Source organism: Hibiscus syriacus, unplaced genomic scaffold (assembly GCF_006381635.1).
Source record: "Hibiscus syriacus cultivar Baekdansim isolate YM2019G1 unplaced genomic scaffold, ASM638163v2 tig00110580_pilon, whole genome shotgun sequence".
NCBI lineage: Eukaryota > Viridiplantae > Streptophyta > Magnoliopsida > Malvales > Malvaceae > Hibiscus > Hibiscus syriacus.
In genome coordinates, this window is record NW_024062791.1 from 1,328,004 (window position 1) to 1,400,092 (window position 72,089).

Sequence of the window (72,089 nt, forward strand, 5' to 3'; positions counted from 1 at the left end):
AAACAATTTCTTCATGTCGTCGACGTGTAAGTTCGGCTTCTCTATTGACTCATCAGGAAAAACCCTGGATAACCATGATGGGCGGGTGATATGACGAGTGTACCGGCCTACATCATCGTGTCCGAATCGTAGACCAGTGATAAAGCAGAACTCCTTCCGCCCAAAACAAGTATACGCCGGTGGAAAATGAAACCATATCTCTTCCTCACCACGTTGTATATTGTCGGGTAGATCGCTAGTCATGGTCTGAAGCCACAAATGGGTCAAATTAGCATCTCCACCCGGATGCTATACTCTCAGCCATGGCCCGAAGCAGGTTTCCTCAAACAATTTTCTTTGTGCAGGTGAAAGCTTCGAAGCAATTGTAGTGGCTAGGCTAACTTTATTCCTTAATGTCAATGAAGCCAAAAAAAATTTCTACAAAAACAATAAACATACCAAGTTAGATATACCAAAAACTACACTGTGAAGATATACCAAAAACAATAAACATAAATAGTAGTTTATTCTTGAAACTAAAATTTGCAACACTGTTTTGTCTTTTGGTTGAAATGAAAATCGCAACGAGATAATGAAAATCGCAACGCGAAAATGACTATCGCAATGAGAGAATCGCAACGCGAAATGACTATCGCAACGAGAGAATCGCAACGCGAAATGAAAATTGCAACGAGAGAATCGCAACGCAAAATGAAAATCGCAACGAGAGAATCGCAGTGCGAAATGAAAATCGCGTTGCGATTTTGGTTTCGCGTTGCGATAGTTATTTATGCGTTGCGATTTTCATTCTCGAAACTATTCTTCTTCTGCATTACTTGAACCAAAAGACAAAACAAAGACAAATACTAACTTCACAGGCTAAACAGTTTAGCAGTATTGGCAGCAATCGAATGAATTTAATAAGAAATCTAAGTGAAATGGTTAATCTATTATTGAAATTACCAGTAAACTTATCATCAATCTCAATATGAAAAACCTAAAATAATGCAAAATTTTCAAAATAAAAAAAAAACTAACCCTCGGAGGTTGATTTTCCATTTCTGAATGATTGTGAGGGATTTCTGACTGTGAATGGTTGTGAGGGATTTAGCCGGCGATGGGGACAGAAATCTTCGGAGATGGGGACGGATTTCACCGTAGAGAGTGAGAGATAGAGATGGGACTGAGTGTTGTGATTTTAGGTTTGAGGTTATGAGTTACGATTACTGTGAACGGTTCAGTTTCTGATATATTAAGAAAAAATTCGTGTTTGGAATTTGAAAAAAAATACGCGTTAATACGAATGGCGCTATGTAAATCACATTGCGATAGTAAGATTCGCATTGCGATTTACGTATTCACATTACGATTTTCCTAATTCGCATTGCGATTTACTTAATCGCGTTGCGATTTACGTATTCGCATTGCGAATTATGAAAATCGCAACGCGAATACGTAAATCGCAATGCGAATTAGGAAAATTGCATTGCGATAGTCAGTATCGCATCGCATTGCGATTTTCCAAATTCGCATTGCGAATTGGGAAAATCGCAACGCGAAATTGGAAAATCGCATTGCGATTGTCATAATCGCGTTGCGAATCTGGAAACTGATTTGCGATAATGGAGATCGCGTTGCGAATTAGCGATCGCATTGCGATTTTGTTGGTCATTTTGGCAAATCCGGAAAAAGTTGGTTAAAATCGTATATTATATGTGATTTTTGGTCACTGAGGTTATTTTCTCTATATATAAACTATATAATATATATAAACTATATATTATATAGTTCATTAGTATATATAAACTATATGGTATATATAAACTATACATTATATATATTTCATTAGTATATATAAACTATATAGTATATGTAAACTATATATTATATAGTTCATTAGTATATATAACATATATAGTATATGGACTATGGTATATACATACTATATATTATATAGTTCATTACTATATATAACCTATATAGTATATGGTATATACAAACTATATATTATATAGTTCATTACTATATATAAATTATATATCATATATAAACTATATATTTAAAAGTTCATTAATATATTATAACCTATATATTAATTTATTAATATAAATATATATATTAATTGAAAGAATTGAAAAATATATAAGGATCAAATTGAATAAATTTTAAATATGAAACTTAAATTAATAAACTGTAATATTAAATTTGGACTAAATTGAACAAATTTAAAACTTCGATACCACGCTACAATGCCACAGAAAGTTAAAAACACGTGGGTCATACCCAAACGAACCCGTATAAATAGCATTTTTTTTTTCATTTTCACCGCTTTTCTCATTTCATTATTTTGCTCTCTCTAACTCTCTCATTCTCTCAAATCCTCTGTTTTCTCTCTAGAAAATCAATCGTGTTCTTCATTTGTTCATCTAGTTCATCCCCAAAAGCCTCATTTGATCATCAAAAACACCTAAACCAAAATATTTTCGTGTTTTTTTCAATCAAACGCCCAAAATTCTTCTGTGTTCTTCATTTGTTCATCCAGTTCTTTCCCAAAACCCTCATTTATTCTTCAAAAACACCTAAACCAAAACATTTTCGTGTTTTTTCGATCAAACACCCAAATATTCTTCTGTGTTCTTTATTTGTTCATCTAGTTATTCCCCAAAACCCTCATTTAATCTTCAAAAACACCTAAACGCAAACCATATCATGTTTATTTCGATCAAACACCCACAAATTCATCCATTGTTCATCCGTGTTATTCCCTAAATCCTTACAAACACCTAAAACTTAAAACCAACTTGGTTTTTTTTCAATCAAACACCAAAACACAAACTGCTCATCTTCTTTAACCCTAACCCTAAACTACTATTCATCTTCCTTAACCCCTAACCAGACCCTAACCCAAATCCAAACCAACCCTAACCCAGACCTTAACCCTCCCAAACACAAACCCAAATCCAAACTGAACCCAAACCCAAACCAATCTAGACTATAAACCATAAACCCTAAACTATTTAAAACCTCTATTTTTTACCTACGGTTTCATGGATAGTTTTTCGTGCAGGTTGAATTACTAAGGTATTTCCATTCCTTTTTGTTTCATTTTTTAATTTTATTTTAATATTTGAATTAATTTATTATTTATTTGTTTTGTAGGTCAAACTCCAGCATATCAGAATAACAATCATTTTGAAAGAGGTAAATTGTCCATTTTTTTCTTTGTATATGTTTGATATATATATATATATATATACTATTTTATTGATGTTAATATATATATATATATATATATATATATATATATATATATACTTGTTTACTGTTGTTGATGTAAATGATATACTGATTTATTGATGTTGATGTAAATGATATATTGGTTTATTGCTATTGATGTAAATGATGTACCGATTTATTGATGTTGATGTAAATGATGTACTGGTTTATTGCTGTTGATGTAAATGACGTATTGGTTTATTTCTGTTGAAGTTAATGATGTATTGGTTTATTGCTGTTGATGTAAATGATGTACTGGTTTATTGATGTTGATGTAAATTATGTACTGGTTTATTGTTGTTGATGTAAATGATGTACTGGTTTATTGTTGTTGATGTTAATTATCTATTAGTTTATTGATGTTGATGTTAATTATCTATTGGTTTATTGTTGTTGATGTTAATTATGTACTGGTTTATTGTTGTTGAAGTAAATGATGTACTGGTTTATTGATGTTGATGTAAATGATGTATTGGTTTATTGGTGTTGATGTTAATTATGTACTGGTTTATTGCTGTTGATGTAAATGATGTATTGGTTTATTGATGTTGATGTAAATTACTGGTTTATTGCTGTTGATGTAAATGATGTATTGATTTATTGATGTTGATGTTAATTATGTACTGGTTTATTGATATTGATGTTAATTATGTACTGATTTATTGTTGTTGATGTAAATGATGTACATGTTTATTGCTGTTGATGTAAATGATGTATTGGTTTATTGTTGTTGATGTAAATGATGTATTGGTTTATTGTTGTTGGTGTTAATTATGTACTGATTTATTGTTGTAATGTAATCTAACCATGTTTTTTTGCAAGGGGATGTCAATGATGTACTGTCTGAAGCAACTGACTTAAATAATTCCTCTAAGAGAAAGTCCACTGGTTCTGAATTTAGGAGATGAACCTCTCCTGTTTGGGACCACTACACATTCACCAAATCTGATGATGGTTTTGTTTATGCCGAGTGTAGTTAAAAGGTATAAAGCTGATTCTTTTATTGGTACTTCTAACCCTAAAAGACATACTAAGAAATGCCAAACATATAAAGATTTTCTTGCTGAAAATCCTGTTAGTGTAGCTTCTTTTGATCAAAACAAATATTGTGAATTGTTTGTTGAGGTTATTCTGTATCATGGTTATGCATATAGTATTGTTGAGAATGAAAAACTTAGGGATTTACATCATTACCTTAATTTTTCTGTTAAGGATATATCTAGGTATACTGTTACTAAGTATTGTATGTTGGAGCATGAAAAGCATAAGAAATTGCTACTTGATTCATTACATATTGTTTCAAGTCGTGTTTGTTTTACATGTGATGCTTGGTCTGCTTGCACTTCACGTTCTTATTTTGCTCTTACTGCTCATTATGTTGATAATAATTGGAAACATCAGTCTAAAATTCTTAATTTTCGTCGTTTTCCTCCTCCTCATTATGGGGAGTCAATATTTAAGTTTGTTAAAAAGATGATATATGAGTGGGGTCTTGAAAAAAAACATTTATCATTACACTTGATAATGTTTCTGCAAATGATAAAATGGTCAGAAGACTGAAAGATGATTTGAATGTCATTTCTCATCTTCTATGCAATGGTAAGTACTTCCATATAAGATGTGCTGCCCACATTTTAAACTTAATAGGTCAAAAAGGTTTGAAGGTAATTGATTCTTCTATTAATAAATTGCGTGAAATTGTTAAGTTTATTGATTCTTCTGATTCTCGACTTTGTGCATTTGAATTAGCTGTTAAAGACTGTGATATTTTTTTCTCTGGTAAGTTAGTATTGGATGTTCCTACTCGACAGAATTCTACTTACTTGATGGTTCATAGGGCACTTGAGGCTAGATTAGCAATTAATTTGTTTGTTAATAGGGAAAATGAGTTAGATTTCATTACTGATCAAGAGTGGGAAATTGTTCAAACAATCTATGATTTTCTTGAGCCTTTTTATGAAATTACTACTCCGTTCTCTGGTTCTAAGTATCACACTTCTAACTTGTATTTGGCTAATGTTGTTTCAATTGAAAAACTATTGTGTGATGCTCATAATGATCCATGTGAAGGTATTTAGTTTAGTGATAATATAAAATTTAGTGATTTTAACTTAGTTAATATAATTTAATAAAATCAAGTTTAATAAGATAATATTTAAATTTAATTTAGTGATTTTAAATAATTTATAATATAAGAAATAGTAAGAATTAATCATAAAAATAAATTTAATAATAAAATTATAAAATAATCATATTTAATTTATTATCATAATAATTTATGATAAAATTTCAAAGAGTAATCATATTAATTTAATTATCATAATAATTTAATTATCATAAGTTTATTATAAATTTAAAATAACATAATTATATTAATTGTAACTTCACTTATAAGTCAGGATAATATCATATCACTTTAACAATATGTCGGATCATTTATAGGTTGAGTTAATTACAGGTCAGGTTGAAAACAGGCCGGGTAATACCAGTTATTTACCAGGTCAATTTCGGGTTTGGGTTCATATTAGTCGGATGCAGTTCGGGTTTGGGTATCATATTTTCGGTTCAATTCGGGTTCAGGTCATTCTCATGTCAGATGCAGGTCGGGTTCAGATCCACAATTTCCAGGTCCAACTCGGGTTCAAGTCAACACCAGTTCCGACTCAAGTCGGTTTCGGATCGTCACAGCGCAGGTCAAAAACAGTTTTAACTCGAGTCGGTTTCAGTCTGTTTTACAAGTCGTGTTAGTTTTTTACACCCCTACATTTTGGATAATTCATATGCTAAATTTTACGTGGAAATCAAGTTTTCAAAAAAAAAAAAACTATATTAAAGCTCAATTTAGCATAACATGAAAAAATGTCACAATTGCAACCTTGGAACATGGAAAAACTATAGTTCTAATGTGCATCATCAAACTTTAAAATAAACGACATTCATATATTCTTCAAGCTTTTGGCAAAAATCATGGTTAAACACACTATTATAATTTATAAATTTATATACACTTATCCTATGCTAAAATATGTATCATAAACTAATGTAAACACCTTTCTTAGTTCTTACCTCCTCCTAGTTTAATTTTAATATTTTATTTATTTTTAAGTTTTTTTCAAAATGTTTTTAATTTTAAATAAAATATGATAACTTTTAATAAATATATTATATTTATTTTGTGAATATAAAAATAGTAATAAATTATATTGAAATTAATTTTTGTATAGAACATAATTCCTTATTTTCTGCGTAAACAACAAATTTACACAGACCATGCTATAAAATGGTATATATCAACTACTAAAAAATGTTACTATATCAATTAATTGGACCATCTAGTTTTCCGTGTGCATTTTACCTTGTTTTCCTACAGACAGCCAAATGGACCAAACATACCATAATTGTCTTGAAAAACTTAGTGATTTACATCATTACCTTACTTTTTCTGTTAAGGATATATCTAGGTATACTGTTACTAAGTACTGCATGTTGGAGCATGAAAAGCATAAGAAATTGCTACTTGATTCATTGCATATTGTTTCAAGTCATGTTTGTTTTACATGTGATGGTTGGTCTGCTTGCACTTCACGTTCTTATTTTGCTCTTATTGCTCATTATGTTGATAATAATTGGAAACTTCAGTCTAAAATTCTTAATTTTCGTCGTTTTCCTCCTCCTCATGATGGGGAGTCAATATTTAAGTTTGTTAAAAAGATGATATATGAGTGGGGTCTTGAAAAAAAAGCATTTATCATTACACTTGATAATGCTTCTGCAAATGATAAAATGGTCAGAAGACTGAAAGATGATTTGAATGTCATTTCTCATCTTCCATGCAATGGTAAGTACTTCCATATAAGATGTGCTGCCCACATTTTGAACTTAATAGGTCAAAAAGGTTTGAAGGTAATTGATTCTTCTGTTAATAAACTGCGTGAAATTGTTAAGTTTATTGATTCTTCTGATTCTCGACTTTGTGCATTTGAATTAGCTGTTAAAGAATGTGATATTTTTTCTCTGGTAAGTTAGTATTGGATGTTCCTACTCGATGGAATTCTACTTACTCGATGGTTCATAGGGCACTTGAGGCTAGATTAGCAATTAATTTGTTTGTTAATAGGGAAAATGAGTTAGATTTCATTACTGATCAAGAGTGGGAAATTGTTCAAACAATCTATGATTTTCTTGAGCCTTTTTATGAAATTACTACTCCGTTCTCTGGTACTAAGTATCACACTTCTAACTTGTATTTGGCTAATGTTGTTTCAATTGAAAAACTATTGTGTGATGCTCATAATGATCCATGTGAAGGTATTTCTGCAATGGCTAGACCCATACTTGAACTATTTGCGAAATATTGGTCTGATCACTCAATGATTCTGTCTTTTGCTGTTTTACTTGATCATCGATATAAATTACAACTTCTGAAAGAGTTGTACAATGTTCTTTATGTTGAGGATGAGGTTCAAAGGAGGGTAAGTCTCATTTATAATGAGTTTCTTGACTTATATGTATTTTATTCAAAAAAATGCATCTTGTGGTTCTTTCTCTTCTTCTTCTGTCCAAAGTAGCACATCTTTGGCCATAAGTGAGTCAAGTTCTAATCGACCTCGAGCTTTTAGAAAATCAAATTTATTTCAGGTTAGTAATTACAATTTTAAGTTGAATTTATTTTATTTATATCTTGTTTTCATTTACTAATCTTTGTCTTTTATTTTTTAGATTTTCGATGCCAATTTAGCTGCTTCAAGGAGTGGACGATCTGTTGTTGATTCTTACATCAGTTTGCCTTTTGTCCCTCATACCGGAGAAACTGAATTTGATATTTTGGATTATTGGAAGAATCAAAGTATTTAATATCCGGTACTTTCTCATATGGCGAGAGATATATTGGCTATTCCAATTACTTCTGTTGCATCCGAATCCTCCTTTAGTATGGGAGGTCGAATTTTGAACAAATTAAGAGCTAAACTCTTACCTAAAAATGTTGAGATTTTTGTAACAACCCGTAATTGGTTGTATGGTTTTGAGTCAGAGGATAAGGCCGAAGAATACCTTTATGTGGTTAACGAGTCTTCGTTGTAAAGGTAATCCAAATTGTTTTTTTATGTTAATGACATTAATATTTCAATTTATTTATTAATTATTTTAATTTTTCTTTTTAATTTTTAGGGTGTTTAAAGGTCCCTAAAATCATTCGAATTGGAGATTCGAATAGGAGATTATGTCTTATTTATTCCCTTCAAAGGTAACCTAATAATATTTTATATTTATTATGTTTATTTAATACAACTTTCAAATTGTTTATTAATAAGTATTCTCTTTTGTAGGGTGCCTTACTACCTTACAAGATGCAATACTTGGTGCTTGATTCTGCTTGCTTTTGTTTTATATTGTTTGCTTCTGTTTTATATTGCTTGCTTCTACTTGATATTTGTAAGGGTTTGGTAAAGTCGAAAATATTTGGCACTGTTGACCATCGAATTCTCTTTGGGTTTACCACTGATTGAGTTCTTTCTTAATGCAGGATGCTTGTTGAATCGATGCAACAATGCTTGCTAAATTGGTACATTGATGCTTGTCGATTGTTGTTGTCTATTACTTACTGATGCTTGTAAATTATTGTTATTGGTCTGACTTAAATCAATTTTAGAACCTTATAAATTTTTTATCTAAATAGTTACTCATGTTTAATTATATTGGTGGCATTTTGGCTTTTAAAGGTAGAAAGTTGACCATAATTAAATATGTTGGTATCATTTTGGTATATGCTCGATAATGATATTTCTAGTAGTATAATTAGGCTTTTTAACCTTGTAAACATTAGCTATAAGATCTGAGAGCATTTATTTCAACATACATTTATTTTGTTTAGTTGATTTTATTGTATTTTAGTGTTTTCAAGTGTAATAAAATTACATTCATTTATAAATATTTATTTAGTATTTGTAATGTTATTCAAGTTTTTAATATTTAATAAGTCTATTTCAATTAATATATTTTGATTTTAAAATATCAAGTTAAGTTTACTTAAATTATTATTCAATTTTCACATTAAAAGTAAATTAGATTTATGAATATTTTAACTTAGTTAATATAATTTAATAAAATCAAGTTTAATAAGATAATATTTAAATTTAATTTAGTGATTTTAAATAAAATTTATAATATAAGAAATAGTAAGAAATTTATGAATTGGAATTAACATAAAAATCAAATTTATAATATACAAATTATAATTAATATAAAATTAAATTTAAAAAAAAGTAATCATATTAATTTGATTATCATAATAATTTATGATAAAATTTCAAAGAGTAATAATATTAATTTAATTATCATAATAATTTAATTATCATAAGTTTATTATAAATTTAAAATAACATAATTATATTAATTGTAACTTCACTTATAAGTCAGGATAATATCATATCACTTTAACAACATGTCGGATCATTTATAGGTTGAGTTAATTACAGGTCAGGTTCATAACAGGTCAGGTTGAAAACAGGTAGGGTAATACCAGTTATTTACCAGGTCAATTTCGTGTTTTGGGTTCATATTAGTCGGATGCAGTTCGGGTTTGGGTATCATATTTTCGGTTCAATTCGGGTTCAGGTCATTCTCAGGTCGGATGTAGGTCGGGTTCAGATCCACAATTTCCAGGTCCAACTCGGGTTCAAGTCAACACCAGTTCTGACTCATGTCGGTTTCGAATCGTCACAGCGCAGGTCAAAAATAGTTTTAACTCGAGTCGGTTTCAGTCAGTTTTACATATCGTGTTAGTTTTTTACACCCCTACATTTTGGATAATTCATATGCTAAATTTTACGTGGAAATCAAGTTTTAAAAAAAACTATATTAAAGCTCAATTTAGCATAACATGAAAAAAATGTCACAATTGCAACCTTGGAACATGGAAAAACTATAGTTCTAATGTGCATCATCAAACTTTAAAATAAACGACATTCATATATTCTTCAAGCTTTTGGCAAAAATCATGGTTAAACACACCATTATAATTTATAAATTTATATACACTTATCCTATGCTAAAATATGTATCATAAACTAATGTAAACACCTTTCTTAGTTCTTACCTCCTCCTAGTTTAATTTTAATATTTTATTTATTTTTAAGTTTTTTTCAAAATGTTTTTAATTTTAAATAAAATATGATAACTTTTAATAAATATATTATATTTATTTTGTGAATATAAAAATAGTAATAAATTATATTGAAATTAATTTGTGTATAGAACATAATTCCTTATTTTCTGCGTAAACAACGAATTTGCACAGACCATGATAAAAAAATGGTATATTTCCACTATTAAAAAATGTTACTATATCAATTAATTGGACCATCCAGTTTTCCGTGTGCATTTTACCTTGTTTTCCCTACAGACAGCCAAATGGACCAAACATACCATAATTGTCTTGACAAATATTTAAAGCAAATCAATCAGAAAACATAGTGAACAAATATGTAGTATTTTATGAAACTGAACCATAATGTAGAGGTGGAGCTCGACAACAAGAAGGCTGTCGATACTCTTAAGGATGCCCCTGACATGCACGAGGATTCTATGCTTCGAAGGATTCGTGGACTTCTTCAAAGGCGTTGGAACGTTAAGATTTCGTACTTCAGAAGAGAAGCCAATGAGGCTGCTGATACATTGGCACATTTAGGTAGAAGCGAGAAACTGGGGCTCATGATGCTCCATATCCCGCCTGCTGAGGTTAGGCAAATCCTCACTTGTGAGGAAATAGTTTTGAGCTAAGGTTTCCACATTGCTAGGCAGTGTTTTATTGTAACAAAAAAAATCATAAGTTATATTACATGGTAAAATGTTGAATCCAAGCTATTTTCTATCAATCCTAGAGACTGTGAGCTTCTTTTTGGAGCTATTATTTTGAACCTCTGGCCATAACGTTATTCTGTTGTTTTCGAATCCCCCATGGAAGACGCCGATTCGGTGCTTGCTCGTAGTTACCGTCTTCTTCATTTGACTACCTTTGCTTTAATCCCTGTCGTTCCTATGGGTTCTACGCCTTCAATTGACTTGCAGGGGCCGAATATTAATCACGGTTCTCATGCTCCCGATAGCCTTTGTCGTTGGTCTCCCCCGGAGGAGGGCTGGGTGAAGCTTAACTCTGATGGGGCATGTTGTTCGAATAATAATCAGACTTCATGCGGTGGCGTCATCCGGGACCATAAGAGAGTTTGGCTTGTTGGTTACACTAAATTCGTTGGTTCCTGTTCTGTCCTTGACGTGGAATTGTGGGGATTGTATCAGGGTCTTGTTTGTGCTTGGCGTGAAGGTTTTAGGCGAGTTATTGTGGAGTCTGACAACAAAACTGCGATTAACCTTATCGATGGTGTTAAGCATCGTTTTGAATGCAATTCTCTTCTGTCGCACATTGCCAAACTGAAACACCGTAATTGGTCCGTTGGTTTTCGATGTGTTCCAAGGGCTGGGAATCGAGTAGCTGACTCTTTAGCTAAGTTGGTCACTGCTGCGGTTTTTGGTGTTCAATACTTGCGTCACCCTCCAGCTACTGTTATTTCGCTGCTGCATGATGATCTACTTGTTTCGGTTTAGTGTTCTCAGCTTTGTTATGGCTTTCTTGTATCCTTTTTAGCTTGTTTAAGACTGTTGCTTTGTTTGTTTTTTAATACCATCAGTTATACTCTTTTCCTCCGGCTTGATTTAGGGAGTTCTAACGAGGCACTGATAATATTCCATGTATATGAACATTTCCTAAAAAGTTTCTCATATATATATATATATATATATATATAGGGTTAGAATCCACTAATAAAACTCTTTAGTTTTATACAGATTTTATACTGTTGGATGAGTGAAAACAGATGGTTGAGATATAATACTCTTTTTTTTCTTCTTCTAGTGAATATCTCCTCAGTTCCTACTGTTAATCTCAACCATCTATTTTTACCAATCTAACGGTCTTAAATCTGTATAAAATTAAAATAATTTTATATTATGTAATAGGATCCTATCCCTCAATAAATATTTTTAAAATGACAACTAGATATTAATAAAAATAAAGGTAAGCTATATGTTTAGTACCTAAACTATTACTTTTATCCTATTTTGGTATCTAAATTTTCATATTTTTTTAAAATTATACTTAACGTTACTTTTTGTTTCATTTTGGTATCTCGTTGTTAAAAACTTAATGATGTTGATGTACGATGAAACTTTTTTATGGGTAACTTATATCATTCATCATTCAACTATTTTCTTATTCCTATTTTGGTAACTCAAGTTTAATTTATTTTAAAAATTATTTTTTTATTTTACTTAATATTAATAAAATAATACTAAAAAACATTTAATGTCATAAAAATTAGAGTGATTAAAAATGAGCAATTTGAAAGCCGAGTAGTTAAATTAAAATTTTTAAACTTTAATGACCAAAATAGGAGTGAGAATATAGTTAAATGATGAATGATGTAATTTATCCATAAAAAAATACCACATAGAGAATTCTGTTAATTTTTTAACATCGGGGTACCAAAATAAAACATAATATAAACGTTAGGTACCCTAAAAATAATGAAAGGAACCAAAATAACAACACACCTCTTGAGAATGACGTATAATATCGAGAGAACCTAGTAACCTTCATAAAATCTCTTTGTCTCTATCGAACGAGATGTTTTACGAAGTGATTAAGACTAAGTGAACCAAACTATTTGGCAGGCTATTTCGTTACACAATTTTGATTATATCAACAAACAACCTTTTACCAAAGATAGGATCTGACTATATGTGATCACCGACAAACCAATCAGAAAATAAATGTTGTGAGGGTTTTTGTGTTAGCACTAAAACGACCGTAAAAGTATGCGAAAAACGTATCAAAAGTCATAAGGAACGTGTCACAATAGCATAGAACAAACGTGCCACAAGAATAGAAAAAAGTGTCACAAAGACAAAATTTTCTTATTTAAAATTTAAAAAGAAATTTAAGAATAAAGAAAAACAAAAGACATAGTATGAAAAAAATCAAAAGAATTAATACTCAATGTCAGTCGACAATCAATATTAAGATTAATGCCCGTACTAATAAAATAAAAACATAAGGGAATAAAAGGAACCTGGCAAAAAAATGTTGATATCAAATAACAAGTGTTTTCTTTAATCACGTATATGTAATTACGTAATCATGTAATTATAGTTTGACATTGAGGAGAATTAGTTAGCCGTCTTCCTAAGGAACCATAAAATATAACATATTAGCAGTAGTCTAAATAATTAGATAATGAACATGAATAGTTAACCTATCATCATTAATCAAGATAATTAACCTATCATCAAACACATAATTTTCTCGTATAATGTTGTTAGTAGAATGACGTAATCTAAAAAATTGGTTTCCATCGAACACACAATTCTTTACTTTTCTTCGTATTAAAAAATAATCAATAAGAAATAAGACTCAAATACGGGTGTTTTTTTCAAAAAAATCACCGGTGATCAATATATTTATCGATCTAACACCGGTCAGATTATATTTTCTGATCTAACACCGGTCAAGTTATATTTCCCGATCTAACACCCGTAGCAGTAAAGTGTGCCCCTGAACCGCGCTATATGTTGATTTGGCACCACGTGGAGTATAGCGCGCCCCCTGTACCGCGCTATATGCTGACTGGGTTACACGTGGGGTATAGCGCGCCCCCTACACCACGCTATACGCCACGTAGGGGTATAGCGCGGATCAGGGGCCGCTCTATACGCCGTACCAAAATTATATTTAACGCGGTCCCTAATCCGCGCTATATAATAATTACGTATACCGCGGTGCAGGTACCGCGCCTTATATGTTTATAAATACCCTCTTCCTATTACGTTTCTCACATCTCCTCTCATCTCTCCCCTCAACTTATAAATTAATATAACAATTCCATCAACAAGTAATAATTCTGGCAATCTTCTCATAATTGATTTAGAAGTTCGTGCAATTTTTCGTTATAAGATAATTTTGTTATAATTTTTTAATTATACTTATTGTTTATTTATTATCATTATTTGAAAAAATATTATACTAATTATTTTCAATTAATTTTTATGTTTGTAAAATTGAAAAGCGGGAGCATACGTCGAAATAGTTTTACGGTGCAGGTAATAATATTAAATTATATTATTTAAATTATTTACGTTGATGTGTAAAAAATGTATTGTGTTATATTTTCGTTCATATATAATTTATTTAATCAGGTTTGTTTCAGTTATTTTTTTTGCAGATATAATATTGTCGCACTTTTAAACTCAAAGAATGGCGCGACTTTCAGCTATTGTTTATTACGATGGTGAAGTTCGAGAAGATGAAATCGGCGTTGTTTTCGTATCAAATGAGCGTGTTAAAATATCATTCAAGAGAAACATAACTCTTGAGGAGCTGATAACAAAGATTTCGAGGAAGATTCATGTTGGAAGTAGTAGAAGAATGTCGTCGTTGCAGTACAGATTTCCAACATCATTGTTGCCATTAACTTATACAGCGTTCGAACTTTCGAACAATGATGATGTTCAAATGATGGTTGAAGCTCAAAGTAATTATTCAGACGCTGCTATTGAGATGTATGAACATTTTGTTTAAGTGCGTGCTGTTCGGGGTCAATCATTAAGCTCCCACTATGGGTTGACTGAACAAGTTGATCAAGTTGACAGCCCGACTACAGTAATGTGTAATGATTTTAATGCCATAATGGGGAGACATTCATCCGCAACTCATTACGATATGTACCGAGGTGGGTCTACGAACAATCCATATGGAAACACCGCTTCCAGTTCAAGGGGAAGACATTCATCTGCAAATTTCTTTGACCATATGGAGATGCCATCGACGCAACCATCTGTGCAGTTTCCATTTGACATGATGGCTTCAAGCTCCAGGGAGAGGCATTCGTCTGCGAGCTTTTTCGATCTCAATGTCGATATGACTTCTAGTTCAAGGGGAAGACATGCAAGTAGTAGGTTCTTCGACCTAAATGTGGAGCGCATGGAGGAACCATCATCTCCACCAGAAGAACCGCTTCGTGAGCCTGGTGCGGATGGTGCTGAGACTGGACTATTCATTCACCCGGAATCACCGCAATTCAACTCCGATGATGATGATGTAGATGAAGTACCAGGAAATGTGACACAAACTGACCCTCCTGCACACATGTATAAAGCTGATTATGGTGCAATGTACGGGCCAGAATTTGCGGATATGCCTCATCTCGGTGACTATGGATATTACTCATCAATAAATAATGGTGAGTTATCTTTAGGCATGGAGTTTTCAAGCAAAGAAGAAGCGATGATGGCTATCAAAAATTACAATATCCGTAATTCTGTTCAGTCCAGAGTCAACCGATCGACGACTGAAAAATATGTATGCTACTGTGCCCGACGCGAAAACGGATGCAATTGGATGGTTTGCGTATCAAAAATGAAGAGGAAAAACAACATATGGGAACTAACAGTATACAACGGTCCTCACACATGTTATGCTGGAGGGGTCAACCAAGATCATCCCAACTTGGACTCTGAAGTGATATGCCAAGCCATTATGCCCATGGTAAAAGCAAGCCCTCATATAGCTGTTGCAGTGTTGATTTCAGCTATACAATCACAGTACGGGTACACTATCTCCTATAAAAAAGCTTGGTTTGCAAAACAAAATGTCATTGTCAAACTTCATGGCGAATGGGATGCATCTTACAACGAACTTCCAGGTTGGTTTAGGCTGGTGCGAACGTTGAATCCTAGGACAATTGTGGACTTCGAAACCTCCTATGCATACCATAATGATCGATTTCTTCGCGATCGATGCCAATTCTACCGGGTTTTTTTGGAGTTACCCATAGTGCGTTAATGCTGCCAAATACTGTAAGCTTGTGGTCCAGATCGACGAGACTTTCTTGTATGGAAAATACAAGCAAGTTTTATTATTGGCAGTTGTCCAAGATGGCAATCGCAACATTCTTCCAGTTGCTTTTGCTCTTGTCGAAGGAGAAGATACAGATTCTTGGGTTTTTTTCCTCCAAAATTTACGTGCACATGTTATCACAAGGGAAAACATCTGTGTCAGTTCAGATCGCGGAGCTGGGATCAAAGCAGCAATGGAGTCTTTGGGTCCAATGTGGCAACCACCCTTTATCCAACATAGGTATTATCTTCGACACATTGCTGCGAACTATCATGGAAGGTACAAGAAGAATGATGAGCGACAATTAATTGTGCGCATGGGTAAGTGAAAGAAAGTTAGTAAGTTATACATTTTTTGATCATTTTAATTTTGCAAAGAAAGCAAGTTAGTAAGTTATATATTTTTTGATCAGGTTACGAACTACTTCCTCGAACTTTTGAATCAATGCTTCAAGATTTATGGGCGAAGAACGAGGAAGGATACGATTACATCAGCCTCATCGATAAAGAAATATGGACGAACGCATATGATGGTGGATATCGATATGGACACATGACGACCAACTTGGCTGAGGTAATCAATTCAACCTTAAATGGTGCACGTCACTTACATGTAGCGACTTTGGTAAAAACTACATATTTTTGTTTGGGGACGCTTTTTGCGAAGCTCGGGGGACAAACTCAAACTGGATGCAAGGCGGTCATGTCTATCACCCTAGATTAGTTGCAGATATACAGAAAAAAATTGCTGCATCAAATGAAATGTCTGTAACAATCTTCTCTAGAAGGCATGAAATGTTTCGTGTCACAAAGTTGTCGCGACCTCTTCAAGGGATTGAACCTGTGTCGTTAAGAGTAAATCTAAGGGATAGAACGTGCGACTGCGGGTTTTTTCAAGCTCTGAAGTTTCCATGCTCTCATGTGATAGCAGCTTGCTCGCACACACGTCAAAACTATAACCATTTTGTGGATCTCGTATACCTACTATATGAAGTTTTTAAGGTATATGAATTTGAGTTTCCCCCCATAGGTAATGACAAAGACCCTGATGAGGTTCAAGATTGGCTTCCAATTGTACCAAATCCGAGTTTATTGAGGGAGCGTGGTCATCCAAAATCCAATCGAATTCATTGCGATATGGATATTCGAGAAAGATCTAGACAAGACAGAAGATGTGGGCATTGTAGAAACCCAGGACACACGAGAAAAACATGTCCACTTCTGTTGTCATCAAGTAACAATTGATGAGGAAATGATGTATTTGTTTATCAAATAATAATTCTTGTACTTTAATTTGCATTTACTTCAAGTTAATGATAACCAAATTGGTATTTGAATATAATTTTAAATACAACAAACTTACAATAAGTATTAAATGGAAATGATAACCAAATTACAATAACTGATATTAAATGGTAATAAACAAAATTAACTGAAATACATTAAAAAAAGTCCAACAAATTTAACAAAATAAAGTAAGTATTAAATGAGAAATAATAAAAAAATTACAATTTAACAAAATAAAGTAAATACAAATATAATAAAAAAATCTATCGATGCCTGCGACGCGAATGTGTTCTGTAGGGCGGTGGCTGTCGATCTCGAGGAGGATTTCTTCGTATCACTAGTTCTGACTCCTCACTGTCATCATCATCACCATCGTCGTCGTCCTGAGCAGATACATTAGGTTGATGAGGAGCTGATGATGATGAAGCACCTCCATAGAATAAGGACACTGGAGGTGTATGACTGACTATCCCACCGGCCTGGGAAAACTGGGAAAACCCAGACATCGTTGAGTCTGAAAACTGTACAGGAGGTCTTTGTGCTGCGGCCATGGGTGATTAGGCTGAACCCGCCAAATATCCAACATATGAACCCTAAGTTAGATCTGCAAAAATAGACTCATAATAGCCTCCAAGAGGGGTCATCTGTGACGGTAGTGGCGGCGGGGTCATAAAACCAGGTGAAGGCGGCGGCAGCGGCATCTGGTAATGAAAAGGTGATGACGGCATCATATATGGTTGCGGCATCATAAATGGTTGCGGTGGCTGCTGTGAAGGTCTTGCTGGTGCAGCTGAGGATGAACCGGAAGCACCTGCTCTCCGTCCACGAGTCGGGGGACGATGGTGCTGTATCGGTAAACGTCTCTGTCGATGTCGTGGAAAGGTCTGCCCTCGTGCATCCTCGGGAAGTAGAAACGGTTTCCCATTACTGTTGAACCACTCATAATAATCCTCAGCATACATCAAGAAGTCAGAAAAAATGGGCTCTCTACGTAGAAGGCGCCGGTGTCGATCCTCCCACAACACGACCCACTCATGATGCCTCACCAGCCAATCTGTATTTGTCTTGCCGCGTCTATCTAAGCTATGTAACTCGTCCATATTGCGAGGTGCTTCCAGAATTGGTTGAAAACAACCAAACTGCCGAAGCACACGATCAGTGGAGTGCCACTCAACGGTCGTATAACAGATATGAGGGACCATCGCCATCCAAACATCTAATGGACCCCTCAACTCAGGTGGGATTACCGCCCTCACATCATCAGTAGAATATGGCACCCATTCAAACTAAAACAAATGATATATAATTTTTATCAAAATAATAATCTAATTATATAACTATAATCTAAAATCGATTTTCAAACATTAAAATTCATACCTGTGTGCCAGCCTTCTGATCGATTAGCACCCTAATTTTTTCTAAATCATCAGGTAGCTCCTGATGATTTTCCTATCAGTAGACCACCTGTTCAAGGAAAAAAATTTATTATACGCTGTATAAAATTATTAATATACAAAATCAGTTTTATAATTACCTCAGAAGTAGTGGAAATACGAATGGGTTCTTCACAACGGGACATAAAAAGGGTAATCGATACCATGCCCAAGACTGCAGTAGCAGGAGACATCCGCCGATAGCATTACGCCTGTAGTCAGTGGTTCCACACATCTCCCTGTACAGCAAAGCCAAAAATGCCAAACCCTAACTGAATGATCCGGCAAGACGAAAGTCGCTAAGATGTCGCAACCACATGCAGTGAACTAGGTTGCGCGAATTGTCTGGCATCAGCAACCCTCCTATCAGCTGCAGTATGCATGCTCGTGCATACATCTTAACCTCATCCTCAGAGGCGTCTGTGCTCAACTCTGGAAAATTGGCATCTAACCAATTTAACGGTATCCTACCTCCGATAAATTTTTCCAGGACACGTCCTAGACTATCCCGATACAAAGTAGTCCAAGAACCGGAAGCTATCCCCGATATCACATCTCCATCCACCGGAAGCCCCAGGTGCATAGAAACATCCTCAAGCGTGATCGTGCACTCTCCGCACGGAATATGGAATGTGTGGGTCTACGGCCTCCACCGCTCTACTAAGGCAAAAATCAGGTCTGGCTCTATCTTACAGTGACCCTGATATCTACCTATGTAACCGAATCCAGCCTTTACTAAATACGGCAAGACACGACTGTGTATCACTAACTTAAGATTCCTAATAAAAGGATCTAATACACGGTCATTCTCCTAAAAATAAATAATTACAAAAATTAATTCTTAATCTAATAATCATGCATTAAATAAATCAACTAATTATTACTAATAATTTAAATTAAATTAAAACGTTAAAATGTTACCGTATCAGTAAAGTGTCGAGATATTTAATTCTTAGTCTAATAATCATTCATTAATTAAATCAACTAATTATTACTAATAATTTAAATTAAATTAAAACTTTAAAATGTTACCGTATCAGCAAAGTGTAGAGATATACGATTTCCATCCGAGCGAAGTAGACTGTCTTCCATTATATATCTGCAAAATAATTATATTACTAAAATATTAAATAAAGTAAAATACTTAAATAAATTAAATACATAATATTAAAAATATTATAAAATATACCTTAAAAAAAAGAGTATTTGAGAAAAATTGAGAGAATTTGGTGTGATAAAAGTGATTGAGGATGGGGTATTTATAGGGAGGATTGAGATGTGGACATTCGGGTATTTAGGGGTATAGCGCGCCCTGCACCGCGCTATACCCTACGTGTCAGATAACCAGGTATATCGCGGATCAAGGGGCGCGTTATACTTACGTGGCGCCAAATCACCGTATATCGCGGGGCATGGGGCGTGCTATACTCCACGTGACGTCAAATCAGCGTATAGCGCGATACAGAGAGCGCGTTTTACTGTTACGAGTGTTAGATCGAGAAATATAATCTAATCGATATTAAATCGATAAATATACTGATCACCGATAATTTTTTTTTTTTTGGAAAAAACCTCAATTACGTATGTACAGTCATCATCCATTTAATCTAATCATAACGACTTCGTCTGTATCCTTTTGTACGACACTATAAAATTACTCGATTCCTTTTATTAACTTATTTATTATTATTTTTTTCTCATCCGTGGTAACATCTTATTTTGTTTTTTTTTTGACCATATAAATTATTTTGTGAATTTTAGGAAAAGGAAATGATCATACCCGTGCATTTACACGTGGATAAACAACACAATTTATTATTTTTATTTAAGTTTTATATATTTTTCTTCATTGAATTAAAAAAAACATAATATTTGGTTAATTGTGTTTTTATTTCTTTAAGGTTTGATCACTTTTGTTTTTATTCAATTAATATATGGTCACTTAAAGTTAGTTTTCATTAGACTTTTAACGGATTAATGAAGCTGCACAGTAAATTTATAAAATTGAAAGGATAAACTACATAAATGGTCACTAATGTTTGAGTAAGTTTTTGTTTTCATCATTGAAGTTTCAAAAGAAATAATTGGTCACTAAAACATCAAATAGGTCATTGAACAATGATTCTATATATAATTTATTCCAAAAGCTTTAGAATTTTTGTTTATCATTCGAAATATTCGATTACTTCATGTCCAAAAAAATTTAATTTCTAAGTTTTATTTTTAACATTAGAAAAATTTTGGGGTAAATTATATATAAAAAATCATTGTCCAAAGACCTATTTGATGTTTTAGTGACCAATTTCTTACTTTTGAAACTTTTATAGAGAAAACAAAAACTTAATCAAACAATAGTGACTATTTGTATAGTTTACCCTTTTTGATTTTATAAATTCATTGCCTCAAAAGCAATCTATTAAAGGGACAATTCATTCTAAGTGACTATATCTTAATTAAATAAAAATAAAAATAATTGAATATTATGTTTTTAAAATTTAATAAAAAATAATATATAAAACTTAAACGAAATTAATCTATTATGTAATTTAACATTAAATTTTTATACCTACGAGATCAGTTGGCTAAAAGTACAAAAAGTTTATATCTGTATGAATTAAAAATGTATACACTTGACAAAACTGAAGCCTTCTGCCACTAAAATTTCAAAGAACGATGCTGTAACATTTTTAACATTATCCTTCTGGTTGATTAGGTTTCTGGTTTTATATATACATTTGTTTTTACATGAGTTTTGTCGCGCTGTCAACTCAAAGATCGAAGGATCAACATAATTTTTCAACCACTGTATTTATATACATACACCTAGAATTTTGAAGTCGAAAACTTCTAGTTCTCCATTGAATCTATAGAGACCACCTTTTAGATAAATGTCGAGAGAAGAACATGTTCTGATTCGTAGTTGTTGGTCCATCATTTATTGCTAAACAACGCATAGGATTCTATCTTTACATTGCAATTTTTTTTTTCTTTTTTAAGAATATTTCGCGTTTAAGTTTTTTTGTTATCGATTTAATTTTGATTTTTTATTTTAAGTTTAAATTAAACTTAATAATTTTAAGTTCGTAAACTTTTAAATCTAGTCAAAAATTCAATTTTGATTTCGAGTTTGAATCAAATTGATCTTTAATTTTTTTAAATCAAATTGAACTTAACGATACTAAAATTCAACTGTCTCGTTTTTACAGCCGTAGTTCGGCCACAAGCGCTGTAATGGTTGGCAGTTCCCTTATGAACCGTCTCACGTCCTCATTTAATGCATCCACAAGTTGGTTCCCGATTTTCACACACTCGGTTGAAGTTAGATGACTCATTTATTTTCCCAATCAAATACTCATCATGATAGTCTTCTGTCCGTTGGATGAGTCTGAAGCCGAACCACAAGATAAACGTGGAGAAACCAACATGTTCTATTAGCCATTTTTTACATTGAAAAGACGTGTGGCCAATCATTGAAAACTCAAATCCTAAACTCTAAATCCATCTGTATTTTTACTTTTTCTCTTATAGTTACAGTCTGCTATAGTTGTCAGGCATGCGGTTGAAGACGATGAGTTTGATGAAATGGGAAAAGAATTAGGCTCTTAAAACAGGTAAAAGGTTGAAACTTCATGTAGTGCTGCAGAGTTAAACCTACCTGTATTGTTGCAACTGTTAATGCTATCAGAGACAGTGAGCAACATGAACAGCAGATTGGTGGGCTCTAATAATTTCAGAGTTGCATATAGTTGTGTAGTTACGAGTCATACTATACGTGGCCCCTATCCCCTGGGTTTGTGCACCAAATTCCATGCACCACATTATTACAAACAATGAATTTATTTTTGCAGAAATATACTGGTGCTAGTCACCAATGATCAACCAGGACATTGTTTATTCAGGGGCTTAAAAACAAAATTTTCAAAAACATATAAACAAGATACGTGTCAGATAACGGGCTTTTAGCAGACGATGTGGCATAGATACTTTAAAAAGTAATATCAAAACCGTTAAACACTTATTTTGAATGAAATTTTTTTAAACACCTAAAGTTAAAAATGGTAAATTTTGAGTATTTTTTTATCAAGTTTTTTTGGAGGACATTTCTAAGCAACTAAAAAGTAATTTAAAGACCATGAAATTGAAATCGAAAATCAATGCCAAAACTAGTTGTAAATTAATGCATGTATGCATGTATGCATGTATGCATGTATGCATGTATGCATGTATGCATGTAATCTTACTTAAAAAACATTTGCTATTTTTTTTTAAATTGGGAAGACATTTTCTAAACTCTAGTAATGTGTTTTCTTCTGTACATACCTTCTTCAGTGCTTCTGATCCAACTTCTATATCATTCAATTCCCCAGAATAATATCCTTTTTCCAACATTTTTTCTGGTAGTTACCACAAAGAATATTTATTATTGTAGCAGAGGGAATTTCATATATATTCTTACTTCCCCACCTTTAATCTCTGTTTAACTTGCCCCATGTGCAAACATTTGCAATTCAGTAAATGGATGCATGTATATTTTGCATTGGTCCAGCTAGGCACATGATGAAATCAACCCAACTAAAAATGCCAGGAATTGTCTATTACTAGTGCACTTTAATTTCTTCAAAAGGTGGAAATCTGGCATGATAAATCAGCAGCATCAAATAGTAAAAGAAAAAGGGGCTCCATTTTCAACTAAAGTGTAAACATGAAAAGGTCTCCCCACCTTATTGTATAGTAACCAACAACTGTTGTTTCCCTCTGAAGGGTTTCATGTGAGGAGCTTTTTCACCAGAATTAATTGAGGAAAAACAAGAAGATAAATTGTGTTGATGGACATGTAAATCAATTAAAGTTGAAGCTAGCTACTACCATTTTAATTCCATCAAAAGATGCAGGCAGAGAAATATTGATGTTCATCAGCCTGCAATTAATTTTAGGGCCCTCATATATAGCTGAGAGTACATTTAGGTTCGATCTTAAACAACTTCAAATTTGACAAATTATACTGTTAAACTAATTGCCTGCATCTACTGTCGATTAGTTGCTTATTACTTGTTTAAATCTATATCTATTTCCCTTCTGGTTCTCCCTCCATGCTTGTTTTAGCATCAACTGCTCTATCGCCGTTTAAAATAGCTAATTACTCAAAGGGCATTTAAAAAGGTTGAACTTTTGCCACTATACACTTTATTAAGTAGTAGATAGGTAGTTTCATTCAGATATTATGTAAAAGAAGTGAATGTTTTCAATTTGAGCTAATCAAGACTGATTTGTTGCAACTACTCACATGAATACGACCGATCTAATATTAATCATTTCATCAAGATGGGCTAATGATTGTTTCCTACACAACTGCTCTGATATTGGGCTCTTTATTGAACCGCTCTTTACTGCTTCTGTTTTTTTTTCTTCATGGTTTGATTGATCAAACGAGGACAGAAAACATGCAAAATGGTTTTGATGTACATGATTCTCTTTTATGAACCGTAATTCTTGATTAATTAACTTTATGTTTTGGAAAGCAGATTGCAATCTGGTGAGCCGGTTCATGTGCTTCACATGGAAACCCTAAAAGGAAGAAAACAATGATAACTATTTATAAGAAACAATCAAACAGGATAAAAGGAATAGATTATTGGGTTATTAAAGTTCATTTATAGATTTATCAGCTTGAATCTTTCTTCACACTTGAAAAAGGAGAAAAAAATATCCTCTTCTAAGATCCATGACAAATAGTGATTGGGGTGGTCAATTATCGAAAATTTCATATTCTCGTATGTTTTAGATTATATATATATATATATATATATTATTAATAACATAGTTTTTTCTTTATATTTTATAAGTCTATCCCCTAACATAAAATCTTACATCCACATTTGATGACAGAATACTACTGATGCCACGTGATCTTCATCCATGAAAGGATCCAGATTCACATGGTTTTAAACAAACAAAAGAAGAAATGCATGTCAACTCCCCATGCACAGGAGAAGACAAGAAACAAACAAGGAGTTCCGAGTTGTTTTGTCCGAAAAGCATCTTACTTTGGTGTTCAATTTGGAACAAAAAATATATATATATAATATAAATGAACATGTCACACATAAGCAGCCACATTTGGGTGTCATTAGCCAAACCTAATCCTCTTTTTAAGAGAAGATAACAAAAAGAGTCCAAATCCCCGTCTGCAGCTCAGCCCCTTTTGAAATAATAAATATCAGCAGTCTCTTTTTTGTTGTGACATTTAAGTGTATGGGTGAAGCGTTTCTATGGCTAAAAGCTAAACTTAATTTGACCAAACCATGCCCTAATCCCCTAGGCCCTAACCCTAATTTTAATTTGTAACGTATTATAAGAATTCAAACACATTAATTTCACCCACTCTTTTTCCTCCCTTGCCCAAATGAGGTGAAAGAAGATGTTGAAATGTAGGTTTGCAATCAAAGCTCATTCAATTTATTAAACAACACATATTATTCTTTTTTCTAAATTAAATTTCTCCATTGCTCTGCCGCTTAAGAATTGAAAATTTTTTTTTTGGGGAAAATGATTGATGGCTACTTGTTTGAATACAAGAGGCTAGACCCACCAAAATTGACAAACTCTGGAGCTCTTGCTCGCCATTTTCGACCCCACAATAATTCTAGTGTTAGAAGAAGGACCAAATCTATTTTCTCATATTTGAAGTATCTATATAGTATAAATTTTATTTATAATTATTAAATTAATAAAAATAATGATTGAAATTTAATTTACACCTCAATATATTGAGCTAAAATGGGAGGATATTATAAGTTAAAAAATAAATTTGCACCAAATTTATTTATAACAATTGAGTTTTTATTGATCCAATAGTTATATATCAATGTAAATTTTTTAATTTTTTCTGTAAGTATATATATTCAAAGTCATACAACATATGTTTGCGCTGAAAATTAAAGATGTGGACTCTAAAGCAATATGAACATGGGGACAAGACAAGGGTACTGCTATTATGATTTAAGAAGAATTGAAAATGCAAAATAAAAAAGTCTTGTTTAGGTTGGAAGAAATTGATGGGTTGATGAAGAAAGGTCCCATCCTTTCTTTAAAAAAATCATATTTAATTGTTATGTAAAAAGTAACCCTTTTGGTTAATCATGTACTGATGACGAGAAGAAATAGTGTCTCTGAAGAGTTAATATCTTATTAACCAAAGGTCAAACAATTAGTTTAATCACCAAAGAAAGAAAGTGTTTTTAATAAGTTGTTGTTTACACGGAGCCAACTGTCAAACAGGAGAATTCAATATTTAATTCATAGAAATAAGGAAAAGAAATTTAAAAAAAGGACGGAATAGTCACATGATGTCTGCAACAGTTCATCTGTGATGAAAAGACTGTGGTTTTGCATTATAAAGATAACATGTGGAGTATCAAAACGTCGTTGATCTGTGCTTTTTGGTCGAGACCATGAAGATGAAGATCTTATATAATTTGATGACATAAGTCCCACGGTTCAATGATACCCAAATACATATATCCTCAGACCAAGTTGTAAAAACCTTGCCCTCAAGCTTCTTTCCTTCTTTCTCTCTCCCTCTCTCTCTGTATTGCTTAACAATTCTCTCAAGTTGAAGGGTTATGTGACGATCAACAACTTGGAAGAAATATTGGCTTCAGGAATCCTCTACATCAATGGTTTGTATTTGTGAAGAAGAAAAAAATAACAGAAAAAAAATGAAATCTTCGTGTTAATTGATTTTTCTGCTTGAAAATCATTTAGGTTAACTTGTGTTGTTCTTTTCTGTGTCTTGGGATTGACGGTCTCTCTTTTAAATTTTTGAAGCTATATTTTATGAAAGGATCTTCTGGAATGATGAGTGATGATGTTTTAACAGTATCATAGTCTCAGAGATGAACTGCTTATTTGTTCTTCAGAAATCGAACATTTCTGAAACAAGCTTTTATTTTTATCATAATACTGATTCTTTTCCCACTCAATCTGCACCTAAAATTATTTTCTGAAGGACGGGTAAATGATAAATCTCAACTTGAGTCTCAATTAAAGTTAGCTATAGCTTTTCATTGGATTCCACGCTTTATTTATTTTCATATATATATGAATTCAAGTACTCAAGTTCATCACCATAAAATATAAATACCTGCGAGTTTTACAGATGACAGTTCTCCCATTTTCTGTCTCTTATCCTTATGTTAAATAATCATGTCATCTGAATTCCTAGCATAGAAATAAATAAGTTCTGATTTTTTTTAATAAAAACATAGAGATGGCATTATAATTTTTGGGATATCAGAAACTGAATCCCAGTACTTTTTTTCTTACAAAATGGCATATTTATTTATTACACACAAGTTGTTCCGATGTTTAGTTTGTTGTTACATTATAGGTTGGCACTATATCATCTTTTTTATTCACTTTGTCAACTCCTTTTTCGCAGAAATTATAGGTTGGATTCATTGTCTCTCTTGATTAAGCTTCAGATCAATATGTAAGTCTGACACATGAACTCATATTCTTCTTTTCATGGCATATTTAATGGTTTTTACAGAAAGAGAAGCAGGTCGAATGTTGTATTTGTCTAGGCTTAAATTTAGCTGAACAAAACACCACATTCTTTCATAACCAGAACACGTAAATTCGAAACTACTTTCATTTACAAAGGTGGGTGATGATGTTTATGCCGATGGTTTCCACCCAATAAATGTTGCTGATAGTTGAAGATGCTTAATAAGTGTGTGCAGTTCAACCCATCACCTAGAAGAAGAAAAAAAAAGAGTCCTCACAGTCAGTAGCGGAAGCAAGGGTTATTAAGGGTGGAGTGGACATATACCCACTTTAAAATATAAACTTTTTATGTTAGTTATTCATTTTATTAATGATGTTCATTTAAAGGTTTTATTTGTTTATGATATTAATATATATATATATTTATCTTTAAAAATATTTCTGAATCCGTCACTGTTCGTTTTAACATCATAATATCCAAGGTTGTAGTTGAATTTTTTTAAAACAATATTGCTAATGTTGGGCATTGCTACTTAATGCATTTGATTACATAGTATAGTGTTTTTAACACCAAATTTGGACTTGTACACATAGGATACTAATAGGCACTTGGACGTGAGAAGGTAAGTAAACGTTGATTTAAGGTGAATAAAACTACGAACATGGAACCTTTAATTAGGTTTCAAGTTTGATATTATATAAACCTTACTGCATTACATTGCCTTGAATTATTTTCACTTATTTGAAGTCATTGGACGTATAGAATAAACAGAAAGCAATGACAGAAGACACGAAGGAGATGCATGAAGAGGAAAAGAGGGTTTACGGTGATGTATGTTCCCAGAAGTGGATAACCTTCGATTTAAATGAAGAAGCTGTGAGCGAAGAGGATGACGATGAGAATGTTGGCAAGGAAAGTGAAGTTAGTGTTGAAGAGGATGACGATGAGAATGTTGGCAAGGAAAGTGAAGTTAGTGTTGAAGAGGATGAGATTGAGAAGAGAAGTGATGGGAGTTGCAGCAATAACAATGGAGGCATTAATGATAGAAGAAGAGTGAGGCAATACGTTAGGTCAAAGCTGCCTCGGCTTCGCTGGACTCCTGATCTGCATCTCTCCTTTGTGCATGCTGTTGAAAGGCTCGGTGGACAAGACAGTCAGTTCTTTCTCACATTGCTTTGTTTCTTCATTTTCCCTTCTTTTTTACTCTCTTCATCTTTGATTTAACAAGTACTCCCCCCCCCCCCCAACAGAAGCAACTCCGAAGTTAGTTCTTCAATTGATGAATGTGAAGGGACTTAGCATTGCCCATGTAAAAAGTCATCTGCAGGTGCCAAAAGCAGAAGAAAAAACACTTTGCTAAAGCAAAGGATAAGGCATACGAGGAAATGTACAAGAGATTAGACACCAAGGAAGGACAAAATGGCATCTTCAGACTTGCAAAATCTAGGGAGATTAGGAAAAAGGATCTAGGTAACATTAGGTTTATTAAGGACAACAATGGTGTTCTTTTAGCGAAAGATCACGATATTAAGAGGGTTTGGGGTAGTTACTTCTTTGGCTTATTTAATGACGGTGCCTCTCCATGTAGAGATAGTATCGTTGATGGTTTAGCCGACTATCATACTACGGCCAATGACTGCCCTACAAGTAGGATTGGGTTTGAGGAAGTCAAAATGGCTCTTAGAAAGATGGGAAGGGACAAAGCTGTCGGTCCTGATCAAATTCCTATCACTGTGTGGTTGGCCCTAGGAGAAGAGGGAGTTAAGTGGTTGACCAACATCTTTAATATTATTTTAGAGACTGCCAAGATGCCAGAGGAGTGGAGAGAGTCTACGGTGATACCAATCTATAAAAATAAAGGAGATCCCCAACGTTGTGGTAACTACAGAGGTATTAAACTCCTCAGCCATACCATGAAGCTATGGGAAAGGGTGATAGAGGCTAGGTTGAGACAAGTTACTAGGGTTTCGGAAAACCAATTTGGCTTTATGCCAGGCAGGTCTACCACGGAGGCGATTCATCTACTTCGACGGCTTATGGAGAAATATAGGGAAAAGTCTAGAGATCTTCACATGGCGTTCATTGACCTTGAGAAGGCTTATGATAGTGTTCCCCGCGATACGATCTGGAAGACTTTGGAAACGAGACGGATCCCAACTGCTTATATCCGGGCGATTCGTGATATGTATTATAGATCTACTACTTACGTCAGGACTACAGTTGGCGACACCGAGGCATTCCCGGTTGAAATCGGACTCCACCAGGGGTCGGCTCTTAGCCCTTACATCTTCGCCTTGATTATGGACGACATCTATTGTGCGACACCAGACGGTGTACCATGGTGTATGCTTTTCGCTGACGACATTGTCTTAGTTGCTGAAACAAAATATGAGTTGAATAGTAGACTGGCTACCTGGAAGACTGCTTTGGAAGAAAAAGGTTTAAGGATCAATATTGAAAAGACAGAGTATTTATGTTCAAACTTCAATGGGAACCAAAACGATGAAGATGTAGAAGTATGCATAGAAGGACACGTTCTCCCCTCAAAGGATTGTTTCAAGTACCTAGGGTCTATGATACATAAAGATGGGGGTGTAGATGATGACGTTACACACCGTATAAAGGCGGGATGGCTAAAGTGGAGGGCCGCTACTGGAGTTCTGTGTGACAAGAAGGTCCCTCTAAAACTTAAGGGAAAATTTTATAGAATGGCAATAAGACCAGCGCTGTTGTATGGATCAGAATGTTGGGCAACCAAGAAGGATCACGTAAGGAGGATTGAGGCCGCAGAAATGAGAATGCTTCGATGGACATGTGGTAGGACTCTGAGGGATATGACGACAAACTCTGCTATTAGGATGTCCTTGGGGGTGGTGTCTGTTTCCGAAAAATTGAGGGAGGGAAGACTACGGTGGTTTGGGCATGTCCTTAGGCGACTACCGTCGGATGCGGTAAGGAGGGTAGAGTCGATTACAGTCGACGGTGCCAGAAGGAAAGGACGACCAAGGCGAAAGTGGGAAGACTGCTTGAGATCTGATTTGAGGGATTTAGCCCTTACCGAAGACATGACCTCTGATAGGAAAATATGGAGGCTAAAGACTAGGGTAGTCGAGTAGTGTGGGTCACATCTATAGGGTGTATCATTTCTGTCTTCTTTTAATGTCTTTGTAGTATTTTCCATGACTTATACTTTTTATACGTTTCTGTTATTGGTATTTATGAAGGATTAGAACTGGGCTTGCTAACGTTGACTTCTGTGTATCATTCTCTTCATGTTTCCTCTTTTAAATTTAGCCGGATCTTATGTTTCTGTCTATATGCAGAGATTCTTTCGCAGGGATATTTATGCAGGGATTAATTTCCCGTTACAGACGCACATATGATTTTAATGACTGCATATGAATACTGTTTTAGCTATGTATTTATGTATTTATTTATACATGCATTGCATTTTATCTAAATTTTTAATTTTCTGACTGCCGGAGGTCTTCCACGGAAGCTACTCTCAACCTGGCGTTGGGGGTAGCCTACTACCCTACCTCCCCCTTACCCCATACATATGGGAATTGGGTTTTGTTGTTGTTGTTGTTGTTGTTGTTTCAGATGTATAGAAGTAAGAAGCTTGATGAGACTGGACAAGGTGAATTCTTCTTTCATTCAACTCATTAAATGATTTATATAACAAAGTTACTCCATAATAAAATTAAATAACTAAAATATTTTTACAAAGGAATTAATTAAAATCTTAAATCATAATATGTGAGTTGTTATTTGACATATATAGGATAAAATTTTACTTTTACAAAGAATTTTAACCCATATTTTTTAAAATTAAAATACAATTATAATAAAGATAAAAGCATGTTCTTATTTGTTAGAAACTGCATCAAGGAAGTAATTTACTTAGAGCAACATAAATAAATAATAAAAAAATCATTAATAACGTCACTGACAAAAAGGAAATAAATTAACTTAATATGCACACACGAAATTAATCCGTACCGACACCCCTAAGCGATGCTAATCACGATCAAACGAAAAGCAAAGGGAAGAATTTTCCTTTTTAATATATATTTCAAGTAACGAGGCTTTGAAATTTTCATTTTTTCAAATATATTTTTGCAGTTTTAAGCAAAAGTAATCGATCAATAAAAGGAAGGGAAGAATTTCGGAGCATATTGTTGCAGCAAGCCGCCGTCGTTGGCTCCAGTCTTCATCAACATTTCAGAATGGAAAATGGTGGAATTGTCTTAGCCGCTGAGTCTCTTGAAAATAACATCACACCAACTCCTCTTTACCAACGGCCACTAGATTTCAAACCCAGGTAACAATGAATAGATTAGATTCAGACTAATATATATATCAAAACTTATAATCCATGCGTATTGCTTATATGCTCATTAGGACACTTATTTTTAGTAGGCACCACTTACCAATAAATTCCTTGATAAGCAAAGGTGGTGGAGAAGAAAATGGTTTCCCAAAGCCTGCCTTGAGCAATGAAGGGCTTATGCGAATGGGACCCATGAGACCAGGCCGTGTTCTTGGAGAGAAGAGGTGGCATCCTTTCCATATGATCTGTAATAGATTGGAAATTAATGGAAATATGAGCAAGGACACATATGAAGGCAACCTAGGAGACAACAACATTGTTGGGCAATTCCTTTCCAACAAGCTTGATTTCTTGAGCAAAGTCGGTGGTTATAAATCCAAGTTTGACGCCTCACTTTTGATGGAGGTAAGAATCATTGATGACTTTTTATTTTATATATTTAAATTCGATCTTAGAATCTGATATTTTATAAATGAATTATTTATTTTTATCTTTATTTAAAATGCAGATGAATCAAGATAAAGTGATGAAAGATAGGGAATGGTTACCTGATCTACAGTTAAGATTAAGCCAAAGGATTGGAATTAATGATGAAAAGAAAACCCATTGTAAATGCATGCATGAAATCAACACCCAACTTTCACTTTCTTAAGTTTGACGTAAGATATAGGAGAATTTGTCCAAAGAAGATATCTTGATCTACATACATAATCAGTATGTTATGATAAGATCGAGGGAGTGTTTAATTAAGGGTCTAACCAAGCAAAAACCACCCACAGGAAATCGAGATATTCCCAACTACTTTTGTCCTTGACTTGTGTGTGTTTTGGATTTATAGAAAGTGTAATTGTTTTTCATTTGAATTCTTTGTTGTTGAATCAGATAAGGGTACTCAACCTTAGGAAATAGAAAGCTTTGTGATTGACAGTTTGATGAGTGTGTTGTGTATATTTTTCATCAAATACCATTCATGCATTTGGAGTCATGTTGATGCATGCATCAATATGAACTCCTGTGTGAGAGCATATTGGATCTATGCCTCTTTTTTGTGTTCATCTTCGGCTAATACGGGGGATCTTTGGAGGGGAACGAATTAAATACTAATGAACTCCTTCGTAACAAAGTGAAGCTACTGAAATGGCAGATCAAAAGAATATAGAAATGGTACTTTCCTTATGGTATAGAGCCTCTTTATTTGAGATAAAATTTTTATGGTTATTATGATTTGAATCGACTATGATGTAAAATTTCCTCTGCCTGCACCGATGGCTGATCTAAGGTAAAGAAATGAACCACTTACAAACTTATACCACAACAAGAGCTAATGAATTGAGGTAAAAAATCTCGCGGAGGGAAGATGAAAACAAAATGGCAGGCTGCTGCAATACCTTAACCAGCTCTGAGTGCAAGTATTTGAATGACGCCCCTCTTACTTTTTTATTTTTTAAACTTTTGTATTTCTGAGAAAGGTGAGTTACTAGTTCCTATTAAGGACATTAGCGTTAGTATTTACGAAATGAAAGTGAAACTCACATCAGTGAGCACAATATACGGGTTAAAGGAATGATAAATATTGATAACATTACCTAGAATAGCGGACATGATGATGATGCAAGAAGATTTGACAATTGTTTCCCACTTGGTACCAGTTGCAGGTATCTTAGGTTCCTGTTTTTTAGGATTAAAACGAGTGCCATTCTGAGACTTGCAAAATGAATTTCTTGATGCAACTGCAGACGAAAGCCAAGACTCTCATATGATGTTTTCGGTAAGGGATGAGGTAGAGGAGCATAATCAGAACCACCCTTGGATTTTCCATGATCTGCTTTACCTCTGAGATAAGGTTTGTCGGAGCAACTGGAATTCATTGACACTGTCATTTCATTTTCTGGTGTGCCCTTTCTATCTAAAGGATTGAAGCCTTTTATATCTTGAAGAGAAGATTCTACACCAGCAGGTTCTTCCGGGCCTCCAGCATTCTATTCATTAGCATGGTATGGCATCTGATGAAATGGAAATTGAACTACCAATTTCTACCGTATCTACGTTCAGTGTTTTCTCAACTGCAGGGCTTCTACTGAAGGGAGATTGAGGTATCTTTTGACGATATGGAGGAATGCGAACACTACTTGTAAGCCTTTCGAGGGGGTAACCAAGTTACCATTTGCAGGTCATTCGAACTGCTAAACTGACTCGATGGTAACTTGGTTACCCCCCAAAAGGAAACTTGGGATTGAACTCCAGTCTTGTAGGAGCCTGGGCGATTGAACTTCATTATCTGGTCTGTTCTCTGGCAGCCTGAAGGGTGGAACGCTACTATCTGATCTCGTCATAAACAACATCGCAAGCATGCTGTACAGATACAAAAATAGTAAATACATAGCAATGAATTAGAATCTTGAACACTTTGAAAGAAAATAGGAGTGTTCTACAATCTACACTTACATTCTCAACAATATGGCAGTGAGACTTGATGGAGGTAGCTTTTCCCTGTTTTCCCAACCTCACCAGTAGACGAAATCGAAGAGCGAGTCCTAAATTTTAATCTAGGCACAGGAATAAAGAGGCACACAGAGTTCATGAAGCATAATATAGGCAACAACCCACATATTTTTCTTGACAAATTACCGGAATCCTCATGAACTTTGTATTCACGGTGATTATAACGTGGAATGATAATCGACAACTTTATTCAACAATTCAAAACACAACCCAAAACTGAGTTCTTTTCTAGGATTATTATCCACCCCAAAAAGGAGATGAAAGAACATAACCGACAAACGAAACAAGAATTTTTAATCTTTTACCTTTAACTGTAGCTATCAACCTTTAGTCAACATAAACATCTATTGAAGCAAGTGCTTTTTTACAGGAAAAAGATGATTATATGATGCAAAAAGAGAAGATGTGGCTAGTAAAAGTGAGGGAGAGATGGATGAGTTGTTTGACGTTTTGGGGTGTCCTAAAATGATGGCAAGTGTTCATGGAACGAGTAAGGATTAAGAGAAGTGAAGAAGGGAGAGGAATGTTGGACACTGCTGCGCTCTTTTTTCCTTTTGAGCTAAAGATTCTACTTAAAAGACTTTGACAGGAATAAGCTGTTCTGCTCTGCTAAAGATTATTTCATTCCATCGTCCAAGTGCTCTGACGTTTAATTGGGTGAAACATATTGATACTATTAATTACATTACGGCAGTCATACTAAAAAAATAACCCAAAACTATAGACTCGGTTAATGTTTCACCCAATTCCAATAGTACCAGGCATGCAACTATATTTTTTTTGGATAAATCAATTTTATATCCAAAAGAGCAGAAATCTGCTTCAAAATAAAACATGTTCTTACAAAAAAACATCTATACTTACAGCACTATACATCAGAACAAAAATATCAATGTTCAATACCCATTGAATACAAAGAGTACTATTGACATAGTCATTTCAAGTTGCAATGCAACGCCATGAGGGTGGTTCAAGTTTTCAGTCGGATTTTGTTTCTTTGTTTGTGGACAACTTACCAAACTCTATTCACTGGAAAGGGTTATGGCAGATTGTGGGTCGTTTTGGGGAGGTTCTGAGTGTGTATCTTCCGTTAAGGAGGAGTCGAGCAGGCTCTAGGTTTGGTTTCGTAAAAGTTGGGAATATGGTAGAAGCTAGTAGAGTTAAGGAACGTTTGAATGGTCTTATGGTGTTTGGTAGTCGCATCTCAGTGAGTTTTGCCAAGTATTCTTTGAAGCGTCCGAAGGATAAATGTGCGCAGTGTAAGCTGTCATGGAAAGGTAATATCGCAAACCCTTTCGCTACTAGTATATCTCAATCGAAGGAGGGTAGTCTAGCGTGGTCCACCAGAAAGGAAGTTAAGGGGCATGTGGATGAGGACGAAGTAAGAAAGTTAAAGAGATGTTTGGTGGGTGTTATGGCTGGTGTTTGTAGTGTTGGGAGTATTGTTGATAGGCTGCATAACTGGGGTTTAGGGGAAATCAAAGTTCAAAGACTTCGTGGGAACTCTTTTCTGCTCACCATAGAGGATGAAGATCTTTTTATCATGCTTGAAGACCTTCAGTGGTCTTACTTGAAAGAGATTTTTGTGGATGTTATGCTTTGGACGGAGTCGTTTTACCAGAAGGAGAGAGTTGTTTGGTTAGAGATAGAGGGTCTACCGTTGCATTGCTGGAATGCAGTCACTTTGAAAAGATTATTTGGCTTGTGGGGGAGATTTGAGGCGTTTGGAGATAATGTTAGCCATCTTTTAGATTGTGAGAAAGTTAATATGTTGATTTCTACTTCTTCAGAAGTTCGGATTAATGAAGTTGTTGATGTAGTAGTCGAGAATAAAAAGTTTGATGTTCTTGTTCTTGAAGTTAGGATGGTGGACCATTCCTTAGGAAATTTGTCTAAATTCGAAATCCTTAAGAAAGTAGAGGTCGAGGTTGAGAAGTATGGGGTCGTGGTTGGGGCTAGTAACGCAGGTGGTTCTCCGGTTATACATAATCTGAAGGTGGCTTCTGAGTCGGGAAGTTCTGATGGTAAGGAAGGGTCACCTTCTGTTGGCATCCCTTTGGATGTCGTGTGCTCTGGGGATTGCCTCTGTTGCCGTAAAGAGGTTAGTTTTGGGAAACAGATTGAGGTTGAGGGTGGTGTCGATGATGGTGGACAGAACGATGGCTTTCAAAATTTAGATCAGTGCAATCATGTGGGGTTGCAAGGATTGGATATTGATGGGGTGGAGACCTTGGTTGTAGATTCAAATGAGGTCAGTCCTATTATAGGCGAGATTTCTAAGTTGGAGGATAGAGTTTTGGTGAATGCTTCTAATGTAGTTTCTCCAGAGATTGAGCCTCCTTGTAGGATAGGACTTAAGTCTGGATTTTTGTTGAAGTCTTTTAAAGATGATCTGGTGAATTCAGGGGGGAGGAGTGAAGGTTTAGTTCTGGGTTCTGTTAACTCTTCGGAATTAGGTGACATAAACAAATGGAAGATTTCTGGAAAAGAATGTGTTGGAGGGGTTGTTGAAGATGTGTCGTGTGTGCCAGAATTGTCCATTAGGAATAAAAAGAAGATGCATAAATTTGGTTCTATGTTGGATATTCAGGACTCTGTCCTTTTGAAAGCTGAGAGGTGTCGAAGAGATCGTGCTTTGAAGAGTTCCAAGTTGAAGAAGTCTGATTTAGAATTTAGTGAATTATCAGGTAGATCTATTTCAGATTCAGACATAAAGAAAAAATGGGGTGCTGCATTTGTTGAAGCGGAGGAGACTCTGTCAGTAGCGAAGATGCTTGGTATTACGTTTGCTGGTCCTGAAAGGAAGGTTCTCGAGGAACTAGTGTCGTTAGAAATGTGTTGAGGGTAGTGAGTGAGGTATTGGGCAGGCGTTTTGGTTTTTGAACGTTGAGGTCCCTGTCGTGGATTTTTGGAGGTTTTGGAATTGGTTTTTAGTGTTACTTTGTGAAACTAATTTGACGGGTAGTGGGGGTTTAGGTTTTGGGAGATTTATGTTTTCCAAAATGTGTATGTCACTTTGCTTTCTCTTTCGAGTGGCTCGTTTCATTGCTTCAGAGGCTGGTAGCATGTCGCTCGTGGGTTGTCAGGTGGTGCTCCACTGCATTGGAGTTGGTGTGTAGGGCGCACATGTGTGTGGGTGCGCGAATAGTCATACTTTAGTCCGAGAATTAAAGCTTTCTGTGGGTTTTCAGGTGGGTTGGCTGGTGTGCCTTTTTTATTTTATTATGCATGATGGGTGTTTTCTGCGTGATGGGGGTTTAGTAAACTGTGCGTGATTATTTCGAGTATTGGGGGTTTTAACCAAATGTGCGTGATAGGCATTTTTATTATAATATTTAGGGGCTTTGGTTTTTTCTCCCCATTCAGTGAGTCATGGTGGGGGTTATACTAAGGTTTTACACTTTTTTGGGGTTTTGGTTTATGGTCTTCAAACACAGTATTAGTGGCTATGCACACTTGTCTGTTCATCTAGTGGATGTTCCAATGACTTGGAGGTGGTGAGTGGGGAGCACATGGGAGTGGCTGTGTGCTTTTGGGGTTTGTTATGTGAATGGGTGTGGTCATTTTGAGGGACTTTCGTTCTTCGCATTATTGATAACACTGGGGCATGGCTCCATATAGAGAGGCGTTTATTCGGCAATCGTATTTTTATTTCAACTATCTTAGGTCATTGGAAGGATCATTCTTCGAGAATCTTCTATGACTGTCAGTTCTGGAGCTATTGGAATCTGGCTTTTGCTGTCTCTGTTCGCGTAGTCGACGAAGCTTCTACGGTTGGAATTGATATGTGTTTTTAGTTGGTTGCAGTGTTCGCTTTGTTTGGTCGGTTGGATTGTTTTTTGAAATTTTTTCTGTTCGCTTTTGTTGTCTTTGTTGGTTTGGCTTTCGCTTTTAGTATGTTTGCTTGTTTTGTTCTCTTATGTTGCACTCTTTTCCTCCAATAAGTTTAGGGAGGTTTTTAATGAGGCTCATAAGATGTTCTTTGATTTTAATAAATCATCATTCCTATAAAAAAAAAAAAAGACATAGTCATTTCTATTTATTTTCCTACCCTTAAGTTGAATAGCAACAGAATCTTTAATAGCAAGGAGTAAGGCATTAGCATTTCTTGAACGTCTTTGGTAAATTCTCTTGTTCCTCTCCTCCCAAATAATGTAAGTAAAAATAGTCCAAGCTAGCTTCATAATAGTAGCGATCAATGTTTTTCCTTTCCAGGAAGCACAAGCCCATGAAATGTGAGCACTCCACGAGCAAGTTCCTCTGCAAATGCCATTAAGATTCAAAAAGAGCTCCATACCGAATTTGCCACAGTACAATGTAGAAACAAATGGTCTCTAGTTTCCATCTCCTCATTACAATGCAGACAAATACCGACAATGTTAAGCCCCATTCGAATCAACCTATCTTTGGTTGGTAATCTGTCAAGGAAAGCCATCCAAGTAATAGTACTATACTTAGGAACATGAAGAAGAAACCAAAATAGCTTATGCCAAGTAATCTTGTCATCTTTGTTACGAATGTGATGCCATATGTCTTTGATTGATTGTGTTCCAGAAGCAAAAATGGAACATTTTGGACCCAATTCACATAGGGGGCATTTTGGACCCTTGGGAACCTGTCTTTGGGCTTGTCTTAATTCCAAACCGTCACATATTTCCTTGCAAATCACGATGTTTTGGGATTGTGTTTGATTACGCTCCCTATGTTTGGATATCGAGATTAGAGAAAAGTTAGAAACTTTCAATTTGCTACCATAATATCAATCTATATCAAGATAAAAGGAAAGCACTAATTATTAGAGAGGAAGAAAGTAACAATTTATTTATTGCATAACCACCATTGGAGTGATAAATTTGATTTGTGTTGACACCAGAGATCAACTTTCGAATAGGTAACTCTATCTCCACTCCACATGTGTAAAAAAAACTATATCTGCCCATAAAAAAACCTTTTGAAAGGTTCCAGGAATGGGAAAACTTGTTTCTACTCTTTCTTCTCTATTTTAGTAAATATAAATAACCAAAAGAAAAGGTTTTAGGAATTTAGCATGGATAAATTCCTAAAACTTAGCCATTTTTTCTGTTACTCTAGCTAAAGACCTTAAGTTGCACGCGATTATCATATTAGCAAAACAGCAGGTGTCCTCCTTGCTATTCCCCGCCGGGACGTCCACCACATACGACTCTACCACCATCGTTTTCCCGCCGCCGTTTCCTCCGTCAATAATTTCATGCAGCGTAGCAGTAGAACGGTAATTAACAAGCTTATGATCACCTCCGATAATGCTGATCATCATAACATGACGCTCATCATCAAGTTCGTCAAGCCTCTCCGTGCTGGAGGCAGCCGGCAACCCTGACATCACCATCACTTCACGTATACTCCCGATGCCCCCGTTGCCCGCACTCAACTTGCAGCTCTTCACGAATTGCTTGTACGCTTGTGGGTTGTCGAAGCGCCGGATTATGGACCATACCAGAGGAAGTGGTGCATCGATGATTTGAACCAGGCTCGAACCACATTGGTTGGATAATAGATTGGGGGTGTGATACCGATGTCTCATCGCTTCTGTTTTGGGATGGAGTTGAAGTTCATTGCTTGGTCGGTTATATAGCATTTGAAGCACCAATTTCAGCTCAAGGTCTTCATATTACACTCACATATATATAGCAGTTATTGATTCTATATTAAGAAAAAATTCCGAGTCTAAGAGATTTTTTGTTTTGGGAAACCTTGCCATTCATCGGCTTATGTCGGTTAACTTTTGTCTGAACATTAATTGTCTCTCTGTATTGGTTTATTATAGTGTGAGACCCATTACTCATGCCGCTTAATATTTACGTCATAAAAAATATTTTAGGATAATTATTTGAGGGGAAAAAGGAATAACGTTGTGAAATTATCATTAAAACCAGATCGAACAATTAAAAATCGAAATTAAAATATAATTTCTAAGAAAAGATAAAACTATTGTTGTAGTTATAGTTATATAGTTATAAATGTGAAAGGGGGATGACGCTCTGGATCCTTTATCTCTAAGTTAGTTGAAATCTGAAGGCGGTTAACTAATAGTGAAGGCAGTGGGACCATCATTGAAAATTGTCGCTTTCGAGTTTTAGCGGTCGGTAGACGTTAGCCATGTGTTTTGTTCGACATTTTCCTAAACGACATCGCTTTATATATATGGCTTCGAACCGTAGGATTAGTTTTCCATCTTACAGATTAACTTACAAGAAACGAGAGTTTTGCTTTTACCTGTGTTGATCCCGTCACGGAAGCTTGTAAAGTGGAGTGGGTCCCGGTGGGCCGAGTAGTAGAACACGGATTGGGTGGCAATGCCCATAGACCATAGTTTGTGAAGTTGAAGAAAAAGCTGAGTAAAAATCACAACAGAAAGGTCATTTGGGACAATATAATCCGTCAAAGGATTTGATCCCTTGCAACTAGACAGATCGGTATTCAGTACTCAATTCGGAATTGCTTATCGTGGGGTTGAACAAACATGCCCACAGCTCACTATTTGTAAAGCTCTATTCAGTCGTTATTATTTATATTAGTGTGAATCAATTTCAAAAAAATTATATTAGTGTGAAGAAACATGATCGCAGTTTGCTAAAGATTTGGAAGTGCAGAGCATGAGGATGTTTATGGGATACTAGGTTGCAGTTGCAGAAGATCAAGCGTGGCAAGCGATCCTCGGGATCCAGTGGTGACGCCCAATTCTTCATCATAAAAACTTCAGCTTTGGTCCATAAAAACTTCAGCTTCAGCTTTATTGCTATAGCTGGATCTTAAAACAATTGTTTTTTTTAGTTTATTTTGGTTAATTAGATGGGAATGAAAAGGAAGTGGATATGTTGATGTACGTGAATTAAGCTAACTGCAAATATCGAAGAGAAAGCCCATTTCTGATCCAATCCTGCTTTGCTTTAAAGAAGAAACACAGAAACTTGAGGTAGTTAATGTTTCTGTATCCTTAATTAATACGTCTAGTTCATCACACGTCATTGTAGAATAATAAATAATTCTATATAACTTACAAAGTATCTGAGACCTAACAACCGTTCCACCCACATATATTAAGGTTTACTAAGACGACGACGACAACAACATTAACTAATTAGTATTGTGTAAACAACATATTAGGTACTACTTCATGCAAAAACCATTACATGAATTAAAGCAGTAGCAGTAGTTATAGTAGTAGTGCTAAATTGAACCTCATTTTTCTCCCATTAAATCATTTCCCTCCACCCTGCCTGTTTTGCTTCTTGTCTGAATGCCCATCCCATCATTCTGCACCAACCAAACCAAACCCAGAAACCACAATAGTTAATTCTTTATTATTATTATTATTATTATTTCTGCAACTCCAGAATCAGATAAAATATATTAAAGTTAATAGAAGAGATGACGCTATTACTGTCATTGTCCCCGTCCCAAACATATTGATCCTTGACACACCAATTTCCAGGGAAAATGTAACGTAAATCATCTACTCTTCAAATTAACTATTATTAAGTAACTAAAGCAAATTGAAAGAAAATAATCACAGAAGAAGCTATAATACTGTCCATTAATCTAATTTAGCTGCAATATATAATTAACTATATACAACTACGATTATGATTTAGGGTAAAGTACACAAATGGTCTCCAAACTATATGACATTATTTTGTTGAGTCTCTCAACTATTAAAAGTTACATAATGGTCCATCGAATATATGGATTACTTTGTTGAGTCGCCCAACTATTAAAAGTAATAAAATAGTCACTCGACTATTCATATATTCCAAACTTGTCATTTTCTGTTAAAAAATTGACGACCGTCTGAGCTAGACGATAACCTGTGGACTGAGATATGATCAAATCTGACCCCATAACCGTTTGAACTGTATTTTATATGGATCGATTCTTTGTTTATATTATATCGTCGAGATAGTGCTTGAAAAATTATGACATCAAGCCAATGCTTGAAAGCAATGGTGGCACCAGTAGATATCATTAAAATATGATTTTATCATATCTCAACCAGTAAGTTAACGTTCAACTCAGACGACCGTCATTTTTTAAACGGAAAATGACAGATTTGAAACATATGAATAGTCGAGTGACCATTATGTAACTTTTAATAATCGAATGACTCAACAAAGCAACACCCAATAGTAAATGAACTATTTATATATTTTACTGTAAGATTTAAAATGTTATTGATCGATAATCAAAAAAGATAAATTTTCTCTTACATTAAAATGTAAGTGAATCCCTCACTTTATATAGATATAAAAAAAAAATCTTGTTCGGCATAATCAAAGAAAATAATGTATATCTTTATATTTTGTTCAATATTTGATAAAACAAAGAACATCTAAAATTCAAATCATAGGGTTAAACTCAATAAACTAGTTTCAAAGGATTGGTTTTATAATATGTCTTTGTAGTACTTAATTTAAATTAATCGGATAATAAATCAAATACTAATAATTATATATATAATTATTTAATTATATTTATTTTTTAGAAAAAGATTAAAAAATATATCTATCATAACATGGTCTGACTTCTCGAATTATATCGCGTTAGCATAGTAAAAAAATTACGTGACTATATGCATGTGTCTCCACAAATCTTAAGTCATTAAGAACAATGAAATGCAATCTAGGAAATATATGAGAGTATCAAGGATCTATAAATATATATATAAAAAAAAGAAGACAATTTCTGATTATAGACTCTTCACAAAGTCTACCAGGCTTGGTTAATTGGATTATTACTGTATCACCTTATATGTATTTAGTGCAAAATCAAAAACTAATTAATTAATTTAAAATGAATATTTTAATTATAAAGTTATCCTTTACCTGTCTTTCAATTTCTCTTCTATGGATTGATTTATATTTGATACATTACTTGTTGGTATATAAATATTTATATGATTAATAAACAAAATGATATTATACAATACTAACTAGAATTGCATATATTTTTAAACTTTGAGTTATATTTGTGATTTTTCATGTTAAAATGACTTATATTTAAAATTTATGTTAACAACCTATAAAGCAAGTGGTTAAAAACTCTTAGTTAACATCTTCTCTCTCTTATGTTACGGATTCAATTCCCATTAAGAGCAAAATTCTCCTTCCCCTCCCTAATATCTAAAGTTTTAAAATTGATGAAATTAAACTTTAGTTCTTACTTTTTTTTATTTAATTACTTTTAGAACATGTATATTTTGAAATTAATAAAATTAACTTATAATCCCACGATTTTATTTATTTATTAGGTTCCTGTTAAATTTTAAATCAATGTCCTAGTTTAGCCGCTACAAGGGCAAGTGAAAACTTCCTTTCAGAATATGTACATTCTTAAATTGATAAAATTAACCTATAGTCCCACAATTTTTTCGTTTATTTACTTTTAAGAAATTATTAATTTTTAAATTAATTAACTTGACCCATAGCTTCATCCCAGTTCAGCCGCTGACGAGGAAGTGAAAATTTCCTTGGTGTTTTAATTTCTTTCCATAATTTCCTGTTTTATATTAACAATGTTGCTGACAATATTATTAATCTCAATTGTTTATCCTTTCATTTTTGTGCCAAATGTAATAAAGAAAATAAAATCAGTTTTAGTTGTGAGATATATATATATATATGTATGCATTTCATCTGTTTTCTTTTATTTTATTTTTATGAAGTTTATACTTTAGGTTATTAGTATTTAAATCTATGTATTGTTAATGAAAGACAATATTATTTCATTCAAGAGTTTTTGAAATAAATATATAAATAAACGTGTAATCTTTTTATACCTTGAATGTATTAACTAAATATCATATTCCTCAAGCACTAAGAAGGTATCCCGACTCTAGCTAGCTTTATAAACTCCGACTCCTGAGAGAGAAATATTGATAAACTTCCATGACAAATATTGATTCTGATTCAGCATATGATCCGTCTGAAACATTCCAACTTAACAAATACTTGTTCATATAAGCTGCTAAAATGATCCAAAAATCTAAGAATACAAACGCATGAAAAATCTCTCAAACCAACCAGATATTTGTTAGGTTCCTCACATTCCTAGAGACTCTGGTTTGCTATATATGTTATATTTTTCTGCTCGTTAAATGGTACGTATATGCAGCTATGCTTTAATGATAGAAAACCTGGGTGTAAAATTCTTAAATCTGGTCTTTCTAGGAAGAAAGTTGTTGTATCATATTAGTCTCCGTACTAATTAGAGCAAAGAAAAGACAGAAAGAGCAGGGAAAAGAAAGCAGCGGTAGTAATATTATTCTCTCTGATATTCCTTATTGGATTCAGTCGAACCCAGAGTCAGTAATGGCAGCTAGCTTTTTAGTGTTTAGAGCTCTTGGCTGTAGATGCACATGTCTACTTACGCTCTCAACTCTACTTGTTTCCAGAGGTCAAGCTACTTGGATTTCACGGGCATTTAATTTCTTCTTACACAAATCAACAACACTACTATCCTTTTCCTTTTCCTTTTCCTGCTTAATAATTTAAAATATTCCCATCCCAAAACCTGTTAAGATCGAAATCCAAGGGTGTTACGAGGTTTTCGGAACCACCATAGCACAATCTGGACAGAAAAAAGCTAAGAGGCGTATAACTATATATATATATATATAATCAATTTTAATAGTTAAAATTATTAATGTTAGGCCCCACTAAATTATATATGTTGATGAAAAATGCATTCTCTAATAAAACACAATCTACTTACACACCAAGTCAAGCATATATAAGACAAGTATAGATTATACGAGATAAAAATTCTTGAAATTAAAAAAGTCTATACATTACGTAATGGGGGAAGTTCAACGGTGCCGCAGCTTAATATACGGCTAAAAAAATATGTTATCGGTTTTGTTATTATTTTAAATAATAAAACCGGTAAAAAATGACCGAAAACATTATTATTTCTACTGGTTTTGTTATAAAAATAATATTTTCGATAAAGCACTATCTAAAACATTATTTTTTTGATGGATTTTTCCTACCGCGTTTACCTATATCGATAATTATAACCGTTATAAATAATAATATATTTGGTCATTTTTACAGGTTTTGTTATTTAAAATAATAACAAAACCGATAATGCTTTATTTTAACCGTATATTAAGATGTCGCACATGAGCATTTCCCTACGTAATGGCAATGCCTTGCTGCCGCAATCTTTTGATATGCGTATTATATTATCATTAGTTTATAAAGATGCAATCAAAGAAGAGGATGACGGTTAAATAAATTATTTTAAGCTGTTTACATACCATTAGAGAAAATCTAGTGTGTATATAAATTGGTTCCATCCCTCCACTCATATACTAAAATTTAAACTAATTAATTTTGGACCATGTGTTCTATATCAGAAATCACTATAATATATATGTATATAATATCAACATGGACATTCATTTAACGGGGAGCACAAAATCGAACAGAATCAGAAAAGTACCCAAAAAACAAGGGAAAAGTAAAGAAATGCGAAATATTTTTCTATTTTTATTTTTTTGTGCATGATACGGGGACAAATAAAGAAAAAAATTATAGGGGGGTAGAGGTAATCTTTCTCATCCATTCAATGGCACGCAATAGTAAGAAGTGATCCATGGGTAAAAATCACTTAACATACTTGTGCAACACTGCAAGGCCTGAGTGTTAAAATTAGGGTTTCGGAGGTAAAGGATTTAGGGTTTTTTCTACCATCGAAAGACGATTCCATACTTGGAATACTATGTTCTTTTCGGTTCTGTGGTAGACTATAGTATTAGTGGCTTCTAATAAACTAACCAGCTCCAGATATTCAAGCAATCTAGTTTTCTTATTCTTGAAAATTTATGTATGCCGAAATCTATATGTTTCTTTTTAGTTACTTTTTCTTCTGCGGCTAGCTAGATGGACTTGACTAGATTTTTTTTAGTGAAAAAGAGAAACAGAAACGAATTTTAAATGAAAAGCTAATGATGTGTGTGTGTATATATATTATGTATCGAAGTCAAAGGAAATACCATTTATGAAGAATCCAAAGATCCTAGGCAGCTAGCGAGGAGGGCTGCCGCTTGGAAGATGGCATAGGCTCGTCGACGTTGGGTTGAATTTGAGTCTTCTTCTTCTTTTTCTTCCTATAAGGAATCCCTCTGGCCTTCGCTTGACAGTCTCTCACTTCACGCAAATAAACTCGGATTGCTCCGTTTCCAAAAGGGTTAGTCTCCGGAGACCCGCCATGCTCTTCATAAGCAGCTCTTAGGCGTCCGATCAGTGCGTCAAGGCTCCCCCAGGCCTGCCTTAGTGGACAAGTACAAGGAGCGGGCGGGTCAGGTTGTCCGAAAAAGACGCAACCGCGTAGGTGGACCTTAGTCTTCCCGAACTGATCCAGATATCTGAGGAAATCAAGAACATGGTTGCTGTTACACTGTGATAGTGCAATCGGTGGCCTTTGGTTCTTCAAGTACTGCCCGAAAGTGTTCCAGTCTCGCCGTTTCTGTGACTCGTATCGGCTCAGCGGAGGCGTCGGCTGAGGTTGATTGTGGTGGTTACCGGAGGATCGTGCGGAGGTTTCAGCAGAATCCGTGGCTATATCACCTGACATGATGAGTGAGATTGATCTTGGTTCCAGAGGAATTCGTGGGTATTTTTGGCAAGAAATGATCGTTAAAAAATAAAAGGAAAAAGTAGAAGAATAGGGATAGTGCAGTGGAGAGAAAGATGAAAATCACATCTTTGGGTCTAACTGAGGGGACATGTTATGGGCCCCCATGAAGGTGCTTTAATTTGTTCCCCTTTTTCTTCTTTTAATTCCTCCCTGATTCTTTGTTTGTCTTTCTCCTTCTTTCACCCAAAAAAAAATTAACAATTAATTTTTTAATAAAATATATAATTACAATTATGACAGTGCTAATGTCATCATCTCTGACATTCATTTTCATTTCATTCATACTGGTAGTTTATTTTTCACAAATGAAAAAAACTGGTGGTGTTTGACTTAGAGCGAAGATGAGTGGAGAAGAAATTACATGGTCTCTTTGTTAGCCACTATGATATTCTATTCATTAGAGCTACTAAAATAATTATCACTAATAATAATACGTAAATTAATATTTAGTGGTATTGCCGATGTTTCCTTGGTTTACATATTTCCTTTAGGTGGTTTTTCTAGATATCAGGTTCTTGTCTTCATCCCTGCTTTTTAACCTTTGCAAAATTGTTAATGAATTTCTCGTGGTTTTTCATAAATTTTGTACGAATCTCGTCGGAGATCATCTTACATTCCACTTTGTATGAATTTTATAATAAATAAAATATTTGATGTACGAAAACTAAATTCTAAGTATACAATTATATTTAGAATTTAAATTCTCCCAACTATATAATATATTTCAGAATTAAATTTCATATTTATTAATTTAAAATATATTGATCTTGGAATCTTATTCATTTTCGGGTAAAGTGCACAAATGGTCCTAAACGACTATCATATCTCAGTCATCATATTAACGTGTAGCTTAGAACACTGTTAGTTTTTTTTTTATAATAAAAATTGGCGAATTTGGAATATATAAATAGTTGGTGATGATTTTGTAACTTTTAATAGTCGAGGAAATTGACAAAGCAACACTATATAATCGGAGGATCATTTTATAACTTTAATAATCGAATGACCTAATAAAGTAATATCCTATAGTCGGACCTTTTATGTACTTTACTGTTTATTTTAATAATTTTTATGAACATTTTTATGCACTTTGTTGTCCTAAATAACATTTGTGGGATCAATGTTTGAATGTTTTGGGTTTTTAATAGCAAACATATAGTGGTTGAAATGAGAGTCTCAGCCTGTTGTTTGGTGTTTTTTTATTTGAATTAAATGGGTGTTTATGGTCTTGAAATTCTATTAATTTTTTAGCACCGCCATAGGCCTCAGTTTTAAAACTGTCATCTTTAGTTTTTTTTTATCATCAAACCATACGTTTATTTAATTTATTTGAATAATCGTATATATATATTAAAATTAATGGACATATGTTTTACTGTACAATGAGAACATCAATAATGCATCAAGTGTTTATATCCTCGTCCCCCAGGGGCTGTTTGGTTCAAGGAATGTGGGATTTTCATTGGAACAGAATTCACATTCCCATGTTTGATTGGCCGGGAATCTCATTTCCGGTAATATTTTATTACCAATAGTAGAGTTTTTGGGATATATTACCGGAAATGTCATTACCTCTCTTTCCTTAGGTATTGTTGGATTACCGACGTTTTGAACTAAAATGTCCTTAATTTTTTTTTTTCAAAAATATCATTCTTGTGTCATTAAATAATAAAAATTCTACGAATGTTAAATTATAAATTTATCCTTAAACTATTTTAGATTTACAAAAAAAAATCTATAATTAAAATTTTATATGAATTTCAGGTGTTAAAATAAAATTTTACTCTTTCATTAAACCTTTTTATATTTTCAATTTTGTAAAAAAATATATATAAATTTTTTAAAGAAAATATATAAATATTTTTTAGCTTGTTAAAAAAATATAATAAGGATAATTTGGTCAAATATACATTCCAATAATCTTTTATTCCTTTAACCAAACACGATAATCTTACATTCCTGCTAAACCAACCAAACACAAAATACAATATTCTCAGTAATCCTACTCCCTGATAATCTTACATTCTCACTGATAATCTTACATTCCGAACTCAACGCACTCTTAATGTAATTGATTAAGCTCATTCTCTATTAAAAAAAATTGAACAAAAAAGGAAAACAGATATGATGAATAGAGTAATAGTCCCATAAAACCCAATTTATTTGGTAATTTATTTGTAAAGGTGGTCAGGTCAGATAGTGTCCATTCCGACCCTTCTTTTTCACAAAAGTGAAAATGCAGTATAGGGCTATAGTAGTAGTACAATGATAAAAGCAGCCAAAAGAAGAACATATTTTACTGCAGCAAAGATTTGGAAGAACTTGGGTAACTATTTTCCATGGCAGTTCAACTTTTAGAACAGTGTGAATGACTGGGTTTCAGGGTGCATCTTAAATTGTTGGCGTCTTTGTAAGGTTTAAGGAAAAATACTAGGCCAAAGGCAATCAATTTCTCAGATGATGACCCAATCGCCTGCATCTTACTCATAAATAACTCATCACCAAAAGCTACCACTCTGTGTTCAAACATCTCGAAATTTAAAGGGATTCACTAGTTAAACACGACAATTAATTTGGGAGAAAATATGAATTGTTCCCATAACTTTCTAGACAAGAATCAACAACTGGCCCTCCTTGTTCATGAATAACTGTTATATATATATATATATATATATATATATTATGGTAAGTGTTAATTTGATTTTGATGTAATATGGTAAGTTATCTAGATATATTTTAGTTTATAGGTTTAGGGTTTAATTAATATATGTATTACTGATTTTGTTTATTTCTTTTACTTTTTTAATATAAAATTATAATATTTAAATTATCTATAATCTTCTATAAAAATTATCCATAACTTTTTTTTTATAATTATAGGGTAAATATAAGGTAGTATTTATTCAAAGACTTTCAACCCTTTAACAATGAAGGTTTTGCATCCGTGGTACTTGAACTAGAGACCATAAAAAATAACAATAAATCTCTTAACCATTAAGGTAATAATAATAAACTTATAATTTTAAAATGTTACGATAATAATAATAATATCAATTGAGTTAATACGCAATCGATTAAAATAAATAATTAACATAATGCAACATAATAAAGTTTATAAATATTGCCTATTGAAAACAACATTTTCTTTTAAGAAAAAAAACACATAAATGGTAAAAATTATAAAGTTTTACTTTTATATTATGATTTATGTTTAATTGTCTCTTAGTAGTATTTCTAACTTTTAACTTTTTTTATAAAAAAAAACTTTTAAATTTTAAAATATTATCTCTTATAAAAATAATTACTTATGATTTTTTCTCTAAATGAAATTAAAAACTTTCATCTCTATTTTATGATATCTATTTAAAATTTACAATTATATATTTTAATAATATTGTCTTTCTTTAAAAATATAACTACATATAATGTTTTTTGAATTAATCATTGATGTCCGATTTATTGACTGACTAATACATATTGAATTTTATAGAATCTTATTATAGGGGCGATATTCCTAATCCAATTTATTTCATTTGTAAATGCTAAAATTCAAACCCTTAATAGGTAGATATAATATTGATCATAAATAATAAAATCGTAATAGTAACACATTATTAATAAAGTGTGAGAAAGTTGATAACAGTAGACCATAATGGCGCCTACTATGATGATGAATAAAATCCCACATGTGGGCAGTGGGGACATATGTTTCAAAGAAGGGAAGTGACTTTGAAGGGCAGCCAATAAATGTGGAAATGGTTAGCCTCCCGTGAGGAATCCTATCACCCACCCTACTTTCCCCCTTCTTCACATTAATACTTTCCTTAATTAATGTATTGAAATATAAATACATAAATTAGGTAGCAGAAAGTGTCTCAGACTGGAATTTGTTTTTACAAGAGCGCCAAATCAATGAATATTTTATTATGTGATGATATTTGTATACACAAGTAGATATGGAGTAGGTTAATGAATGAAAAGACGAGCTTATTCTCCACCTTCATTAATTTCACTTTCATCCAAAAGTTGTAGCCCAGATGTCTGTGGAGGGGTAAATCTTAGCTTTCTGGCATGCAAATAGACGGAGATTCTTTTATAAGTGGGCATCAATGGTCCATTCTCTATCTCATATGCATTTTATATATATACGTGCTTCTCTCTCTATATATTAATATAATATTAAAGAAATAATTTCATTTAGTACACACATAATACATATTCGAAACTTCTAACATGTTCCTCCACTTTCTAATATCAAAGTATATATTCTTGGAAACAATTTGGACAGAAACATGTCAGGTGATGATGGAAAATGTTCTAAAACTATCTAGAATTTCAGAAGTTAATATCATATTATGCTGATATATTATTTGAAACCATGTTCAGGACAAATTCTTGCATTGGGGTTTTACTTGCAAGAATCGTTTTATCCCTTTTCTATGTAGGTCAAAACAAATAACTAAGCCTTGTCTGTTTTGAGGAATTTATTACCCCATCTAAAGAGAGACACGGATTGACATTTGACATGATATTAGCAATTGTTATAAGTTACACATATTCAACAATGGATGCAATAATTCCCCAACAAACCTTTTAATTGCCTTAACCTACATAGTGATAAAATATTCCATTTTTTAAATAAAAAAATAGAAGCGGGTTTTTTATTATTCCACGGAAAGACAAGCATATCAATGGGATTATCTCGGGAAAGGTGGGTTAATATACGGTTAATATACGGTGTTATCGGATACATTATAATATATTTAATAAATTCGGTTTAGCGCTACCTGAAATATCGAGTAATAACAATGTTGTAGGTGGAAATCATGAAGAAAATATTAAAAAATTTGGCAACCGACAAACTTAGCTTGTCGGTTTGTGTCGATACAAATTAAAAATATATCGATCCATAGCAATATGACAAGTAAAAATATGATAAAACCGGTGTCATTATGATAAAACCGGTAAAGCGCTACCGGATATATTGAAAGTATCAATAAATTAATATAATTGTTGACACTTTTGTAATTTAAAAGAGAAGAAGTTATAACGCCTAAAAGGTGTCGATACTTTATAAAAATGTGTCGATCCATAGCAATATAACAAGTAATAATATGACAAAATAGGTCTCGAAATGATAAAACCGGTAATATATTGAAAGTGTCGATAAATTAATATAAGTATCAACACTTTTGTAATTTAAAAGAGAAGAAGTTATAGCGCCTGAAAAGTGTCGATACTTTATACAAATGTATCGATCCATAGTAATATATCCGGTAATAATATGACAAAAGAGGTCTCGAAATGATAAAACCGGTAAAAAGATATCGGATATATTGAAAGTGTCGATAAATTAATATAAGTATCGACACTTTCGTAATTTAAAAGAAAAGAAATTATAGCGCCTAAAAAGTGTCGATACTTTAAGAAAATGTATCGATCCATAACAATATAATCGGTAAAAATATGATAAAACCGGTATCGAAATGACAAAACCGGTAAAGCGCTACCAGTTATGTTAAAAGTGTCGGTACTTTAATAAGTACGCGTAAACAAGTATCGACACTTTAAGAGAAATAGATAAATATCCTCTCGAAAGTATCGACACTTCACATAAAAGTATCGACACTTATATAATTGTATCGATTAAATATAAATAACATATCCGGTGTAAATATAAAGGCATAGCTAAATTTCCTCTGAAAATAGATAGAGTTTTTGAAATCGAAGCGTAATTGTTGCTGCATTTCAAAAGTCGTTTCTACGTTGAAGTTTGTTTTGTTTGTTGCTGCATTTCAAATCGAAAGGTACGTTGTTGAAACCCTAGTTTTTTATTATTACAGTAATTAGGGTTTTTATGTGTTGTTGTTTGGGGTTTTTGAAGTAAAGAAGCATTTGGGTTTCGATTACATATAGAAAGTGATCTTCTAGGTTGATGATAAATATCGATACTTTTATTTAATATTATAGGTAGAAAATGATAGTATAGGTTGTATAAATGTGGCGATACTTTGAGTATTGAGTGTTCCCATTCATTTGAAGGAAATAGGGAGGTTTTGGGACCGATTATTATATAATATTATAGGTAGAAAATAAATATGGATACTTGTATATAATATTATAGGTAGAAAATGATATTTGAGGTTTGTATAAATGTGTCGACACTTGTTGTAGTGGCCATTCAAATTCTATTGAAGACCAACCGTTTTACCACAATAGTGGTTATCGATTTTTGTATACAAGTATTTGATTTGATTTGCGTAAACTGATATATGAAGGAAGAACGAAGTCAATTGGTGGAAAGCAACCAAAGGGTGGATATATGTACTTCTAGTAAATATCAATTTCTTTTTGTTATTATTGTTGAAATGATAATTGGATTAAAGTATTTAGGAACTTTAAATTGATTACAAATTTTAAATGTTGACAGTATGGACGAATGTGCTGAGTGAAATGAGGTTTGTATCATTGATAGGAGTAAATGATCGACCAATTCGGAGGGAATTGTGTCGATCCTTGATGGAGCAATTTGATGTCAAACAATGTATTGCTAAATATGGCGATTATTCATTCCCTCTGGGGTATCGACTGCTACAGCCATCTTGGGGGTACAAAACAAAGGCAAAAATGTCCATAATGTGTTTTCCAAACAAAATAAGTTCACAAATAAATGTCGACACATTTATATCAAGTGTCGATCCCAAAAACATCGAAACCCGTAACTATAATGTAATAGGTCACTTTACAATGTAACCGGTTTAAATTTACCGGTTTTATGAGAAAATAGGTCTACAATATGTGTCAAAACTTTATTCATTTGTGTCGATACATGTTGTCCAGAATGTATTTCCAAACCAAGTGCACGAACAAAGTGTCGATACATTTATAAAAAATATCAATACCAAAAACATCGAAATCCGTAATTATAATGTAATAGGTAAAATAACAATGTAACCGGTCTAAATATACCGGTTTATGAGAAAAGAGGTATTCATAAAGTATCAACACTTTATAAATATAAATTTGTACCGATACTTTGCGTCCATAATGTGTTTTCCAAACAAAACAAGTTCACAAACAAGTGTCGACACATTTATATCAAGTGTCGATCCCAAAAATATCGAAACCCGTAACTATAATGTAATAGGTCACTTTACAATGTAACCGGTTTAAATTTACCGGTTTTATGAGAAAATAGGTCTACAATATGTGTCGACACTTTATTCATTTGTGTCGATACATGTTGTCCAGAATGTATTTCCAAACCAAGTGCACGAACAAAGTGTCGATACATTTATAAAAAGTGTCAATCCTACAAACATCGAAACACATAATTATAATGTAATCGGTAACATAACAATATAACCGGTCTAAATATACTGGTTATTTAAAAAAGGTATACATAATGTATCGATACTTTATACATTTGTGTTGACACTTTATGTCCATAATAAATTTTCCAAACAAGTTCACGAAAAAGTGTCGATACATTTAGAAAAAGTGTCGATCCTAAAAACATCGAAACCTGTAATTATAATGTAATAAGTCACTTTACAATGTAACCGGTTTAAATTTACCGGTTTTATGAGAAAATATGTCTACAGAATGTATCAACACTTTTTAAATTAGTGTCGATACTTTTGAAAATTACGCGTGTTTTTTTCTTATATATACAAAACCCAAAACGAAAAACCCTAAAGGCAGAGAACTCTTCCACTCCGACGGTGATGATCTTCAAATGGAGCACCAGCGTATTAACATTGAAGAAAATCGAAAGCGACCAGTAAGTATCAATGTATTCATGTAATTGTTCTTGAAATGGTAATTGGATTCAAGTGTTTAAGATCTTTTAATTCATTACAAATTTCAAATCTTTACAGTCTGACTGAATGCAAAATGATAAAGGAAGCTCATAATCATGTTGACTGCATAGCCAATAAAACACCCTTTCAAGGTCCAAATGGTAAGCTACGAATTGGTAAGACAAGCTTTCTTTTGAGGGTTTAGGGACTGAATCCCTACAACATAAGGAGTACATGATTGAACATTACATATAATAGTTGTATTCAGTTGTTGAAGAATTGTTTTTAATTTTATACGAATATAGTTGTAATGTTCAAACATGATTGAATGATGTGGTTTATTTGCAATAACAATAGGTTGTTGTACATGTTTCCTATACACAGTAGGAGTCATATTGATACTTAGGATATATGGAGATCGTTGTCTGCATTATTCCAAATGTCTCTAACATCATGTGCGGGACTGAATGACCAGTCCATTTTGTCTTCAAAAAAATCAGTTGAAGTAGGTTGCGTGCTTGTATTCAAACCCAGCTTGACTTGAGGACATGTTAGATTGTTATGTCCCTCACCGTTGCGGAACCCACATCGCCTAATTTTCTTCTCGACCTTGTTCTTTGTTACTTCTTTTCGCTTGCTTTGTTTTCGTTGAGGGTCACGAACGTTGTTTAATACACTGCTCCGATTGACTGAATCATTCAAACAAAACGAGTTCTCAAATTCTTCTGTTAATCTTTTCATCTCATCTCTTGCGGTTTTGAAAGACGCGTCTGTCTTTGATGCAGTATAGCATAACATACTTGCTGTTGCACGTAGAGAAACAAACCTTGTCATTTGCATTATTTCTGGAGGCACATTAAAATCAACAAAACTGGGTGCAGAAGCCTTCGCATCCTTAGTCCACCTAATTTGAATCAAAGACCCGGGCAAATATGTATAATCAAAGTGCTTCAAAACGTGAAGTTGATGGCGACATGGAAGTCCAATTGTCTTAAATTTTCTGCATGAGCAATTTAGGGTTTCCGTACGAGAATCAAAACTAATTTCAAATATCCTATTTTTTTTCTTTGTACTTTTTCAAATAAAAATATTGACACTCATCTGATAATGACTCAATCTCTTCCTGAATTCGATACAATGTCTCCCGTTGAAGTTCTTCTTGGAACGCACGAAAAGATTCGCGCGTATAAATCTCAGAAGCATGACTTTCAAATTCAACCAGTTTTGTGATCAGGAAGGGCTTCGTCAGGGAACTTAAGTAATCCGCTTTCAACTCGTTCAGACGCATTCTACTAATTCCATCTTCAATTGCACGAACAACATCTAAATATGTTTTCTTGTGTTTCAATGCAATTGCAAGTGAAGCATTCATAGACTCGCACCTTTGTGTTGAGCGAATATTAGCAAAGAAATGACCGGTTAGATATGCTTGTGCCCATAAGTGTCGAGTATTTCCCTTCTCAATCACCCATGGATGCTTTTCGACGTTGAACTCTGAAACAACTGAACGCCATTGAATATCAAATTCGTCGGTTGTCCACCAAGAAACCATGCATTTTGAGAATGCTGCTGTAAATTTTGGGTCACCAATGTTAGCTTGTGCATTGCGAGAAATATGCCAAGAACATAATCTGTGCTTAGCATTAGGGATAACAGATTTGATAGCCCTCTGCATTGCCCTATCCTCATCGGTGACAACTGAAATAGGCGATTTGTTCATCATGGCTTCTAAAAAATTCTGTAGCACCCACTCGAAAGATTGGGACGTCTCGTCAGCGATTATGGTAGTAGCAAACACAATTGTGTTATGGTGATGATTGACACCGACAATAGGCATAATTGGTCGACCATACAAATTATCTTTGTACGTTGTGTCGAACGCAATTACATCACCGAAGCATATGTAATCTGATCTCGATGTAGAATCCGACCAAATAAGATTATGCAACGCCCCTGATTCGTCTACCGAGTATGTCACAAAAAACCCGGGATCATCATGTTTCTTATAATCAAAGTAAGCAATAAGCGCATTCACATCCCCATCGACGATTTCCTTTGTTTTGCCTCTTTGAAGTGCATTGTAGAGGTCTTTATGTGTAAATCCAACATTATGATAGCCCCCTGCCTGCTGCGTTAAATAGTTCATTACTTGTGACGTGCCAACACTGACCTCTTTCAATGTTGTTGCCTCATCGATATCAGCCTTACTTACAGCTCTATTAGAACGCATAAATGGTGTCATAGCAGGTGTGCACAATGCATGATTATGTTTCTGATAAGACTTACTTATAACCCACTGATCGTTTGTATTTGTTGTTGTAACTACGATTCTAGCCTTGCATCCTATTCTTGTGATTGACGTATGAGCACGTTGACGATCAACGGTATTGACTTTTGATACTCGAAACCCTTCTTTGGAACAACAAAATTCTTGTGTCTTCACATTCCCTTCCATGTCAAGCCGTGTTGTTCCCCGACGTGCACTAAACCCATGTTCCCGTGCGAATTCCTTGTAAAAGTACCAAGCTTGATCACGTGAAGAGAATAGCTTACCAATCAATATGTCAGATTCATCAACATTATGTACTTTATTGCATTCCTCGGTTGGCTTAACATTGTCTGCATCAATATGATCCATAGTAAAAATTTTGTTGTGCAATTTCAGTGGTCCCAACAGGAGTTAATGGAGATGTATGTAAGTAAAGGTTCATTGAACAACATGTTTCAGTGGTGCTTTCAATAGGATGTGGTATTGGTAGTGGTGGTAGTTGAAGGATTGGTACAACATTAAATTTGCAGGACATATTCAGGTATGTACAATAACTATAGAATTCAATAACTTTAAAGTAATAGGTAAAATTACAATGTAGGTGGTAAAATTAGACTATTTTAATGACAAATGATATGATGTAATAGGTAAATTGACAATGTAACCAGTACACATATACCGTTTAATTATAAAACAGGTTAACATAAAGTATCGACACTATTAGATTTTGTGTCGATAAATATAATGTAATAGGTAAATTTCTAATGTAACCGGTAGAAATATACCGGGTTCATGAGAGAATAGGTCAACATAAAGTATTGACACTTTGTTTAATTTGTGACGATACATTTTTTCAAAATGAATGGCAAACGAGGTGTACGCATAAAGTGTCGATACATTTTTAAAAAGTATCGATCCTCGAAACATCGAAATCGATAATTATTATGTAACAGGTAAATTTACAATGTAATTGGTTAAAATATACCGGTTAATTAGCAAATAGGTCTACATTATGTATCGACACTCTTTAAATATGTGTCGATATTTTTTTCCAAAATAAAGCACAAACGAGTTGCATGCATAAAGTGTCGATACATTTAAAATTGTATCGATCCTGAAAACATCGAAACCGATATTTATAATGTAATAGGTCAATTTATAATGTAATCGGTTTAAATTTACCGTTTTTATGAGAAAATATGTCAATATAAGCACTACCTATTACATTATATAAGCGCTACCTAATTTGTTATTGTACTTAATAATATTTCCGGTTAAATGCCTATTTTATTATATAAGCGCTACCTATTACATTATCTAAGCACTACCTAATATGTTATTGTGCTTGATAATATTTCCGGTTAAATGATATAACATAACCGATCTAAATTTTAACCTGTCACTTGTTTAACCGGTCACGCCGTTTTTTAACCTTTTTTAGGCGCCGGACAGCAGAAGTTCCCGATCAACGGAAAGACAAGCCTTATCCAATTGTCTTTGAGTGGTCGATTGTGGGACCCTGATTACATGCAATCCAAAGTATATGTTACAAGTGATTTACTTTTTTAAATCTCCCTTACTTTGGCGATCAAGTTTTAAGCTCGTATTACAAAATAAGTAATCTTAATAATTAAGGGAACAATTGTTATTTTTATAAGTTACAGATTTGAGCAACATCGATTATAGCCGCATTTGAATATTAATTATCAAATAATTGAGAGTCACTAAAACAAATACTATCACTCACAATCAACCTAGATTAATTAAAAAAATTAAGCTCATAAAAAATGTAGGCACATTAGAATCTTAGCTTAACTGGGTTTGCATAGATTCTTCCTCCCAATAAGTAGGCCCAATTGAATGTTCGAGGCTTTAGGCAGCATGGCTAACGGTTAACCAGCTTGTTTGAATCGTCGGACCATGGGGCTTCACCCACCAAAAGTATGTCCGTTTAGTGGTCAAACCCTGCCCAATAATTTTATTTTTCAGGATAGTGTTTTAGAATACCCATCAGCTCCTGTGCTTCTCACTTCCTAGCTACACAATTATAGTCTTAACCTCGTTTATAGTCACTGATTTAAGCATCTCTGATTTTGCATCATCATCCATGGAGCATTGCACAATTTCTTCATATAGCTGGATAGATCCTTCAGTAACATTTTCATCAATTTTTCCTATAAGATTCTTATATAAAAAAAACTATAATCTCTTGAGAAATGTTCTTAAATTAGTCTAATCTCACACCATTTGCATCAGAAAGTCAATTAATTGTTCAAAAAAATTCCTAACAACAACCATCGCATGAAAAATGCGTTACTATCCTTTCGTTAAGTCCTCTAACTGTTTATAAAAACTAATCTCAACTTCTTCAAGCTTTCTCAATCCTTGGTTAAGAGTTTTACCTGCTGCACACCATGAACATTATGCAATACTAAAACTTGAGCTGTTTCCAGCTAAATTCTTTTCTCCTTAACCTTAGCAGATATGTCCCTGTAGGAATTAGCATTAAGTGTCCTTAATCCTTTGAGATTTGGCTCCTATCGTATCAAGATAACCTACTCATACTGTGCCCATCTTAAAACGAATCCTGCAAAATTCATTTAAGCAAGTATTAGACCCACGGTATCTGAAAACTGGGCCGAGATGCTGCGCTCCACAGTTTTAAACCATCTCAAGTCCAAAAATCTTCACACCTCCCAATTCCATTTGCAAATCCCATCTAGTTTGGACTTTGGAGGGAAAAAACCATGAATTAATGCGGGACGAAGTTGCAGTACAAATTTTTATGAAAGCGATGAGGTTGCATTACAAAAATGTGCACCTTGGACCGCATCTCTGCAGATAAGATAGCTGCACATCACTGGCTGCATCTTCACTTCCCAACTTAATTGTCAATCCTTTCCTCCTCTATCGCTTCAATACTGTAGGCCCAATCTTTTTCTCCCCCCTAAAACAAACTACAGAGCATTTTGTTTAAAGAATATATTTTTTACTTTAAAAAAAAAAAAACTAAGGTGAAAATGACATATTGGCAGAACGGGAGAGCGTCTTTGTCTTAATCATGAGGGGAAGAATGTGAAATGCAAGGCTACATGCTAAGTAAGATGGGCCATGTCTGTTAGTTTTGCAGGATATGGGCTCCATCCAGGCTAGGGCTCCATCATGATGCTTGTAGATCCTTTCATATTCTTAAATAAAATTAAAATGAAATACAAATAAAAATGTAAAGGTAATGTAGTTATTTTAACGTGACAAAAATATACAAATATTTAATTTTAATAAGCTGATAAAAACTATTAAATTTTTTCGAAATAATCCAAACTTAAACCAATTTAGTTTCATGATATTAATTGGATCGTCCTAGCTTGCATTGATGGAACTCATTTAATTTATGGGTCCATTTCCATTTGATGCTCTTCCAAATATAGATTCATTTTCTTTCTTTCATTAAAGAAAAAAGGATTGGATCGAATCCCATGATGGACTTGGTATGCCTGAATTATTTTATTTGGTAGGCTAATGCTTTTTTAAGTTTTAATAATGGATGGCTACAGACTTTAGAGTCAGAGACACATACCTCTACCTAAAACAACGAGGTGGAAATAAAATACAATTAGGGTAAATTCCAAACATGTATTCTTTCTTTTGATTTTAAATTTTATTCACTTATATTATCAATTTATTACAAAATGGTCATTCAATATTGAAAGAGCTTGAAGCTCGTGTTTTAAGCATGGATAATAGGAAGTAGAAGAAATGCTTTCTTTCTTATTCACCAGTCATCACCTTTACATGCCTTATATAGTTGCCAAGATTACGAGTATATTAGCAAGAACTCTAACTGCCTATTCTAACAGAATTGTAAACTAACTAACAGCCTAACAGACCCTAGCTGCTCTTGTGTTTAATAACAACCATGCACGTGTGTAAACGATCATCTAGTCATGCATCAACCATGCACAAGTAACCCAGCGTGCAGCTTCAACATACTGCAACATTATCCCTGCTTTCTCTTCTCTCCTGCTTCTCAGCACAACTTCACACATAGTTTTGCACGAAACTCTTCGAATGCATTTCGTGCCAATGGCTTAGTTAATCCATCAACAATATGATGTGCAACATGCACATAGTTTACTCGCATCTGCTTTGCTGCAACCTTCTCACGTAAAAAAATGTATATCAAGATCAACATGTTTGGTGTGTACGTGATAGACCGGTTCACACTCATCGCCACAGCACTGGTGTTATCGCACCATATGATGGGCTCTTCTCTCTGACATATGCCCAGCTCATTAAGCAAAGCTCTAACCCAAACTACATCTGCTTCAGTGTCGACAACACTTTTGTACTTAGCCTCCATTTTAGAACGCGATACATATTTTTGCTTCTTCGAACTCCAGGCAACCAGGTTGTTTCCAACAAATACGCTATGTCCCGAAACTGATCTTCTATCATTAAGGTTGCCACCCCAATCCGCATATGCAAAGGCAACAACCTTAACACTAGTTCCAGCAGCAGTGAATACCAGTCCATAGTTAACTGTACCAACCAAGTAACGCAAGATTCGTTTGACTACAGCCAAATGTGATTGTCGTGGAGAATGCATGAACTGGGCAACTTTGTTTACACAGAATGTGATGTCAGGCCTTGTATGAAACACATACAACAACCTTCCAACAAGGCTACGATAGTAACGAGCATCAGCAACATGATCACTATCATCACAGCGCAACTTGGTGGCTGTTACCATAGGAGTAGGCGTTGCAGTGGCCTTCAGCATGTTCGTTTTCTCAAAAAGTTCCATGATGAATTTTTTCTGCAACAATGCTAAACACTCACTAGTTCGTTTGACCTCGATCCCCAGAAAATATGAAAGTCGACCTAGGTCCTTTAGTTAGAATTTGTTACTCAGTAGCTGGACCACCTCATCCACTTCAGCACTCAAATGTCCAGTGATGATGATATCATCAACGTATACGAGGAAGTATATGTAGTGCAGCCCTTCATTCTTGATGAACAATTACACATTTGCTCGGGATTCTTTGAAGCCAATGCTCAACAAACTGTCTCGCAACTTGGTGTGCCAACTTCTTGGTGCTTGCCTTAACCCGTATAGAGCCTTTTTCAAATAACACACCAGCTTGCTACCATCAGAAGCAGTTTGTTCAAACCATGGTGGCTGTTGCATGAAGACTACCTCATGAAGATCTCCATTCAAGAAGGCATTATTCACATCTACTTGCCTCAGAGTCTAGTTGTTGGTTACAGCTAACGACATAATGACGTTCAAGGTGTTAAACTTAACTACAAGGCTGAAAGTATCTCTAAAGTCATAGCCTTGAATATGTGAGAACCCTTTAGCCACTAATTGGGCCTTATAACGATGGATAGAGCCATCAGGATTCCTTTTGATTATGAATAGCCATTTACAGCCGATCACTTTCTTTTCTTCTGGTAGTTTAGTGTGCTCCCAGGTGTCATTGTGTTGTAGAGCATTGTATTCTTCATAAACTGATGCCTTTCAGTCTGGAACCTTAAGTGCTTCATGCACGCTACATGGAACATCATCATCAGCAGTTCCTATGTACGCTTTGGATTTAAACACCCCGCAATGGCTGCGAGTCATCATGGGGTGATTGTTTCCACGACTGGTTATAACATCAACATCATCATTCTCGGCTGAACTCTCCACATGTTGATCTGGGCCTATCTCGTGTTTGTCATCCTCATAGGTTTTCACTGTAGGTACTTCAGGGATCACCTCAGTTTCCACCATATCATTACTAGTATCTGGAACTTGTATGCTGCCTGATGGACTGCTGTTGCTAGCACCCAAGGACAGCCTGTTGTTTTTTGGTTGTAAAGACTTGAACCTTGTGATGTCAGTTACCAGTTCAAGCGACCGAGATGGCTTTCCACTTGAGACTGCTTCAGGATTTCTGCCAGAACTATCTACAAAAGGAAAAATATTCTCGTTAAATACGATATGTCTGGAAACATATACACACCCATTTCTTGCTAGGCACTGGAATCCTTTGTGTTGTGTGTTGTAGCCTAAGAAAGTGCACAGTTGAGATCTGAACTCGAGTTTGTGATGCAAGAATAGTCTTATGTAACATCCCAAACTACGGGTTAGTGACTAAATTGTAAAATTTTAGAATTTGGTGATTAAAGTGGAAAAGTTAAATAATTCAATGACTTATTTAAAAAAATTTCTGAAGAGTTATTAGTAATTATTGAAAGAGTCAAATGACAAATAGTTCATTGAACAAGAAAAATAATTAAATAATAATTAGTGGGTATTATAATACCCATGTGGAGCATGTGTTGAGGAGATAAGTTTCCAGACTTATCTTGTTCATATTCTCTTCTCCAACGTGAATCATACAAGCAAAGATGAGTTTCTTAATTAGTTGATTATTTGTTCAATTAAAGGTTGGGTTTTGATCCTTAGATGATAATTAAGCTTAAGGAAAGCTTAATTTGTCTTAAAATCAAAAGATGAAGAAGTTATGAAAGATTAAAGTGAATGGGGTTTTAAATGAATTTCTGGAAAATAGTTGATAAGTTGAATTCAAAACTAAATTTGACTTGTAATCAACCTAATTAAGGAATATGGAGTGTAAGAATTGGATTTAAAACATGTGAAAAATTTGGTATGATTTTTAGATTTAAGAATTTAAATGAAGTATGATAGATAATAAGGAGTGGGAATGATAGAAGTTAGTTAAAATGGTTGTAGTTGAGTTTGGTGATATGAAATGAGCTTTGTATGAGGAAATTAAGTGAAGATATGATGAATTTTTCGGGTGAAAAAACCTGTTTTGAGCAGAGTGTATCGGTACCCTATGTATGTGTATCGATACCCTCTTGGACTAAAATTTCCAGAATGGAATAAGGGTACCGATACCTTAGGGTGGGTATCGATACCCCCTAAAGGAAAAAAATAGAATTTTGGTTCATTAAATTAGCTTAAGTTATTAACATCAAGTTATATGGTTTAGGCTTGTGATAATCGTCTCAGAAATTATGTTTTCGTAGATATTGAGCTTAAACGAGTTTCGAAACAAGTGACAAGTAAGATCGAATCAAAGCAAGCAAGGCTAAGGTGAGTGCATATGCATAGTTATAGAAATATATTCAGTTCTAGACTTGTGATAAGTCTAGATTTAATACTTTGATATATGATTCATTTCATATTATGAAACATGATATGAGTTCATACCATATGCATTATGTGATATGAATATGGTAAGTAAAAGGGATTAATGGTGATGATAAGAATAATAATAAGGATAATGAAATGATATGTATATGTGAATATATGTATGTGAGAAGACATAAGAATAAGATATAAGCAATGTAACAAGAAGTGTGAAATGACATGAAAATTTGATATAAGCGATGCAAAAGTGATCTACGTGACTATATGTATATTTGATCCAAGTTATGTAAACATATGAGAAAACATGCCTATGTGATGAGCTATGTGAAAGTAAATACATGAAAATAATATATAGTTAATGTGATATAAGTGATTATGTAAAATTGTGAGAGAAATTATATGGCAGTGATATACAGATTATATAAAAGTATGTATATGAGTACATGTATAAGTTTAGATGTTATTCTGTGTGCTATGTGATGTATATATGAACATATGTGAACAAGATATGATATACATACATGAACAAATGAGAAATGATATAAGACATATGAAATGATCTATGTGATTACATGTAATATGTAATATATGCTTACACATACATGTGGTATGTGACAGAAGAGAAAAAATATGTGATTATAAGAGAAAAGTTATGAATACAAGAATGTTATACAATGATCTATGAGATCATATAAGAATGATACAAATGATGTAAACTGTTATAATGATTATGTCCATGTTATGTGATATGAGAACTAGTGGTATAGTTGGCATGCCAAGAGTCGAGGGTTACCTATGTCTTTCGGGACATATGTACAATATTACCTATGTCTTTCGGGACATATGGACAGTATTACCTATGTCTTTAGGGACATATGGGTAGTATTACCTATGTTATTCGGGACATATGGACAATTTACCTATGTTCTTCGGGACATGTGGACAGATTATTATAAGAGCTGTGATGATAACATATGTGTGCACAACCTCAGTGTACTCACATACCTTGAGTTCTCAATAATGTACATGAGCTAATAATGAGATAATAACAAATACAATATATGTTATGTATATGCTTTTGGTGATATGAAATGTTTCACATGAATTATTTGATGTTATATGTGTTTCTTTGTGAAATTATGTATGTGTTATATAATACATAGAAATGGTAAGTATAAGATCATATGATAAATGGGCTTATAACAGGTAATAAAAGTATTGTTATTGTTATATGTTATCATGTTATTACTCTTTACAATGAAGTACATGTGACATGATTGAATGATTTGATTATATGTTCATATTTATAGGAAATGCATTATTATTATGTTTTATATGCCTCACTAAGTCAATAACTTAGCATGCGATTGTTTCACACGTAAGTTTCGAGAAGAGGAAGATTGATAAAAGTTATACAAGACATGTCAGTTCCTCCTTTCCAAAGATCATATCAGAAAAGAATGGAATAATATGTATTTTGTAATACTAAATATGGTTGGCATGTAAATAAAGGTTTGAATTTGATATGTTCCAATTGGTTTTATAAAATCATATGATTGAGTTTTGTAATGTTTTAAACGTATATATGTAAATGATAACTTTATAGTGATCAAAGGTTAAATTTTTATGAGTTTTATACATGTTGACCGAAATTATTGTAGCAAGGGTATCGGTATACTGTAGCAGGGTATCGATACCCCTGTAACATTTTGGAAAATTTTACCATTCGGTACTGTTCATACCGTATAATACTATTCATAAAGACATTTTTTACTTACATTTTTATAATGAAACATAATTTTAATAGTATATTGATAACTCCGTAAAAGGTCACATTTCGGGACCTTTTCAATTAAGTTATTGAGTGTATAATAGCACATTTAGGACTATGTAGATGCATTTAGTTGCATGTGGTGGAATTCGGTTTGCCGCGACATTTTATTTTTGAAGCGGTGCTGCCTTATGAGAAAGGTGCTTGTTTGATGATGTGCAGGAATTGAAAGCAAGGAGAAGAGGAAAGAAAATGCTGTGATATAAGGAGATTGCTGAGCAAAATGAAATTGCCAAGTTCGACTGACATTTTGATAGCGCTTAAAGTGCGATAAGATATTTTTGAAGCCAGCTGTCTCCGACTTTCCGAGAGCTCTGCCCGAGGAATCCACCTCAAAGATCCATCTGGAGGGATCGACATTGCAACCGCCGGTCCTACTGATAACGCCGCCTGACCGTGCAGATCCTGTCTGTCCTTGGGCGCCTGCAACGGGATTATGCTGGTCACTCAACCAGTTACCCTATATCATAACCTATTCTGCCTGACTCTCAAGCAACTTAACCCTGGTTTTGGGGTTTTCTAGGAAAGTCAACACCAAGGCCTATGATTAGTTTTCCCCTATAAATAGAGGATGAAGCCACATTGTTGAAGACTTTGGTTCCACCCAGATTTGAGCTTAAAAAGTTAGAGAGAGAAGGTATCATCTTTCTCCGTCAGTCCTACTTGCCGTGGCATTTCTCCTTGACAAGCCTGAGGGAGTGGCGTCCTGAGCATCCTAGAGGAGCCAGTTCGCTGGGAGCAGTTCTTGGTGGCCGAATGAAGCATTGGGCAGTGCACATCGAAGGCTTTCTCTTATCCCCTTTGTTCTTTGCTTTCATAATTTGTAATTGGGTTGTAAGGAACATATGAAACTTGCTTTGTGCTTGTTTATTTCGAACCCCACCATGAACTAATCCTATTTGGTGGGAGTTCGCTTGGATGTTTAAGTTTTTATTTCAATGAATGGTTGTTTTTCTATGCTTTAACCTATTTTGTTTATGAAACTTAATGCCTTAAGGTTGTAGGAGCTACGAGAGTAGCCTTTTTTAGGAGGTTTTTAGGGTTCGAGAGAATGCCTTGGCAAAATATTCTTAGTATTCAAGAGAAACTAGGGAGGAACTACATAAACAAGGGGTTCTAGGTAGTAACTAGGCCTAATCTACCTTAGAGACAAGGTTAGGATTTCATTCGACTAAAAGGAGTTGTGCAAGAACGATAGGTTAGATGTTAATGCTGCCACAAAAAGGTATTGTCGAGATATATCCTGTTATCTGAACCAATAGGATCACTGCAGGGATTTACGCCAATTGGTTTTGCCAAGGCATCTTTAATCTGTCGAGTCCCTTACTAGAGATAGCATATGACACCTTAGTAGACTCTGTCGGGCAGGCTAGGCATAGAAGAAATACCATTCGAAGAAATAGACTTAGATTTTCCCAGTAACTCCCATCACTCATTCCCATAGTAGCTTGTCGTGCGAGAAAGACAAAGTCCTATTAATCAAATCGTATATTTACATTTCATTTTGCCTTGAAATTTCCATTTGTTTGCACCCAACACAATTTAATTTGCCACGACATTTTCATCCACTTTGCCACGACATATCTATTTGCTACTATACCACCATTCCATTTCCACAACATCCATCTAATTTTGCCACAACATTAACATTTGTACATACCATCACTAACTTTAATTAGGTGACAAAGTAAAGCGCTTTGATAGAACTTATTCGACTTCCTCCAATCCCTATGGAGACGATCCTCACTTATCATTGTATTACTTGTTCGATTGTGTATACTTGCACATATATCCGCACTCATTTATAGTACTCATACCAAGCAGACAAGTTTTTGGCGCCGTTACCGAGGATTTGGCAGCTGGAAGTTAATTTGTTTTGTCAAAGCATTTTTATTTTACTTGTTCATTTTTTTGTATAGTTTTACTTGATATTTTCCTTGTCTTTTTCAGGTTTTTATTTTACATACTCAACGTGCTCAAGAAAACATGTATCAGATCAGAAATCAAGGAATTGTTCAAGAGAAATATCAAAATGTCGAGGCAATTTTGAATTTTGGGAATGTAACTAGGCCTCGTATTATTCGAGATTACTTAAACCCTATCATAGATGACCTAAATCCTGGAATTATGGTACTCAATATTCAGGCAGCCCACTTCGAGCTCAAATCGGTTATGTTCGATATATTGGACTTTATTGGATAGTTTGATGGTACTCCTCAGGAGGATGCAAGGCAACATGTTCGGGCATTTTTAAAGGTCTATGACTCCTTTCGACAACAAGGTGTGCATGAAGATGTGTTGAAATTGAAGTTATTTCCATATTCTTTGAAATATCGTGCCAGGGCATGGCTTAATGGATTACCTTCCGGCTCGATAAGGTCTTGGGCTGACTTGTGCAAATTTTTTTGTTATGGCATAATCAACCCAATATGAACAACCATCTTAGAAATGCCATAGTATCTTTTCACCAAGGCGATGAAGAGTCTATGTATGAGTGTTGGGATCGATACAAAAGTTTGCTTCGCAAGTGCCCCAATCATGGATTCCACAACTGGACTCAAGTTCTGATGTTCTACAATGGAGTAAATGTACCCACGATGATGATGCTAGATGCCTTGGCAAATGGGACATTACTTGACAAATCACCAGCAGAGGCATTTAATATTTTGGATAGGATTGCCACCAACGATTACCAATTTACATCTACAAGGCTTGGCCTTGGGCGAAAATCACCTGGAGCTTTCGAGCTAGATTCTATGGATTTGGTGTCCGCCCAACTTGCTGTTATCACCAATATGTTGAAGAATTTGCAAAGGACAAGTGAGGTGAGAGAAGTAAAGGCAGTCAATTCAACATGTTTATTATGCCACGGCAATCACAATGAGAGTGACTACCCGACCAATCAAGAATCCATCAACTTTATAGGCAACTTCAATCGAGGTAACAACAACCCCTATTCCAACACATATAATCCTAGATGGTGTCAACATCTAAACTTTTTATGGGGAAATCAAGGAAACATCAATGATAATCAACCAGCTCGGCAGCAGAATTTCAATGACTCATAGGGATTTCAATCGAATATGTCATGGCATAATTCTAATAAGGGAGAACCATCTTCATCAAACACCAGCTCTCTAGAAGACACAATGCAAGAGTTTATTGCAACAATGAAGACAATACTGCAAGACCATACGACCTCCATCAAAAATCAAGGAGCCCTACTTCAGAGCCATAGTTCATCATTAAGGGCGCTGGAGAGTCAGGTTGGTCAAATTGTCGCGGCATTATAAGAATGCAGACCAAGACATTTACCGAGTGACACTGAAGTCACCAAACCTCATGGAAAGGAGAACTGCAGTGTGCTAACTCTCCGAAGTGGTACACAAATTAATGTTGAAGACAAGTTTGGGGGAAGACCGAAGAAGGATTCACCCCCTGTAACCTTGCAAGCTGATCACGAGGTATTGGAAGAAGCACCTGAGGAAGAGGACAAGGCTGAGGATTCATCAAGTAAAGAAACTGAGGGGACAAATAAAAATGCCCAGGTGACTTCTATTCGTACCCCATCAGTACAGGAAGCCAGACCCCCGCCTCCTTTTCCGCAAAGACTGAAGAAGCATAACGAGGATATTCAATTCAGAAAATTCATTGATATTCTAAGTCAACTTCAAATCAATGTTCCTTTTCTGGAGGCCATGGAACAAATGCTTACATATGCTAAATTCCTCAAAGAAATTGTTACCAAGAAGAGAAATGTTGAGCAATACGAGACAATTGCCACGGTAAAAAAATTTGCTCCTCCTTAAGCAAGCTGCCACCGAAGAGACATAATCCATATAGTTTTATCATCACATATTCGATAGGAGACAAATTTGTTGGGAAGGCACTATGTGACCTTGGCTCAAGCGTAAACTTGATGCCTAATTTAATTTTCGTGAAGCTTGGGATAGGGAATGCGATACCTACCTCTGTCATCCTACAACTAGCTTATCGTTCACATGTGCGTCCTGAAGGGAGAATTAAAGATGTCATCGTACGGGTTGACAAATTCGTTTTTCCTGTTAATTTTTTGATTCTGGACTGTGAAGTTGACGCCACAACACCCATTATCTTGGGGAAACCCTTCCTAGCTACCGGTCGTATTCTCATCGACTGCGAGAGGGACAAACTGACTATACGAATGACCGATCAACACGTCACTGTGAATGTCTTCTGATCTCTCAAGTACATGGATGATTATGAAGAATGCCAGAGCATTTTTGAAGTAGATCCAACAATTGCAAAGGAAGCAGATAAATTTTGCCAAAACAATTTCATTCAGCCGGACCCTGATGAGAGGCTACTTGAAGACTTAAAGGCCGGAGAGCCTAATGATTTTTCTACCGAGCAACAACATGCTAGCTTCCTCAAAGCTAGCCCTGGTATACATTTCGAACCTTTGATTTTGAAGAGTTTATTCCTCCTAAGCCCTCATTACATCATGCTCCTACCCTAGAACATAAGAATTTGCCACAACATCTTAAATATGCTTATATGGGTAGTAACAAAACTTTGTCGGTGATTATTTCCTCTGCCCTTACTCCTAACTAAGAATCTACTTTGTTAAGTGTCTTGTCACATCATAAGAAAGCGTTAGGATGGACGATGACAGATCTGAAGGGAATAAGTCCAATTATCTGCATGCACAAGATCCTGCTGGAGGAATGTCATGGCAAATCCATAGAGCCACAACGAAGATTGAACCCAATCATGAAGCAAGTTGTGATGAAAGAGATTCTCAAATGGATTGAAACTGGGGTGATTTACCCTATTTCGGATAGTTCGTGGGTGAGTCCCGTCTAATGTGTGCCGAAGAAGGGAGGCACGACCGTGGTGACGAGTGAAGACAACGAGTTGTTACCTACACGCACAGTCACTGGGTGGCGAATCTGCATGGACTACCGCAAGCTTAACAAGGCCACCAAGAAGGATCATTTCCCTTTGTCGTTCATCGATCAAATGTTGGATTGACTTGCTGGCAAAGCATTTTATTGTTTCTTGGACGGATACTCGGGGTATAATCAAATTGCCATTTCACCAAATGACCAAGAGAAGATAACATTCACTTGTCCCTATGTCACGTATGCTTTTCGAAGAATGCCTTTTGGACTCTATAATGCCCGGTAACTTTTCAGCACTGCATGCAAGCCATATTCTCGGACATGGTTGAGGATTTTCTGGAAATTTCATGGACGACTTTTCTGTTTCCGGAGATGACTTTAAAAAATGTCTCAGCAATTTGGCAAAACTACTGAAGCGATGTGAGGAGGTTGATCTTGTGCTGAACTGGAAAAAATGCCACTTTATGGTGACTGAGGGCATTGTTCTAGGCCACAAAATTTTTGCAAAGGGCATTGAGGTAGACAAGGCCAAGATCGAGGTGATCGAGAAGCTACCCCTACCAACTTCTGTCAAGGGCATACGGAGTTTCCTTGGACATGCTGGATTTTATAGACGATTCATCAAGGACTTCTCCACAATATCCAAGCCCTTGTGCACTATGCTGTAACAAAACCAACCGTTCGTGTTCGATCAGAAATGTCATGGCACATTCAAAGAGCTGAAGAAGAGACTTATCTCTGCACCGATCGTAGTTCCCCCAGACTGGACGACACCGTTCGAATTAATGTGTGATGCAAGTGATTTTACCGTGGGGGTTGTGCTTGGACAACGTAGAGGTAAAATCTTTCATGTTATATATTATGCTGGTCGTACCTTAAATGAGGTACAATTAAACTATACCACCAACGTAGAGGTAAAATCTTTCATGTTATATATTATGCTGGTCGTACCTTAAATGAGGTACAATTAAACTATACCACCACTGAGAAAGAATTACTTGCCGTAGTATTTGTATTTGACAAGTTTATGCCATACTTGATAGGCACCAAGGTCATAGTTCAAACCGATCATTCAGCTATAAAATACTTAGTGAACAAGAAATATGCCAAGCCTAGACTCATTAGATGGATATTACTGCTGCTAGGGGTGTATTCGGTTTGGTTCGGTTCGGTTTTTTACCAAAAACTGAACCGAAC

General features: G+C 34.4%; 3 protein-coding genes across 4 annotated transcripts; 1 reads left to right on the forward strand and 2 right to left on the reverse strand.

Moving 5' to 3' along the window:
• Window positions 1-26,305: 26,305 nt before the first annotated feature.
• LOC120133443 lies at window positions 26,306-32,633 on the forward strand. 2 transcript variants are annotated; one of them, XM_039150022.1, is made up of 8 exons: window positions 26,306-26,599; window positions 27,361-27,411; window positions 28,192-28,582; window positions 28,680-28,756; window positions 31,033-31,069; window positions 31,555-31,753; window positions 31,849-32,167; window positions 32,271-32,633. In XM_039150022.1, the coding sequence occupies exons 3-8, from the start codon at window positions 28,207-28,209 to the stop codon at window positions 32,412-32,414; spliced, it is 1,152 nt and encodes a 383-aa protein (XP_039005953.1). In that variant the 5' UTR covers window positions 26,306-26,599; window positions 27,361-27,411; window positions 28,192-28,206; the 3' UTR covers window positions 32,415-32,633. The 2 variants fall into 2 exon arrangements, with proteins under 2 accessions (XP_039005953.1, XP_039005954.1); XM_039150023.1 differs by having other exon boundaries at window positions 26,307-26,599; window positions 31,852-32,167; window positions 32,271-32,632.
• Window positions 32,634-39,265: 6,632 nt separating this feature from the next.
• Window positions 39,266-39,889, reverse strand: LOC120133466 (abscisic acid receptor PYL11-like). The gene has a single exon (XM_039150042.1). The coding sequence runs from the start codon at window positions 39,879-39,881 to the stop codon at window positions 39,324-39,326; it is 558 nt and encodes a 185-aa protein (XP_039005973.1). The 5' UTR covers window positions 39,882-39,889; the 3' UTR covers window positions 39,266-39,323.
• Window positions 39,890-41,316: 1,427 nt separating this feature from the next.
• Window positions 41,317-47,041, reverse strand: LOC120133471 (protein LIGHT-DEPENDENT SHORT HYPOCOTYLS 10-like). Its single transcript, XM_039150047.1, has 2 exons — window positions 46,299-47,041; window positions 41,317-41,560 (listed from the first exon to the last, which is right to left on the reverse strand). Exon 1 carries the CDS (start codon window positions 46,877-46,879, stop codon window positions 46,322-46,324), a length of 558 nt encoding a protein of 185 aa, XP_039005978.1. The 5' UTR covers window positions 46,880-47,041; the 3' UTR covers window positions 41,317-41,560; window positions 46,299-46,321.
• Between the last annotated feature and the right edge of the window lie 25,048 nt (window positions 47,042-72,089).

What these genes read in the sequence shown, in the direction of transcription:
- LOC120133466 (XM_039150042.1), bottom strand. Translation starts at nt 39,881, where the DNA reads ATGCTATATAACCGACCAAGCAATGAACTTCAACTCCATCCCAAAACA.
- LOC120133443 (XM_039150022.1), top strand. Translation starts at nt 28,207, where the DNA reads ATGACAGAAGACACGAAGGAGATGCATGAAGAGGAAAAGAGGGTTTAC. An exon ending in AAGGCTCGGTGGACAAGACA is followed by an intron (nt 28,583 to 28,679) that starts GTCAGTTCTTTC and finishes CCCCCCCAACAG; the next exon opens with AAGCAACTCCGAAGTTAGTT. An exon ending in GCTTGATGAGACTGGACAAG is followed by an intron (nt 31,070 to 31,554) that starts GTGAATTCTTCT and finishes ATATTTTTGCAG; the next exon opens with TTTTAAGCAAAAGTAATCGA.
- LOC120133471 (XM_039150047.1), bottom strand. Translation starts at nt 46,879, where the DNA reads ATGTCAGGTGATATAGCCACGGATTCTGCTGAAACCTCCGCACGATCC.